The following is a 65768-nucleotide window of genomic DNA, read 5'->3' on the forward strand; positions in this document are numbered from 1 at the left end:
GAGGCCTCGGAGGGCGGGTCCATTTGGGTCAGCGCCGGCGGTTTGCAAAGCTTAGGGCCTTCGGAGGGAGGTGAGCGGGGGGGGGGGGGTGCTGGCTTTATAATGACAGCGCATGCAGGTTCAGCATTACTGACAATACCCCCACACCCCCCGAATATTAAAAAATACCCCCACACCCCCCGAATAAATATTAAAAAAATACCCCCACACCCCCGAATAAATATTAAAAAAATACCCCCACACCCCCGAATAAATATTAAAAAAATACCCCCACACCCCCCCGAATAAATATTTAAAAAATACACCCACACCCCCCGAATAAATATTAAAAATTCCCCCACGCCCCCGAATACATATAAAAAAATACCCCCACACCTCCGAATACATACAGTATAAAAAAATACCGCCACCTCCTCAATACATATAACATATATCCCCACCTCCCCCAATGCATTAAAAAAATATACCCGCACTTCCCCAATAAATATAAAATATATACCCCACTACCCCCAATACATATTAAATATACCCCAATACATATAAAATATACCCCACCTCCGCAATACATATAAAATATACCCCACCTCCCCAATACATATAAAATATACCCCACGTCCCCAATACATATAAAATATACCCCCCCTCCCCCAATACATATAAATATACCCCCACTTCCCCCCCCCCCATCATCATGATCTCATCTCCCCAGGCTTGCCCCATCACAATTTTACTCATGCTCAGTCACCCACTCACCCACCCACTCAGTCACGTGTCACTCAGTCCCTCACCCACTGAATCACCCACCCACTCAGTCAAGTGTCACTCAAGCCTTCATCCACCCAGTCACTGAGTCACCCAAAGTCACTTCCCACCCAGGCAGTCACTCACCCACCCACCCAGGCAGTTAGTCACCCTCCCACCAAGACAGTCAGTCACCCACCCAGTCAGTCACCCCCCCAGGCAGTCAGTCACCCACCCAGGCAGTCAGGCAAGGCAGTCACCTGTCTTTTGTTGAAAATGTAAAAATAAATAGATTGCATTGTAATGTTTTTTCCCGTATTACAATAAGAAAAACAGTACACAGACAGAACCCAAAGAAGGGCCCAAAGAACCCGCTGATCGCTCTCATTGCTATAATCACAGAACTATTGTCTGAGAACCTCCTATGGTCCAACCACCAGAACAATTTAGGGTCTAAAACTTACCCAAAACAGAAAGGTTTTATTTTATCAAATACACAGACTAATAGGTTAAAGTATTAACATGATCCCCACGGAGGTGGTAGGGAGGGAAGGGGTAAGTGGCCTCTGGGTACCTATAATAGAGCTGATGGCCAAATCCTCCCTTCCTCCTGCGGTCCTTAGGTCACATAGTGGCCCCCAGTGATATAGTGAGGTACTATTGTGCTCCCAGCGCAGATACCTGTATTATTATGGCAGATGTTAGCCTAGTATTGGCTCTAGATATATTGTGCACATAGACAGACTAAAGCGTCAGTAATGATATCAGAGCCCCATAGACACAGTACCTGTGCTGTCAGGGTGTAACACAGGCGCTGCTGGGATTATATATATATATATATATATATATATATATATATATATATATATATATATATATATATATATATTGTGCACATAGACAGACTAAATCGTCAGTAATGATATCAGAGCCCCATAGACACAGTACCTGTGCTGTCAGGGTGTAACACACGCGCTGCTGGGATTATATATATATATATATATACTGTGCACATAGACAGACTAAAGCGCCAGTAATGATATCAGAGCCCCATAGACACAGTACCTATGCTGTCAGGGTGTAACACAGGCGCTGCTGGGATTATATATATATATATATATATATATATATATATATATATATATATATATATATATATATATATATATATACTGTGCACATAGACAGACTAAAGCGCCAGTAATGATATCAGAGCCCCATAGACACAGTACCTGTGCTGTCAGGGTGTAACACAGGCGCTGCTGGGATTATATATATATATATATATACTGTGCACATATACAGACTAAAGCGTCAGTAATTATATCAGAGCCCCATAGACACAGTACCTGTGCTGTCAGGGTGTAACACAGGCGCTGCTGGGATTATATATATATATATACTGTGCACATAGACAGACTAAAGCGCCAGTAATTATATCAGAGCCCCATAGACACAGTACCTGTGCTGTCAGGGTGTGACACAGGCGCTGCTGGGATTATATATATATATATACTGTGCACATAGACAGACTAAAGCGTCAGTAATGATATCAGAGTCCCATAGACACAGTACCTGTGCTGTCAGGGTGTAACACAGGCGCTGCTGGGATTATATATATATATATATATATATATATATATATACTGTGCACATAGACAGACTAAAGCGTCAGTAATGATATCAGAGCCCCATAGACACAGCCCCCTCCCCTCCTCCCCCCCTCCCCTCCTTTCCCCCCCCTCCTTCCCCCTCTTCCCCCCCTCCCCTCCTTTCCCCCCCCCTTCCCTCCTTTCCCCCCCTTCCCTCCTTTCCCCCCCTCCCCTCCTTTCCCCCCCCTCCCCTCCTTTCCCCCCCTTCCCCCCCTCCTTTCCCCCCCCTCCCCTCCTTTCCCCCCCCCTTCCCTCCTTTCCCCCCCCCTTCCCTCCTTTCCCCCCCTCCCTCCTTTCCCCCCCCCTCCCCTCCTTTCCCCCCCTCCCCTCCTTTCCCCCCCCCTCCCCTCGTTTCCCCCCCCTCCCCTCCTTTCCCCCCCCTCCCCTCCTTTCCCCACCCCTCCCCTCCTTTCCCCACCCCTCCCTCCTTTCCCCCCACCCCCTCCCCTCCTTCCCCCCCACCCCTCCTTCCCCCCTCCCCTCCCTCCCTCCCCTCCCTCCCCTCCTTCCCCCCCTCCCCTCCTTCCCCCCCTCCCCTCCCCTCCCCTCCTTTTCCCCCCTCCCCTCATTTCCCCCCCTCCCCTCATTTCCCCCCCCCTCCCCTCCTTCCCCCCCTTCCCCCCCTCCCCTCCTTCCCCCCCCTCCCCTCCTTCCCCCCCTCCCCTCCTTGCCCCCCCTCCTTCCCCCCCCCTCCCCTCCCCTCCTTCCCCCCCTCCCCTCCTTCCCCCCCTCCCCTCCTTCCCTCCTTCCCCCCCTCCCCTCCTTCCCCCCCCTCCCCTCCTTCCCCCCCTCCCCTCCTTCCCCACCCCTCCCCTCCTTCCCCACCCCTCCTTCCCCCCCCTCCCCTCCTTCCCCCCCTCCCCTCCTTCCCCCCCTCTCCCCCTCCTTCCCCCCCTTCCCCCCCCTCCTTCCCCCCCCTCCCCTCCTTCCCCCCCTTCCCCCCCCTCCTTCCCCCCCCCCCCTCCCCTCCTTCCCCCCCCCCTCCCCTCCTTCCCCCCCCCCTCCCCTCCTTCCCCCCCCCTCCCCTCCTTCCCCCCCCCTCCCCTCCTTCCCCCCCCTTTTCCCTCCCTCCCCCCCTTCCCCCCCTTTTCCCTCCCTCTCCCCCCCCCTTTTCCCCCCCTCTCCCCAGCGCTAAATGTAACTCACGGGCAACGCCGGGTCTCTCAGCTAGTATATATATATATATACTGTTATCCCAGTGTAGCCATAATTGGTAAAGCGAGGAGCAGCGTGCTGTGTGTGCGCCTATTGCTGATCCACAGAGAGCAGCGACACTGTGACACCTATATCATATATCTGGAACCACAATGCAACCTGTGTAGCAATTATTAACCCTTTGCACTACAATATAAGGTTACCATGCATCCAAAAACACCTCCTAGGTTTGCAGCCTTGTCTGTGTTAGGTATATACAGATATACTGCTACAATGTTAATGCATAATCTCTACAGCCTAATTACCCTCTGTGGGGCAGCTGGGTTTGCAGGGGGTACGCAGTATAGCAAGCGGTTCCTCACGTTACCATGGTGTGGTTACATGCGTGTAACAGGATATCTGTACATACCTAACACAGACACGCGTGCAAACCTGGCCGGTGTTTTTCAGGCAATAGTTCTGTGAATATAGCAATGCGTGCGATCAGTGGGGTTCTGGGGGCCCTTCTTTGGGTTCTGGGTACTATAATATTCACCCCTTTTGCACCTGCGCATCTAATTTACACAGCGCGTAATCACTGCGCAGCGCGGTCTGATTCATCCATTGTGTGAGTAAGAAAAACAGATAAGTAAACGTTTCGCGCTAAAAAATATTTCTCCGTGGTAGGTGCGCTATGGGTTCGGGGGGGGGGGGGGTCCTGCTCCTTTCATTTGTCCTGGGCCCCATAATGTCTGTTGGCGGTCCTGGTTTGCCCAAACACACACAGGCATCAATACTTATTAACCCCGCGTGAGACACACGGTGTCAGCTTCATTGTAACGTCACGTAAGCAACTTATTACTTACAATTAGCGGCATTATCTGCGGGCGCGGCACCAGCAGCCATCAGTTTAGGTGGCATATAGGGGGGTACAGATGTATTACCCAGTGGGGGCAAAGGGAATATAATGCCAATAACCCCTATACCCCAATCCCTGTGATATGCACATCGCCCGCTCACACTATTCCCCAGGGACCTGTACCCCCGAGATTCAGTACGTTATACCGGGCGCCATATCTGAGAGCCCCCTGCTGTGTGCCCGCAGTGTGCTTAGTGTGTTACTGTATATATATATATGTGCCTATTCAGCCCCACTTATTCTACTTATTACTTATAATAAAGTGTTTTAATAATCCAATATTCCTAGGCAATAAATGAGGGGCCATTAATATGCTTACTTGTTTGGTCTACAATAGGTTCTGTCCCTGAACCAGTCCTGTTACACCTGACACATACTTTGACCACAGGAGAGGGCGCTGTAATGGGCTCTTAGGTCCTGTTCCTGCTTTGGTAACAATACCTAAATTCTCTGCTCCAATGACTCATGTAGAGACAGACGGGGGTATTATACGCTCACGGGTATATAGTCTGGTATAGAATTTATTACGTACGTTCCTCTCAATGCTCGTCTTATGTGTTACTGGGTCCCCATGTACTGCAGGAACATGCTGAGGTGTATAACACACAGCTGACTTAAAAGGTTACCTAACCCCTGAAGTGCAACACCTGTCACGTCACCAAACGCCTCATGTGAGCACAGATAGGTAACATGCTGCATATTCTTATAACTACTCGTATTCCTCATATTGTACTGTATACTGAAGCCAGGAACTTACAGGGTTAATAGACTGGGTAACAAACTCCCGCCCCTGTGTGCTGAGAAGGGGAACGCCCCACTGGTTATATGAGAGAGAGGAGAATGTAAGTTTCGTTTCCTGTTGCTGCTTCCAAGCATGGCGTCTGCTGGTCTGAGAGAGGAGCTAACCTGCCCCATCTGCCTGAGCACTTATACCCAGCCTGTAATGCTGAGATGTGGGCATAACTTCTGCCAGGGCTGTATTGGGAGTGTGTGGGATTCCCAGGGGGGATCTGGACTTTATACCTGTCCTGAATGCAGAGCAGAGTTTCAGGAGCGTCCTGCACTGCAGAGGAACCTGAAGCTGTGTAACATAGCGGAGCGTTTCCTTTCTACTCAGCCGGAGCAGGAGGAGGCTGTGATCTTCTGCACTTACTGTGACTCCTCTGTACCCGCTGCTAAAACATGTCTGCATTGTGACGCCTCCCTGTGTGATATTCACCTAGAGAGACACAGCAAGTCAGAGGAACACGTCTTAACTGAGCCAACCACCTCAAAGACCAGGAAATGCCCCGTCCACAAGAAGCTCTTGGAGTGTTACTGCACTGAGGATGCTGCATGTATCTGTGTGTCCTGCTGCGTGTTTGGGGAGCACAGGGGACACCAGGTGGAGTCGCTGAATGAGGCCTCTGAGAAGAAGAAGGAGAAACTGAGACATGTTCTGGAGAAACTGACCTCAGTGAGAGAGGAGACTGAGAAAAGAGCCCAGAGTCTGCAGGAACGCAGGAGAGACGCGCAGGAAAAAGCAGCCGGGGAGACAGCCCGAGTCACTGCCCTGATTAGGGACATCAGGGAACAGCTGGAAGTCCTAGAGAAGCGAGTCCTGAGTGAGATCACCAGGTGGGAAGAGCAGGTTTCTCTCCGAGTCTCTGATCTAATCCAGCAGCTGGAAATAAAGAAGGACGAGCTGTCCAGGAAGATGCTTCACATTGAGGAGCTGAGCAACATCACTGATCCATTATCTGTCTTACAGGGACGGGAATCAGACAATGCTGACTTCTGTGATGCTGAGGAGGGAGGTAATGAGAACAGAGAGAGAGGGGGTAATAAGGTCCCTGCTGTAGGGGATTTGTATGAGGTTCTGATCCCACTGACCTTACAGAGATTAGCTGATATTGTGACTGATCTAAAAGCAAAGAGCGGGTTCTGTGTGCAGGGGGATTCAGGTATATTACTGGATGTAAATACAGCTGGTAATCATGTATCTGTATCAGGTGACCTGAAAACTGCATCCTGGTCAGAAACAGACGTGTTACGCTCGGATACACCAGAGAGATTTGTGTCTTATAGTCAGGTTTTAAGCAGCAGGAGTTTTTCCTCAGGACAACATTACTGGGAGGTGGAGATCAGTGACTCAGGGTGCAGGGAGGTAGGGATTTCCTATTCCAGTATAGAAAGGAAAGGAGATCAGTCCCACATAGGAGAGAATAAGAAGTCCTGGGGTTTGTGCATGTGGTATAATTATCATGCAGTGACACATGATACAATACAAACACGGATATACCCCGAATCTCCCGTGCAGAGATTAGGAATATACCTGGACTATGAGGCTGGGCGGCTGTCCTTTTATCAGCTGTGTGACCCGATCAGACACTTACACACCGTCACTGCCACCTTCACTGAGCCTCTTCATGCTGCGTTCTGGGTATGGGATAATGGCTGGGTCAGAATCAGGAGCTAGGAGTACTGATCCCGGCCCAGCAGGGAACCCATAGATATAGTGTATATTGTGTTTGTGGGTTTGTGTGCGCTCTCATTGGCTCTCATTGGCACTCAAGCTCTCCCATTGGCTGACTGCAGGGCGGGCCTTGGCTCTTATTGGCTCTCATTGCCTGACTATGGGGCGGGGCCTTGCTGCAGCCTTGTGGGGGAGGGGGAGGGTTGTGGTTACCACAGATCTGCGCATTGATTGGTTGAATCATTATGATTCACAGTTTTACACGGGATTCTGGGACTCGTAGTTCACGTCTGTAACTAAAATTGTAAAGGAAGAGAAGCAGGACTACAACTCCCAGAAGCCCCTGCAGGCGAGAGAAATCACATGACAAGAGACGGCCAATCTCAATCAGTGCAGTTGTGGAGAGAGAAAGAGACAGAGGGTGAGTAAGTGGGAGAGACATCACAGGCAGACGTGTGGGGTGATTGCACACACAGACAGGACCCACAGCCCCTCACATCTGTCCCTCCCACTGCAGGGGGACACAGACAGGACCCACAGCCCCTCACATCTGTCCCTCCCACTGCAGGGGGACACAGACAGGACACACAGCCCCTCACATCTGTCCCTCCCACTGCAGGGTGACACAGGACCCACAGCCCCTCACATCTGTCCCTCCCACTGCAGGGGGACACAGACAGGACCCACAGCCCCTCACATCTGTCCCTCCCACTGCAGGGGGACACAGACAGGACCCACAGCCCCTCACATCTGTCCCTCCCACTGCAGGGGGACACAGACAGGACACACAGCCCCTCACATCTGTCCCTCCCACTGCAGGGTGACACAGACAGGACCCACAGCCCCTCACATCTGTCCCTCCCACTGCAGGGTGACACAGACAGGACCCACAGCCCCTCACATCTGTCCCTCCCACTGCAGGGTGACACAGACAGGACCCACAGCCCCTCACATCTGTCCCTCCCACTGCAGGGGGACACAGACAGGACCCACAGCCCCTAACATCTGTCCCTCCCACTGCAGGGGGACACAGACAGGACCCACAGCCCCTCACATCTGTACCTCCCACTGCAGGGGGACACAGACAGGACACACAGCCCCTCACATCTGTCCCTCCCACTGCAGGGTGACACAGACAGGATACACAGCCCCTCACATCTGTCCCTCCCACTGCAGGGGGACACAGACAGGACCCACAGCCCCTCACATCTGTCCCTCCCACTGCAGGGGGACACAGGACACAGCCCCTCACATCTGTCCCTCCCACTGCAGGGTGACACCGGACACACAGCCCCTCACATCTGTCCCTCCCACTGCAGGGTGACACAGGACACACAGCCCCTCACATCTGTCCCTCCCACTGCAGGGGGACACAGGACCCACAGCCCCTCACATCTGTCCCTCCCACTGCAGGGGGACACAGACAGGACACACAGCCCCTCACATCTGTCCCTCCCACTGCAGTGTGACACAGACAGGACCCACAGCCCCTCACATCTGTCCCTCCCACTGCAGGGTGACACAGACAGGACCCACAGCTCCTCACATCTGTCCCTCCCACTGCAGGGGGACACAGGACACACAGCCCCTCACATCTGTCCCTCCCACTGCAGGGTGACACAGACAGGACACACAGCCCCTCACATCTGTCCCTCCCACTGCAGGGTGACACAGACAGGACCCACAGCCCCTCACATCTGTCCCTCCCACTGCAGGGGGACACAGGACACACAGCCCCTCACATCTGTCCCTCCCACTGCAGGGGGACACAGACAGGACACACAGCCCCTCACATCTGTCCCTCCCACTGCAGGGAGACACAGACAGGACACACAGCCCCTCACCTCTGTCCCTCCCACTGCAGGGGGACACAGACAGGACACACAGCCCCTCACATCTGTCCCTCCCACTGCAGGGGGACACAGACAGGACCCACAGCCCCTCACATCTGTCCCTCCCACTGCAGGGTGACACAGGACACACAGCCCCTCACATCTGTCCCTCCCATTGCAGGGGGACACAGACAGGACACACAGCCCCTCACATCTGTACCTCCCACTGCAGGGGGACACAGGACACACAGCCCCTCACATCTGTCCCTCCCACTGCAGGGAGACACAGACAGGACACACAGCCCCTCACATCTGTCCCTCCCACTGCAGGGGGACACAGACAGGACCCACAGCCCCTCACATCTGTCCCTCCCACTGCAGGGAGACACAGACAGGACACACAGCCCCTCACTTCTGTCCCTCCCACTGCAGGGGGACACAGACAGGACACACAGCCCCTCACATCTGTCCCTCCCACTGCAGGGGGACACAGACAGGACCCACAGCCCCTCACATCTGTCCCTCCCACTGCAGGGGGACACAGACAGGACCCACAGCCCCTCACATCTGTCCCTCCCACTGCAGGGTGATACAGGCAGGACCCACAGCCCCTCACACCTGTCCCTCCCACTGCAGGGTGCATCTTAACCCTGGCTGTGCTTAAAGCGGTGACCATGCAGCAAGCTTAAGCCTATAGGGAACCATGTTTAAAATGGTTTTGATACAAAAAGTGGCACTGTGTGCTCATTTGCATGTCATTTCCCAGAATCCCTTGCTGCAGTGTAAGTGCTGGGTGCTGGGTGATAATGGTGAAAGGCGTAAGACATGCAAATGAGCATACAGTAATATTTCCATTTGAGATATATATATATATATATATATATCTCACATACCTGTCCTGGGGATATCTGATTGCGTTAATCTGTGTTTAGTTCCTGTTCTGGGAGCGAGCGTATAGAAGTAATATAGGAGCGTATACCCATTACATATATATGTTTGTGCTGTGTCAGTAAATGGAAATGCTTTATAATATAAGAATTGTATGATGCAGAATAACATATTCCTGCTTCTCCCTGAGAATGTTTGTCAGACACGTGTTTCTCTCACCGCGTCTCTCATCTCATTTAATAAATGTTATCACAATATTTCTCCGCGTGTGATACTGTAAAGAGATGCGTCAGTCCCCCGGATATAACTCTGCCGCGGAGTTATTTTGGCCCTAGGTGGGACGGCAGCTTTAAAGGCGCGTGGGATAATAATATAATATCTGATAGTCTTATTAATCGTGTCACCTCCCAATGAGCGTTTATCTATTCCTGTTATTCTGCTGTGTGCAGTGATTCCTGCCTTTCTTGTTATGCTGCAGCATATAATATGTAGTGGGGATATCTGCCAAACATTTACGTTTCATTGGGATAAAACCTGTCCTGTTCATAGGAAATAATGGGGTTACTGTCCCGTAAACAGATGTGTCAGTTCCCCGGTGTATAAAAAGGAGGGGAGAGACCCCCCCTAGTGCGACTGAAGTGAGAGACCCCCTAGTGAGACTGAAGTGAGAGACCCCCCTAGTGAGACTGAAGTGAGAGACCCCCCTAGTGAGACTGAAGTGAGAGACCCCCCTAGTGAGACTGAAGTGAGAAACCCCCTAGTGAGACTGAAGTGAGAGACCCCCCTAGTGAGACTGAAGTGAGACCCCCCCTAGTGAGACTGAAGAAAGACCCCCCCTAGTGAGACTGAAGTGAGAGACCCCCCTAGTGAGACTGAAGTGAGAGACCCCCCCTAGTGAGACTGAAGTGAGAGACCCCCCCTAGTGAGACTGACGTGAGAGACCCCCCCTAGTGAGACTGAAGTGAGAGACCCCCCTAGTGAGACTGAAGTGAGAGACCCCCCTAGTGAGACTGAAGTGAGACACCCCCATAGTGAGACTGAAGTGAGAGACCCCCCTAGTGAGACACCCCCATAGTGAGACTGAAGTGAGAGACCCCCCTAGTGAGACACCCCCCTAGTGAACCTGAGGTGAGACCCCCCTAGTGAGACTGAAGTGAGAGACACCCCTAGTGAGACTGAAGTGAGAGACCCCCCTAGTGAGACTGAAGTGAGACACCCCCATAGTGAGACTGAAGTGAGAGACCCCCCTAGTGAGACTGAAGTGAGAGACCCCCCTAGTGAGACTGAAGTGAGAGACCCCCCTAGTGAGACTGAAGTGAGAGACCCCCCTAGTGAGACTGAAGTGAGAGACCCCCCTAGTGAGACTGAAGTGAGAGACCCCCCTAGTGAGACACCCCCATAGTGAGACTGAAGTGAGAGACCCCCCTAGTGAGACTGAGGTGAGACCCCCCTAGTGAGACTGAAGTGAGAGACCCCCCTAGTGAGACTGAAGTGAGGGACCCCCCTAGTGAGACTGAAGTGAGAGACCCCCCTAGTGAGACTGAAGTGAGAGACCCCCCTAGTGAGACTGAAGTGAGGGACCCCCCTAGTGAGACTGAGGTGAGAGACCCCCCCTAGTGAGACTGAGGTGAGAGACCCCCTAGTCACTAGTTGCCGGGCAGAGATAGCAGCGCTGTTCTCACGCGCTATTGTCACACTCACTGCTCCCTGACCAATCCAATGTAGTATGAGGGAGGCGGTGACAAAAACTGTAATAAAGCGCAACAAATACTGTGATATCTTCACGCTGCAGCCTAAACACCAGCGGTTTCCCCCAACCCCGCAAATTAAACCCTAAACAGAGCAGTGTTCCTGGCGCAAAGGGATGAAACGGTTAATACTGTATGTGCGAATGAGCCCAGTGTTAGTTACACTGAGACACACATAATACTGTGACTACGAGTAGGAGATTCTCCGGGTCAGCTCGCGCTTTGTACCCCTCATATGGAGAAACGCAAGGATATAGTGCGTTCACATTTACTGTAAGGTGCCAGCAACACAGAGGGGACGGTAACACACACACACTCTCCCCGCTGGTAACACACACTCTCCCCGCTGGTAACACACTCACGCTCTCCCCACTGGTAACACACACACACTCTCCCCGCTGGTAACACACTCACGCTCTCCCCGCTGGTAACACGCTCACGCTCTCCCCGCTGGTAACACGCTCGCGCTCTCCCCGCTGGTAACACACTCACGCTCTCCCCGCTGGTAACACGCTCACGCTCTCCCCGCTGGTAACACACTCTCCCCGCTGGTAACACGCTCACGCTCTCCCCGCTGGTAACACACTCTCCCCGCTGGTAACACGCTCACACTCTCCCCGCTGGTAACACGCTCACCCTCTCCCCGCTGGTAACACGCTCACCCTCTCCCCGCTGGTAACACGCACACACTCTCCCCGCTGGTAACACACTCACACTCTCCCCACTGGTAACACACTCACACTCTCCCCGCTGGTAACACGCTCACGCTCTCCCCGCTGGTAACACACTCTCCCCGCTGGTAACACGCTCACACTCTCCCCGCTGGTAACACACTCACACTCTCCCCGCTGGTAACACGCTCTCCCCGCTGGTAACATGCTCACACTCTCCCCGCTGGTAACACGCTCACACTCTCCCCGCTGGTAACACGCTCACGCTCTCCCCGCTGGTAACACGCTCACACTCTCCCCGCTGGTAACACGCTCACACTCTCCCCGCTGGTAACACGCTCACGCTCTCCCCGCTGGTAACACGCTCACACTCTCCCCGCTGGTAACACGCTCACACTCTCCCCGCTGGTAACACACTCACACTCTCCCCGCTGGTAACACACTCACACTCTCCCCGCTGGTAACACGCTCACGCTCTCCCCGCTGGTAACACACACTCACACTCTCCCCGCTGGTAACGCGCTCACACTCTCCCCGCTGGTAACACGCTCACACTCTCCCCGCTGGTAACACGCTCACACTCTCCCCGCTGGTAACACACTCACACTCTCCCCGCTGGTAACACGCTCACGCTCTCCCCGCTGGTAACACGCTCACACTCTCCCCGCTGGTAACACGCTCACACTCTCCCCGCTGGTAACACACTCACACTCTCCCCGCTGGTAACACGCTCTCCCCGCTGGTAACACACTCTCCCCGCTGGTAACACGCTCACACTCTCCCCGCTGGTAACACACTCACACTCTCCCCGCTGGTAACACACTCTCCCCGCTGGTAACACACTCACACTCTCCCCGCTGGTAACACGCTCACACTCTCCCCGCTGGTAACACGCTCACACTCTCCCCGCTGGTAACACGCTCACACTCTCCCCGCTGGTAACACGCTCACACTCTCCCCGCTGGTAACACGCTCACGCTCTCCCCGCTGGTAACACGCTCACACTCTCCCCGCTGGTAACACACTCACACTCTCCCCGCTGGTAACACGCTCTCCCCGCTGGTAACACACTCTCCCCGCTGGTAACACGCTCACACTCTCCCCGCTGGTAACACGCTCACACTCTCCCCGCTGGTAACACGCTCACACTCTCCCCGCTGGTAACACGCTCACACTCTCCCCGCTGGTAACACGCTCTCCCCGCTGGTAACACGCTCACACTCTCCCCGCTGGTAACACGCTCACACTCTCCCCGCTGGTAACACGCTCACGCTCTCCCCGCTGGTAACACGCTCACGCTCTCCCCGCTGGTAACACGCTCACGCTCTCCCCGCTGGTAACACGCTCACACTCTCCCCGCTGGTAACACGCTCACACTCTCCCCGCTGGTAACACGCTCACACTCTCCCCGCTGGTAACACGCTCACACTCTCCCCGCTGGTAACACGCTCACACTCTCCCTGCTGGTAACACGCTCACACTCTCCCCGCTGGTATCACACTCTCCCCGCTGGTAACACGCTCACACTCTCCCCGCTGGTAACACGCTCACACTCTCCCCGCTGGTAACACGCTCACACTCTCCCCGCTGGTAACACGCTCACACTCTCCCCGCTGGTAACACGCTCACACTCTCCCCGCTGGTAACACGCTCACACTCTCCCCGCTGGTAACACGCTCACACTCTCCCCACTGGTAACACCGCTCACACTCTCCCCGCTGGTAACACGCTCACGCTCTCCCCGCTGGTAACACGCTCACACTCTCCCCGCTGGTAACACGCTCACGCTCTCCCCGCTGGTAACACGCTCACGCTCTCCCCGCTGGTAACACGCTCACACTCTCCCCGCTGGTAACACGCTCACACTCTCCCCGCTGGTAACACGCTCACACTCTCCCCGCTGGTAACACGCTCACACTCTCCCCGCTGGTAACACGCTCACACTCTCCCCGCTGGTAACACGCTCACACTCTCCCCGCTGGTAACACGCTCACGCTCTCCCCGCTGGTAACACACTCACACTCTCCCCGCTGGTAACACGCTCACACTCTCCCCACTGGTAACACCGCTCACACTCTCCCCGCTGGTAACACACTCACACTCTCCCCACTGGTAACACCGCTCACACTCTCCCCGCTGGTAACACGCTCACGCTCTCCCCGCTGGTAACACGCTCACGCTCTCCCCGCTGGTAACACGCTCACGCTCTCCCCGCTGGTAACACGCTCACGCTCTCCCCGCTGGTAACACGCTCACGCTCTCCCCGCTGGTAACACGCTCACACTCTCCCCGCTGATAACATGCTCACATTCTCCCCGTTGTTAACATGCTCACACTCTCCCCGCTGGTAACACGCTCACACTCTCCCCGCTGGTAACACGCTCACGCTCTCCCCGCTGGTAACACACTCACACTCTCCCCGCTGGTAACACGCTCACACTCTCCCCGCTGGTAACACGCTCACACTCTCCCCGCTGGTAACACGCTCACGCTCTCCCCGCTGGTAACACGCTCACGCTCTCCCCGCTGGTAACACGCTCTCCCCGCTGGTAACACGCTCACACTCTCCCCGCTGGTAACACACTCACACTCTCCCCGCTGGTAACACGCTCTCCCCGCTGGTAACACGCTCTCCCCGCTGGTAACATGCTCACACTCTCCCCGCTGGTAACACGCTCACACTCTCCCCGCTGGTAACACGCTCTCCCCGCTGGTAACACGCTCACACTCTCCCCGCTGGTAACACGCTCACACTCTCCCCGCTGGTAACACGCTCACACTCTCCCCGCTGGTAACACGCTCACACTCTCCCCGCTGGTAACACGCTCACACTCTCCCCGCTGGTAACACGCTCACACTCTCCCCGCTGGTAACACGCTCACACTCTCCCCGCTGGTAACACGCTCACACTCTCCCCGCTGGTAACACGCTCACACTCTCCCCGCTGGTAACACGCTCACACTCTCCCCGCTGGTAACACGCTCTCCCCGCTGGTAACACGCTCACACTCTCCCCGCTGGTAACACACTCACACTCTCCCCGCTGGTAACACGCTCTCCCCGCTGGTAACACGCTCTCCCCGCTGGTAACATGCTCACACTCTCCCCGCTGGTAACACGCTCACACTCTCCCCGCTGGTAACACGCTCACGCTCTCCCCGCTGGTAACACGCTCACGCTCTCCCCGCTGGTAACACGCTCACACTCTCCCCGCTGGTAACACGCTCACACTCTCCCCGCTGGTAACACGCTCACACTCTCCCCGCTGGTAACACGCTCACTCTCTCCCCGCTGGTAACACGCTCACTCTCTCCCCGCTGGTAACACGCTCACTCTCTCCCCGCTGGTAACACACGCACACTCTCCCCGCTGGTAACACGCTCACGCTCTCCCCGCTGGTAACACACTCACACTCTCCCCGCTGGTAACACGCTCACACTCTTCCCGCTGGTAACACACTCACACTCTCCCCGCTGGTAACACACTCACACTCTCCCCGCTGGTAACACGCTCACACTCTCCCCGCTGGTAACACGCTCACACTCTCCCCGCTGGTAACACGCTCACACTCTCCCCGCTGGTAACACGCTCTCCCCGCTGGTAACACGCTCACACTCTCCCCGCTGGTAACACACTCACACTCTCCCCGCTGGTAACACGCTCACACTCTCCCCGCTGGTAACACGCTCACACTCTCCCCGCTGGTAACACGCTCACACTCTCCCCGCTGGTAACACGCTCACACTCTCCCCGCTGGTAACACGCTCTCCCCGCTGGTAACACGCTCACACTCTCCCCGCTGGTAACACACTCACACTCTCCCCGCTGGTAACACGCTCACACTCTCCCCGCTGGTAACACACGCACCCTCTCCCCGCTGGTAACACGCTCACGCTCTCCCCGCTGGTAACACACTCACACTCTCCCCGCTGGTAACACGCTCACATTCTTCCCGCTGGTAACACACTCACACTCTCCCTGCTGGTAACACACTCACACTCTCCCCGCTGGTAACACGCTCACACTCTCCCCGCTGGTAACACGCTCACACTCTCCCCGCTGGTAACACGCTCTCCTCGCTGGTAACACGCTCACGCTCTCCCCGCTGGTAACACACTCACACTCTTCCCGCTGGTAACACGCTCACACTCTCCCCGCTGGTAACACACGCACACTCTCCCCGCTGGTAACACGCTCACGCTCTCCCCGCTGGTAACACACTCACACTCTCCCCGCTGGTAACACGCTCACATTCTTCCCGCTGGTAACACACTCACACTCTCCCCGCTGGTAACACGCTCACACTCTCCCCGCTGGTAACACGCTCACACTCTCCCCGCTGGTAACACACTCACGCTCTCCCCGCTGGTAACACGCTCACACTCTCCCCGCTGGTAACACGCTCACGCTCTCCCCGCTGGTAACACGCTCTCCCCGCTGGTCACACGCTCACACTCTCCCCGCTGGTAACACGCTCACAGTCTCCCCGCTGGTAACACGCTCACACTCTCCCCGCTGGTAACACGCTCACACTCTCCCCGCTGGTAACACGCTCACACTCTCCCCGCTGGTAACACGCTCACACTCTTCCCGCTGGTAACACACTCACACTCTCCCCGCTGGTAACACGCGCACACTCTCCCCGCTGGTAACACGCGCACACTCTCCCCGCTGGTAACACGCTCTCCCCGCTGGTAACACGCGCAAACTCTCCCCGCTGGTAACACACTCACACTCTCCCCGCTGGTAACACGCTCTCTCCGCTGGTAACACGCTCACACTCTTCCCGCTGGTAACACGCTCACACTGTCCCCGCTGGTAACACGCTCACACTGTCCCCGCTGGTAACACGCTCACACTGTCCCCGCTGGTAACACGCTCACACTCTCCCCGCTGGTAACACACTCACACTCTCCCCGCTGGTAACACGCTCTCTCCGCTGGTAACACGCTCACACTCTTCCCGCTGGTAACACGCTCACACTGTCCCCGCTGGTAACACGCTCACACTCTCCCCGCTGGTAACACGCTCACACTCTCCCCGCTGGTAACACGCTCACACTCTCCCCGCTGGTAACACGCTCACACTGTCCCCGCTGGTAACACGCTCACACTCTCCCCACTGGTAACACGCTCACACTCTCCCCGCTGGTAACACGCTCACACTCTCCCCGCTGGTAACATGCTCACGCTCTCCCCGCTGGTAACACGCTCACACTCTCCCCGCTGGTAACACGCTCACGCTCTCCCCGCTGGTAACACGCTCACACTGTCCCCGCTGGTAACACACTCACTCTCTCCCCGCTGGTAACACGCTCACACTCTCCCCGCTGTTAACACGCTCTCCCCGCTGGTAACACGCTCTCTCCACTGGTAACACGCTCCCACTCTCCCCGCTGGTAACACGCTCACGCTCTCCCCGCTGGTAACACACTCACACTCTTCCTGCTGGTAACACACTCACACTCTTCCCGCTGGTAACACGCTCACACTCTCCCTGCTGGTAACACGCTCACACTGTCCCCGCTGGTAACTCGCTCACACTCTCCCCGCTGGTAACACGCTCACACTCTCCCCGCTGGTAACACGCTCACACTCTCCCCGCTAGTAACACGCTCACACTGTCCCCGCTGGTAACACACTCACACTCTCCCCGCTGGTAACACGCGCACACTCTCCCCGCTGGTAACACGCGCACACACTCACACTCTCCCCGCTGGTAACACGCTCACACTCTCCCCGCTGGTAACACGCTCACACTGTCCCCGCTGGTAACACACTCACGCTCTCCCCGCTGGTAACACGCGCACACTCTCCCCGCTGGTAACACGCTCACGCTCTCCCCGCTGGTAACACGCTCACGCTCTCCCCGCTGGTAACACGCTCACACTCTCCCCGCTGGTAACACGCTCACACTGTCCCCGCTGGTAACACACTCACGCTCTCCCCGCTGGTAACACGCGCACACTCTCCCCGCTGGTAACACACTCACACTCTCCCCGCTGGTAACACGCGCACACTCTCCCCGCTGGTAACACGCTCTCTCCACTGGTAACACACTCACGCTCTCCCCGCTGGTAACACGCTCACGCTCTCCCCGCTGGTAACACGCTCACACTCTCCCCGCTGGTGACACGCTCACTCTCTCCCCGCTGGTAACACGCTCACTCTCCCCGCTGGTAACACGCTCTCCCCACTGGTAACACGCTCACACTGTCCCCGCTGGTAACACGCTCACACTGTCCCCGCTGGTAACACGCTCACGCTCTCCCCGCTGGTAACACACTCTCCCCGCTGGTAACACACTCACACTCTCCCCGCTGGTAAGACACTCTCCCCGCTGGTAAGGCACTCACGCTCTCCCCGCTGGTAAGACACTCACGCTCTCCCCGCTGGTAAGACACTCACGCTCTCCCCGCTGGTAACACACTCTCCTCGCTGGTAACACGCTCACACTCTCCCCGCTGGTAACACGCTCACACTGTCCCCGCTGGTAACACGCTCACACTGTCCCCGCTGGTAACACGCTCACACTGTCCCCGCTGGTAACACGCTCACGCTCTCCCCGCTGGTAACACACTCTCCCCGCTGGTAACACACTCACACTCTCCCCGCTGGTAACACACTCTCCCCGCTGGTAACACACTCACACTCTCCCCGCTGGTAACACGCTCACACTCTCCCCGCTGGTAAGACACTCACACTCTCCCCGCTGGTAACACGCGCACACTCTCCCCGCTGGTAACACGCTCTCTCCGCTGGTAAGACGCTCACTCTCCCTGCTGGTAAGACGCTCTCCCCGCTGGTAACACACTCACACTCTTCCCGCTGGTAACACGCTCACACTCTTCCCGCTGGTAACACGCTCACACTCTCCCCGCTGGTAACACCGCTCACACTCTCCCCACTGGTAACACGCTCACGCTCTCCCCGCTGGTAACACACTCTCCCCGCTGGTAACGCGCTCACGCTCTCCCCGCTGGTAACACACTCTCCCCGCTGGTAACATGCTCACGCTCTCCCCGCTGGTAACACGCTCACACTCTCCCTGCTGGTAACACGCTCACACTCTCCCCGCTGGTAACACCGCTCACACTCTCCCCACTGGTAACACCGCTCACACTCTCCCCACTGGTAACACCGCTCACACTCTCCCCGCTGGCAACACCTCTCACACTCTCCCCGCTGGTAACACCTCGCACACTCTCCCCGCTGGTAACACCTCGCACACTCTCCCCGCTGGTAACACCTCTCACACTCTCCCCGCTGGTAACACCTCTCACACTCTCCCCGCTGGTAACACCTCTCACTCTCCCCGCTGGTAACACCTCTCACACTCTCCCCGCTGGTAACACGCTCACACTCTCCCCACTGGTAACACGCTCACTCTCTCCCCGCTGGTAACACCTCTCACACTCTCCCCGCTGGTAACACGCTCACACTCTCCCCGCTGGTAACACCGCTCACACTCTCCCCGCTGGTAACACCTCTCACACTCTCCCCGCTGGCAACACCTCTCACACTCTCCCCGCTGGTAACACCTCTCACACTCTCCCCGCTGGTAACACGCTCACACTCTCCCCGCTGGTAAGTAAACAAGAAGTGACTTCGGGCGCACTTCAACCCTTCTCCTTAGATAACAGCACCCGATGCGACCGCTCCACTTCTCAGTCAGGAACAGACCGCGATTGCCTCTGCCAGCGTCTCTCACCTGCAGTGGGGCACTGTAGAGGGAGAAAGGGGGTGGCCCGGTATTAAAGGGGTTGCACCCCAGATGGCCATCCCCTGACCTCACCAGAGAGACAAGGGGTTAACTGGACTGCGGTCCAGGGATGAGGTTTGCATCTTGTTATACCTTGAAAATGTATGTTCCCCTGTTCCCATGTTCCCATTATAAACATGTATTTTAATGTTTTAAAGTGCATTTCTGTATCCCCAGTTCTGGAGGTCGCAGAGAGTTCATATTTGGCCACTATGTGGAGTCACTGTAGGCATTAAAAACTGGCAAAGGTTGACCCACTGAGTCCATCAGAATAGCACTTATTAATATGTGTAGATATTAAAGTGTATATGTATTGTATTTTTCTGTTCTGAAAATGCAGACGCCATTTGCTAGGCTAATACTGCTGCGGCACAGTTTATTCGAGCATTTGCCCGTTCTGTGCCGCAGCAGTAGCCTGGCGCGCGCCCGAGTGTGACGGGCGCACGCCGAAGCAGCGGAAGAGCGCCCTCCGATCGGGGCGCTCTCCCTACCGCTGCCGGGTCCGCCGGGTCCCCCGGAACCCCCTGCCGCTGTCCCGCGATCGCGGGACACCAGGGCTCCCTCGGGGAGCCCCTGGACACGCGTGCAGCGGGCGCACGCTCCCGATGACGCGTGACCGCGCGTCTATGACGCGCGGCACGCCGAGGGGCGGCCACTAGCAAGCCGGGAGATTTCCCGGCTTGCGGTACCGACCACACTTCAATAAAGTGTGTCGGTAGTGTAGGTCCTGAAGGGCAGATGGCTGGGTGGCCTAAGCCTTGATTGTTACCCATTGTCTAGGGATTAAGTATTAGTCAATCAACAAACTCTGGTAGTCTAATTGTTCCCTGAGGGCATGGTTAGTCTGTTAGTCTCCACGTTAGATAATTGTTCACCAATAGGCTGTGTTCAATGTTAAGAATAGGGTTGCACAGGTATATAAACTGTGTCAACCCTACAGTTTTGAGTTATGCTTCTGATACCATCTTGAATGTCACTGGATTGCTGGAGTTGTGCTTCTGATACCATCTTGAAAGTCACTGGACTGTTGGAGAATTGCTATTGGATACTTCTCCATCCCCCAACCCTGAGTAAGTGTTACCCTCTTGTCTGTTAATTGTACTATATTGATGTGTTCACCTTATTTAAGGAATAAATTATATTTTATTATATCTAAGCCTCGTTCAGTTCAACCCAGATATTTGGTGTTCACTATATCTTGTCATAAGCTACCGTGACAGGCACTCCGCCGCGTCACGGCCGTCTCAGCAGTCTCCTTCCAATCGGGGCTTCTCAGGAGATTGGGTACGGTGGCCTCAAAGCATCAAAAAAAGCCCAACATGTTTCTTCCCACCGGACTTCATCTGGGGTCATGTTTAATGCTAACTGTGACGCACTTATATACCAAACTAGGCATCAGAAATAACGCCAACTCAGCTGGATTCTACATAGTGAGCCAGTGATTAGCAGAGGGGGTGATGCTGGTTCTAATTAGCAAACCTGAGCTGGTCTGCACCAGGCACCTCCCTTAGGCACGTGCGAACCTCACAAACCTCGTGGTGGGGGGATGGGGGAAGGAAAGGAAGCAATCTTATGTACCCCCTACAGGCACAGCAGCCCTTATGGATGCGACGGCCCCATTTTGGGACCTCTGCCTCTCTTATTATGTGCTCCTTCTCCCAGAGATGGGGCACTCACAAGATCTACACGTGGCACTAAGCCTGTGGACCTCCCTGGGTGTGTGTGGCCCCCAGGGAAGCCGCTTTCTGATTCCTGTCACTAAACCACGTTCTTTTATAAAAGTCTCTGGCACCTTTTCATCCTCAACACTGACCACAGTCCCGCTTACTATTCCAGCCAGCCGGACACCAGCCTGAGAATAAGGTACGCACGGCTCTCAGTGCGTAACATCTGCACCTATAGACATTATCACACTGTGCAGTCCCCTCCTTTTGAGCCGGGCAAGGAGTGGGGTTACATACATACATACATATCTATATATATATAAAACTCAAAAGTGTGTGGTGAATCTGATTGGTCCGTGGGTCCACCCGCCCCCCCGTGACTCATTGGCCAAGAGGTACGCTCCACTGAGACACACACACCCACAGACATTGGTCCCTGTGTCCAGCCTCCCACACGACTCTCATTGACCAAAAGGTACAGTGACATCACTGACACACACCTACTTCACTGTCCCACACTCACACTGACACACCATACCCCCAGAGAACCCCTGCGGAGTCCTTGGTAAGTTTCATCCATCTCACACTGTCACCCCTGTGTACACACACACACACTCACTGTCACCCCTGTGTACACACACACTGTCACCCCTGTGTACACACACACACTCACACCTGAGACTATGACCCCTGTATAATATTTAACCTTCCTGCCCGCTCCACACTCCCTTTGGCTGCACTCTCCCTTCGCTTCTTCACCTAATAAAAACGGCCGCCATAGCAACACTCCCTCTGCCCGCACTCACGCCCGCCCGACACTCCCTCTGCCCGCACTCACGCCCGCCCGACACTCCCTCTGCCCGCACTCACGCCCGCCCGACACTCCCTCTGCCCGCACTCACGCCCGCCCGGGCTCTCCCTTAACTTTAAAAAATGCACCTCCGTCCTCTTCAGCTCCGCACTCACGCCCGGCCGACACTCCCTGTAGCCGCGCAGCTTGCTTCCCCCCCGGCCGCCATAGGCTGCACTCTCCCTTAAGTTGCCGCATACAAAAAATCACACACGGCCGCCCGGACCACACACACGGCCGCCCGACACAGCCTCTAGCCGCGCAGCTTGCTTCACACACGGCCGCCCCGCACTCCCTCTAGCCGCGCAGCTTGCTTCACACACGGCCGCCCCGCACTCCCTCTAGCCGCGCAGCTTGCTTCACACACAGCCGCCATAGCCTGCACTCTCCCTTAAGTTGCTGCATACAAAAAATCGCATTCACAATCTTTACACCAACGCAATCACCATACACAAAATGTCCGCATTCAACTGCCTTCCCGCTTCACATACTGTAATTCCCATTAAAAAATGGCCGCACGCCTATGCCTTCCCACCCTACGCACTCTTAATTGCCATTACAAAATGGCCGCCCGCCTAGGCCTTCAATTGACATTGCCACGTTCACCTACGCAGTCTTAATTTCCATTATAAAATGGCAGCCAGCCTCTGCCTTACATTCACATTGGCCCTTCACCTAATTCTCTTGTTTTTATTTAAGAAATGAGGTTTCAGTGGGAGCTTTCTTATATGCCTGTGCAGGTCCATAAACAGATGGGAGAGGACAGGGTTACTGCTGGGTGCAAGGGCAGAAGACCTTTCTCTGGAATTCCCATGTGTGGGGTATTGAGGGTTTGTGCGGAAACATTAAAGATGATCTTTGCTTTACCTAATTTGTGTGGCTTTGCCTGTTTCCTTTGTTGACCCTCTTTGCCCCCCTCTGCAACCTCTTTTTCTAACGTTTCTCGTTCTCTCTGTGTCGGGAGTAGTTGTTTCTTGTTGAAATGTGTCGGAGATGTCCCTGTCTTGCTCGATTCGTCCCCCTTGCTGTTGCCTGTGTTTCTCTCCCTAAAAAAGGAACCGGAGTGGACTGTGCGGGGGTTTCTATCAGAAGTACCTTGGGTCTTGCCCCCCCCAGGGTCTTCAGTATGTGGTTTATCTTTTTTGTGGGTACTAGTTGTTACCACGCCCTCAGCCCTCTGTTCTTCTGGTACTGGTGGATGAACTCTGCTGTTACCCCTTCATGTATGGGGATGTCTGGGACCTGGTGTGTATTCCTGGTATCGGAAATTGGCATGTCTCCAGTTGGGCTGGGACTGTCTACGGGTCTCCTGAGAACAGTCTACGGGTCTCCTGAGAACAGTCTACGGGTCTCCTGAGAACAGTCTACGGGTCTCCTGAGAACAGTCTACGGGTCTCCTGAGAACTGTCTACGGGTCTCCTGAGAACTGTCTACGGATCTCCTGAGAACAGTCTACGGATCTCCTGAGAACCCCTTAGTCTCAGTATAGGACGGAGGACAGAAGAGTTAAGATAATAAGGCTTACTGTATATACAGAGGTGGCCAACATTTATTGCCAGCCGTACCAGGCTGCACCGACACATGCACGACTCACCAGCAGAAGTGCCACGGGTACATATAGTGGTAGTGAGTATTGTGTGTGTATATATATAGCATGGGAGTAGCAACGTGATGCATTTGCTTAAATGGGCTCCATGTGAATGGATATTCCAGGCAAAAGGTGATACATTGTGTGCTCATTTGCATGTCATCTCCCAGAATCCCTTGCTGCAGTGGAAACACTGTATGCTGGGTGATAATGGTGAAAGGCTGGGTGCAGACCTGTCTAAGACATGTGAATGTGCTCACAATTTATATACTGTGTGTGTATGTATGTGTGTATATATATATTTTTTTTTTTTCTAGTTTATTATATCCTGAAGTTCAAAAGTAACCTCTTGCCCCTGAGTACCCCTCCCCCTGGCATGTGACCCCCCCTACACAAAGACACATGTTTAAACAGCTTTATTAATGGCTTGCGGGCGACAGAGAAACACAGAATATGACGGCAGAGAAAAGGCACTTCCCCCGTCCCCCCCCCGCGCGTCTGCTGATTGTCCCACCTCCTGCAGAACCTCGCCCCCTATATGATCCTTGGGACTTTCATACTTGGGATCGATTGGATAGGGAAGAATCTCCTGACTGTATTAGCCCCTACCACCTCTGCTGGGTAGCTAATCTATGAATCCACCTCCTTTTCCGTGAAGGACTTCCTTGCATGTCCAATGAGCCTCCTCCCCCTCCCCCCCCCACACCCCACCCCGCCTCCAGCGTCAGAGAACGACCTCTAGCTCTTCTCTCTCTGCAATATGCTTCCCCTCTCTAACGATAACGGTCGAGGAGAGAAAGGTCACTGTGAGGTCACGGGGAGGAGCTGGTTGGAAAGGTCATGGGTGAAAGGTCAATGAAAGACTTGAAAGTCCCAGGGCAGAGGTCATTAAAGGGTCAGGGGGTGACAGATGAAGACTCTGCAGGTTAGGGGTCAATAAGGGGTCAGGTCAGTGGGGACTCATAGGAAAAAGGTCAGATGTTGAGGTGAAAGTTCAACAGGGGGTTCAACAGGGGGTGAATGCTAACGAGGTAAAGGTGGGATCTGAAAGGTCAACAAACGGGCCAATCGCGGAAGATCAAATGTGATGTGCAAGGTCATCAAAAAGGTCAGAGGTTAGAGGTTAAAGTCCAGCTGCGGACTGAAAAAAACAACCAGGGTTCCGAAGGTGAGCGGTTTCATGAGGACGGTGTCGAGGAAGCCCAACCTACGAGGTGCCATTTTACACCCCCTCACGCTCTCCCCGCTGGTAACACACTCACACTCTTCCTGCTGGTAACACACTCACACTCTTCCCGCTGGTAACACGCTCACACTCTCCCTGCTGGTAACACGCTCACACTGTCCCCGCTGGTAACACGCTCACACTCTCCCCGCTGGTAACACGCTCACACTCTCCCCGCTGGTAACACGCTCACACTCTCCCCGCTAGTAACACGCTCACACTGTCCCCGCTGGTAACACACTCACACTCTCCCCGCTGGTAACACGCGCACACTCTCCCCGCTGGTAACACGCGCACACACTCACACTCTCCCCGCTGGTAACACGCTCACACTCTCCCCGCTGGTAACACGCTCACACTCTCCCCGCTGGTAACACGCTCACACTGTCCCCGCTGGTAACACACTCACGCTCTCCCCGCTGGTAACACGCGCACACTCTCCCCGCTGGTAACACGCTCACGCTCTCCCCGCTGGTAACACGCTCACGCTCTCCCCGCTGGTAACACGCTCACACTCTCCCCGCTGGTAACACGCTCACACTGTCCCCGCTGGTAACACACTCACGCTCTCCCCGCTGGTAACACGCGCACACTCTCCCCGCTGGTAACACACTCACACTCTCCCCGCTGGTAACACGCGCACACTCTCCCCGCTGGTAACACGCTCTCTCCACTGGTAACACACTCACGCTCTCCCCGCTGGTAACACGCTCACGCTCTCCCCGCTGGTAACACGCTCACACTCTCCCCGCTGGTGACACGCTCACTCTCTCCCCGCTGGTAACACGCTCACTCTCCCCGCTGGTAACACGCTCTCCCCACTGGTAACACGCTCACACTGTCCCCGCTGGTAACACGCTCACACTGTCCCCGCTGGTAACACGCTCACGCTCTCCCCGCTGGTAACACACTCTCCCCGCTGGTAACACACTCACACTCTCCCCGCTGGTAAGACACTCTCCCCGCTGGTAAGGCACTCACGCTCTCCCCGCTGGTAAGACACTCACGCTCTCCCCGCTGGTAAGACACTCACGCTCTCCCCGCTGGTAACACACTCTCCTCGCTGGTAACACGCTCACACTCTCCCCGCTGGTAACACGCTCACACTGTCCCCGCTGGTAACACGCTCACACTCTCCCCGCTGGTAACACGCTCACACTCTCCCCGCTGGTAACACACTCTCCCCGCTGGTAACACACTCACACTCTCCCCGCTGGTAACACGCTCACACTCTCCCCGCTGGTAAGACACTCACACTCTCCCCGCTGGTAACACGCGCACACTCTCCCCGCTGGTAACACGCTCTCTCCGCTGGTAAGACGCTCACTCTCCCTGCTGGTAAGACGCTCTCCCCGCTGGTAACACACTCACACTCTTCCCGCTGGTAACACGCTCACACTCTTCCCGCTGGTAACACGCTCACACTCTCCCCGCTGGTAACACCGCTCACACTCTCCCCACTGGTAACACGCTCACGCTCTCCCCGCTGGTAACACACTCTCCCCGCTGGTAACGCGCTCACGCTCTCCCCGCTGGTAACACACTCTCCCCGCTGGTAACATGCTCACGCTCTCCCCGCTGGTAACACGCTCACACTCTCCCCGCTGGTAACACGCTCACACTCTCCCCGCTGGTAACACCGCTCACACTCTCCCCACTGGTAACACCGCTCACACTCTCCCCACTGGTAACACCGCTCACACTCTCCCCGCTGGCAACACCTCTCACACTCTCCCCGCTGGTAACACCTCGCACACTCTCCCCGCTGGTAACACCTCGCACACTCTCCCCGCTGGTAACACCTCTCACACTCTCCCCGCTGGTAACACCTCTCACACTCTCCCCGCTGGTAACACCTCTCACTCTCCCCGCTGGTAACACCTCTCACACTCTCCCCGCTGGTAACACGCTCACACTCTCCCCACTGGTAACACGCTCACTCTCTCCCCGCTGGTAACACCTCTCACACTCTCCCCGCTGGTAACACGCTCACACTCTCCCCGCTGGCTGGCAACACCTCTCACACTCTCCCCGCTGGTAACACCTCTCACACTCTCCCCGCTGGTAACACGCTCACACTCTCCCCGCTGGTAAGTAAACAAGAAGTGACTTCGGGCGCACTTCAACCCTTCTCCTTAGATAACAGCACCCGATGCGACCGCTCCACTTCTCAGTCAGGAACAGACCGCGATTGCCTCTGCCAGCGTCTCTCACCTGCAGTGGGGCACTGTAGAGGGAGAAAGGGGGTGGCCCGGTATTAAAGGGGTTGCACCCCAGATGGCCATCCCCTGACCTCACCAGAGAGACAAGGGGTTAACTGGACTGCGGTCCAGGGATGAGGTTTGCATCTTGTTATACCTTGAAAATGTATGTTCCCCTGTTCCCATGTTCCCATTATAAACATGTATTTTAATGTTTTAAAGTGCATTTCTGTATCCCCAGTTCTGGAGGTCGCAGAGAGTTCATATTTGGCCACTATGTGGAGTCACTGTAGGCATTAAAAACTGGCAAAGGTTGACCCACTGAGTCCATCAGAATAGCACTTATTAATATGTGTAGATATTAAAGTGTATATGTATTGTATTTTTCTGTTCTGAAAATGCAGACGCCATTTGCTAGGCTAATACTGCTGCGGCACAGTTTATTCGAGCATTTGCCCGTTCTGTGCCGCAGCAGTAGCCTGGCGCGCGCCCGAGTGTGACGGGCGCACGCCGAAGCAGCGGAAGAGCGCCCTCCGATCGGGGCGCTCTCCCTACCGCTGCCGGGTCCGCCGGGTCCCCCGGAACCCCCTGCCGCTGTCCCGCGATCGCGGGACACCAGGGCTCCCTCGGGGAGCCCCTGGACACGCGTGCAGCGGGCGCACGCTCCCGATGACGCGTGACCGCGCGTTTTTGACGCGCGGCACGCCGAGGGGCGGCCACTAGCAAGCCGGGAGATTTCCCGGCTTGCGGTACCGACCACACTTCAATAAAGTGTGTCGGTAGTGTAGGTCCTGAAGGGCAGATGGCTGGGTGGCCTAAGCCTTGATTGTTACCCATTGTCTAGGGATTAAGTATTAGTCAATCAACAAACTCTGGTAGTCTAATTGTTCCCTGAGGGCATGGTTAGTCTGTTAGTCTCCACGTTAGATAATTGTTCACCAATAGGCTGTGTTCAATGTTAAGAATAGGGTTGCACAGGTATATAAACTGTGTCAACCCTACAGTTTTGAGTTATGCTTCTGATACCATCTTGAATGTCACTGGATTGCTGGAGTTGTGCTTCTGATACCATCTTGAAAGTCACTGGACTGTTGGAGAATTGCTATTGGATACTTCTCCATCCCCCAACCCTGAGTAAGTGTTACCCTCTTGTCTGTTAATTGTACTATATTGATGTGTTCACCTTATTTAAGGAATAAATTATATTTTATTATATCTAAGCCTCGTTCAGTTCAACCCAGATATTTGGTGTTCACTATATCTTGTCATAAGCTACCGTGACAGGCACTCCGCCGCGTCACGGCCGTCTCAGCAGTCTCCTTCCAATCGGGGCTTCTCAGGAGATTGGGTACGGTGGCCTCAAAGCATCAAAAAAAGCCCAACATGTTTCTTCCCACCGGACTTCATCTGGGGTCATGTTTAATGCTAACTGTGACGCACTTATATACCAAACTAGGCATCAGAAATAACGCCAACTCAGCTAAATCCTACATAGTGAGCCAGTGATTAGCAGAGGGGGTGATGCTGGTTCTAATTAGCAAACCTGAGCTGGTCTGCACCAGGCACCTCCCTTAGGCACGTGCGAACCTCACAAACCTCGTGGTGGGGGGATGGGGGAAGGAAAGGAAGCAATCTTATGTACCCCCTACAGGCACAGCAGCCCTTATGGATGCGACGGCCCCATTTTGGGACCTCTGCCTCTCTTATTATGTGCTCCTTCTCCCAGAGATGGGGCACTCACAAGATCTACACGTGGCACTAAGCCTGTGGACCTCCCTGGGTGTGTGTGGCCCCCAGGGAAGCCGCTTTCTGATTCCTGTCACTAAACCACGTTCTTTTATAAAAGTCTCTGGCACCTTTTCATCCTCAACACTGACCACAGTCCCACTTACTATTCCAGCCAGCCGGACACCAGCCTGAGAATAAGGTACGCAAGGCTCTCAGTGCGTAACATCTGCACCTATAGACATTATCACACTGTGCAGTCCCCTCCTTTTGAGCCGGGCAAGGAGTGGGGTTACATACATACATACATATCTATATATATATAAAACTCAAAAGTGTGTGGTGAATCTGATTGGTCCGTGGGTCCACCCGCCCCCCCGTGACTCATTGGCCAAGAGGTACGCTCCACTGAGACACACACACCCACAGACATTGGTCCCTGTGTCCAGCCTCCCACACGACTCTCATTGACCAAAAGGTACAGTGACATCACTGACACACACCTACTTCACTGTCACACACTCACACTGACACACCATACCCCCAGAGAACCCCTGCGGAGTCCTTGGTAAGTTTCATCCATCTCACACTGTCACCCCTGTGTACACACACACACACTCACTGTCACCCCTGTGTACACACACACTGTCACCCCTGTGTACACACACACTCACACCTGAGACTATGACCCCTGTATAATATTTAACCTTCCTGCCCGCTCCACACTCCCTTTGGCTGCACTCTCCCTTCGCTTCTTCACCTAATAAAAACGGCCGCCATAGCAACACTCCCTCTGCCCGCACTCACGCCCGCCCGACACTCCCTCTGCCCGCACTCACGCCCGCCCGACACTCCCTCTGCCCGCACTCACGCCCGCCCGACACTCCCTCTGCCCGCACTCACGCCCGCCCGACACTCCCTCTGCCCGCACTCACGCCCGCCCGGGCTCTCCCTTAACTTTAAAAAATGCACCTCCGTCCTCTTCAGCTCTGCACTCACGCCCGGCCGACACTCCCTGTAGCCGCGCAGCTTGCTTCCCCCCCGGCCGCCATAGGCTGCACTCTCCCTTAAGTTGCCGCATACAAAAAATCACACACGGCCGCCCGGACCACACACACGGCCGCCCGACACAGCCTCTAGCCGCGCAGCTTGCTTCACACACGGCCGCCCCGCACTCCCTCTAGCCGCGCAGCTTGCTTCACACACGGCCGCCCCGCACTCCCTCTAGCCGCGCAGCTTGCTTCACACACGGCCGCCCCGCACTCCCTCTAGCCGCGCAGCTTGCTTCACACACGGCCGCCCCGCACTCCCTCTAGCCGCGCAGCTTGCTTCACACACGGCCGCCCCGCACTCCCTCTAGCCGCGCAGCTTGCTTCACACACGGCCGCCCCGCACTCCCTCTAGCCGCGCAGCTTGCTTCACACACGGCCGCCCCGCACTCCCTCTAGCCGCGCAGCTTGCTTCACACACGGCCGCCCCGCACTCCCTCTAGCCGCGCAGCTTGCTTCACACACGGCCGCCCCGCACTCCCTCTAGCCGCGCAGCTTGCTTCACACACGGCCGCCCCGCACTCCCTCTAGCCGCGCAGCTTGCTTCACACACGGCCGCCCCGCACTCCCTCTAGCCGCGCAGCTTGCTTCACACACAGCCGCCATAGGCTGCACTCTCCCTTAAGTTGCTGCATACAAAAAATCGCATTCACAATCTTTACACCAACGAAATCACCATACACAAAATGTCCGCATTCAACTGCCTTCCCGCTTCACATACTGTAATTCCCATTAAAAAATGGCCGCACGCCTATGCCTTCCCACCCTACGCACTCTTAATTGCCATTACAAAATGGCCGCCCGCCTAGGCCTTCAATTGACATTGCCACGTTCACCTACGCAGTCTTAATTTCCATTATAAAATGGCAGCCAGCCTCTGCCTTACATTCACATTGGCCCTTCACCTAATTCTCTTGTTTTTATTTAAGAAATGACGTTTCAGTGGGAGCTTTCTTATAAGCCTGTGCAGGTCCATAAACAGATGGGAGAGGACAGGGTTACTGCTGGGTGCAAGGGCAGAAGACCTTTCTCTGGAATTCCCATGTGTGGGGTATTGAGGGTTTGTGCGGAAACATTAAAGATGATCTTTGCTTTACCTAATTTGTGTGGCTTTGCCTGTTTCCTTTGTTGACCCTCTTTGCCCCCCTCTGCAACCTCTTTTTCTAACGTTTCTCGTTCTCTCTGTGTCGGGAGTAGTTGTTTCTTGTTGAAATGTGTCGGAGATGTCCCTGTCTTGCTCGATTCGTCCCCCTTGCTGTTGCCTGTGTTTCTCTCCCTAAAAAAGGAACCGGAGTGGACTGTGCGGGGGTTTCTATCAGAAGTACCTTGGGTCTTGCCCCCCCCAGGGTCTTCAGTATGTGGTTTATCTTTTTTGTGGGTACTAGTTGTTACCACGCCCTCAGCCCTCTGTTCTTCTGGTACTGGTGGATGAACTCTGCTGTTACCCCTTCATGTATGGGGATGTCTGGGACCTGGTGTGTATTCCTGGTATCGGATATTGGTATGTCTCCAGTTGGGCTGGGACTGTCTACGGGTCTCCTGAGAACAGTCTACGGGTCTCCTGAGAACAGTCTACGGGTCTCCTGAGAACAGTCTACGGGTCTCCTGAGAACAGTCTACGGGTCTCCTGAGAACTGTCTACGGGTCTCCTGAGAACTGTCTACGGATCTCCTGAGAACTGTCTACGGATCTCCTGAGAACTGTCTACGGATCTCCTGAGAACAGTCTACGGATCTCCTGAGAACAGTCTACGGGTCTCCTGAGAACAGTCTATGGGTCTCCTGAGAACAGTCTATGGGTCTCCTTAGAACCGTCTACGGATCTCCTGAGAACCCCTTAGTCTCAGTATAGGACGGAGGACAGAAGAGTTAAGATAATAAGGCTTACTGTATATACAGAGGTGGCCAACATTTATTGCCAGCCGTACCAGGCTGCACCGACACATGCACGACTCACCAGCAGAAGTGCCACGGGTACATATAGTGGTAGTGAGTATTGTGTGTGTATATATATAGCATGGGACTAGCAACGGCGATGCATTTGCTTAAATGGGCTCCATGTGAATGGATATTCCAGGCAAAAGGTGATACATTGTGTGCTCATTTGCATGTCATCTCCCAGGATGTCTTGCTGCAGTGGAAACACTGTATGCTGGGTGATAATGGTGAAAGGCGGGGTGCAGACCTGTCTAAGACATGTGAATGTGCTCACAATTTATATACTGTGTGTGTATGTATATGTGTGTGTGTGTGTGTATATATATATATATATATATATATATATATATATATATATATATATTTTTTTTTTCTAGTTTATTATATCCTGAAGTTCAAAAGTAACCTCTTGCCCCTGAGGACCCCTCCCCCTGGCATGTGACCCCCCCTACACAAAGACACATGTTTAAACAGCTTTATTAATGGCTTGCGGGCGACAGAGAAACACAGAATATGACGGCAGAGAAAAGGCACTTCCCCCGTCCCCCCCCCGCGCGTCTGCTGATTGTCCCACCTCCTGCAGAACCTCGCCCCCTATATGATCCTTGGGACTTTCATACTTGGGATCGATTGGATAGGGAAGAATCTCCTGACTGTATTAGCCCCTACCACCTCTGCTGGGTAGCTAATCTATGAATCCACCTCCTTTTCCGTGAAGGACTTCCTTGCATGTCCAATGAGCCTCCTCCCCCTCCCCCCCCCACACCCCACCCCGCCTCCAGCGTCAGAGAACGACCTCTAGCTCTTCTCTCTCTGCAATATGCTTCCCCTCTCTAACGATAACGGTCGAGGAGAGAAAGGTCACTGTGAGGTCACGGGGAGGAGCTGGTTGGAAAGGTCATGGGTGAAAGGTCAATGAAAGACTTGAAAGTCCCAGGGCAGAGGTCATTAAAGGGTCAGGGGGTGACAGATGAAGACTCTGAAGGTTAGGGGTCAATAAGGGGTCAGGTCAGTGGGGACTCATAGGAAAAAGGTCAGATGTTGAGGTGAAAGTTCAACAGGGGGTGAATGCTAACGAGGTAAAGGTGGGATCTGAAAGGTCAACAAACGGGCCAATCGCGGAAGATCAAATGTGATGTGCAAGGTCATCAAAAAGGTCAGAGGTTAGAGGTTAAAGTCCAGCTGCGGACTGAAAAAAACAACCAGGGTTCCGAAGGTGAGCGGTTTCATGAGGACGGTGTCGAGGAAGCCCAACCTACGAGGTGCCATGTTACACCCCCCCCCCCCCCCCTCAGGCAGGGCACAGAGTCTCCTCCTGCCCCTGAGGATCGGGCAGGAAGCTTAGCTCCGGGGTAAGATGTTTGCGCAGCCAGGGCAAAACTTCCAGGACACTGAGATGGAAATCCCGGGGTTCCGAGCCCAGGGGTGCAGGAGAACGTCTTCCAGGGACCTTACAGGGGTTATATAGCCCCCAGCTGATCACCCCAACCTGAGGGTGTGAGAGAAGAAAGAGGAGGGGGGGAAGACAGGAAAAACAAAAAACGGGGCGACAGAGGAAAAGAGGGAAGATATGAGTTTCAATAAAGTTTCTTCTTTCTCTCTCTCCCCCCTCTCCCATCCTGTCTCCCCCCCCTCCCATCCTCTCTCCCCTCTCTCCCATCCTCTCTCTCCTCTTCTTTCTTTCTCCTCTCACACTCTCTCCTCTTCTTTCATTCTTTCTCCTCTCTCCCACTCCCATCCTCTCTCTCCCTCCCATCCTCTCTCTCCCTCCCATCCTCTCTCCCACTTCCACCCTCTCACTCCCCTCAGATCCTCTCTCCCACTCTCTCCCCTCCCATCCTCTCTCTCCCCTCCCATCCTCTCTCTCCCTCGCCCCTCCCATCCTCTCTCTCCCCTCCCATCCTCTCTCCCTCGCCCCTCCCATCCTCTCTCTCTTTATTTCTCCTCTCTCTATCCCCTCCCTTTCCCATGCACTCTGCCTCTCTGCCACTCTCTCCCCTCCTGTCTCCTCTTCTTCCTTTCTCCTCTCTCTCTCCCACTCTCTCCCCCCCATTCCCATCCTCTCTCGCCCCTTTTTTCTTTCTCCTCTCTCTCCCACTCTCTTCCCCCATTTCCCATCCTCTCTCCCTCTCACTCCCCTCCCATTCTCTCTTTTCTTCTTTCTCCTCTCTCCCACTCTCTCCTCCCACTTTTCTAGCCTCTCTCCCCCTCTCTCTCCCCTCCCATCCTCTCTCTCCCCTCCCATCCTCTCTCTCCCACTCTCTCCCTCGCCCCTCCCATCCTCTCTCTCTTTATTTCTCCTCTCTCTATCCCCTCCCTTTCCCATCCACTCTGCCTCTCTGCCACTCTCTCCCCTCCTGTCTCCTCTTCTTCCTTTCTCCTCTCTCTCTCCCACTCTCTCCCCCCATTCCCATCCTCTCTCGCCCCTTTTTTCTTTCTCCTCTCTCTCCCACTCTCTTCCCCCATTTCCTATCCTCTCTCCCTCTCACTCCCCTCCCATTCTCTCTCTTTTCTTCTTTCTCCTCTCTCCCACTCTCTCCTCCCACTTTTCTAGCCTCTCTCCCCCACTCTCTACCCTTCTCATCCCCTCTCCCCACCCATCCTCTCTCCCACTCTCTCCTCCTCTCTCCCGCCCTCCCATCCTCTCCTCTTCTTTCTTTCCCCTCTCTCTCCTACTCTATCCCCTCCCTCTCCCATTCCTCTATAATCCTCTTTCCTCTTCTTTCTTTCACTCTCTTCTCCCTCTCTCCCCGCCCTCTCTCATGCTCTCTCCCCACCCCCTCCCACTATCTCAATCCCTATTTATCTCTGTTGTCTCCCTCTCTCTCTTACCTGAAGAAATCGTCGCCTGTTCCTGAAGTTAACGAAGAGAGGACCGCCTGACTCTCCTGTGTGAAAGAAGAGAGTTTCACAGAGGTCTCACTCATTGGGGGGCAGTCTCACTCATTGGGAAGCGGTGTCATTCATTGGAACGCAGTCTCACTCATTGGAAGGCAGTCTCACTCATTGGGAGGCAGTCTCACTCATTGGGAGGCAGTCTCACTCATTGGGAGGCGGTATCACTCATTGGGAGGCGGTATCACTCATTGGGAGGCGGTATCACTCATTGGGAGGGCGGTATCACTCATTGGGGGCAGTCTCACTCATTGGGGGGCAGTCTCACTCATTGGGGGGCAGTCTCACTCATGGGGGGCAGTCTCACTCATCGGGGGGCAGTCTCACTCATCGGGGGGCAGTCTCACTCATCGGGGGCAGTCTCACTCATCGGGGGGCAGTCTCACTCATCGGGGGGCAGTCTCACTCATCGGGAGGCAGTCTCACTCATCGGGGGGCAGTCTCACTCATCGGGAGGCAGTCTCACTCATCGGGGGGCAGTCTCACTCATCGGGAGGCAGTCTCACTCATCGGGAGGCAGTCTCACTCATCGGGGGGCAGTCTCGCTCATTGGGGGGCAGTCTCGCTCATTGGGGGGCAGTCTCGCTCATTGGGAGGCAGTCTCGCTCATTGGGAGGCAGTCTCACTCATTGGGAGGCAGTGTCGCTCACTGTGACGGTGAGGGGTAACCATGCTTTATAATAAAGGTCAAGCCCGCTTGGTTGCCCCTGAGCTGAGTTTTGGGGGTCCTAGAGTGTCAGCTCTTGGTCCCAGTTATTGTGCATGCATTACTGTGCCATGTAATAAAATATGCGACAATTGCAATTTGTTATGTTTTACCCTCTCCAGGAGTAGAAAAAAGCGCAAGGCCCATAGGGTAATATTGTCAGATTTATGGAAAATTAAAACGGTTATAAAAACTCACAGAATAAAAATTGGTATACACTGGTGACACACTTTATTCGAGCTCGGCTAGTCCCACGAATTCGGGTATACCCGGGTGTATTGAGGTTTGTGACTGTTTTCTGCCCGAGTGCATTGGGTTATTTTCCAAGCAGGGATTGAAGCATTTTATTCCCGCTGGCTGCAATACTGCACAGTATATATATATATACTGCATTACAATTCATGAATTTATGCCATCTGGTAGACACGCGAAGCATTGCAGCCTATTAAATCCTAATCATTATCATTTAACAGATCAGCCGCCCGTCAGCCAGGCATGAACCCAGGCTGGGAAGGCAAACACAACGGGGCTTGTCAGAGGTGAGGAGCGGCGCATTCCAGGTATTTGCCAGGTACATACTGGGTATTTGCTCGAATAAAGTGTGTCGGTGCAGTAAGCATCTCGGTGTAAATAACAACCGCAGGAACAGGGGTGCCTGGACGTTTTCCGCTTCTTCCGATGCGTTGATGCACAGCCCTCCTCGTTGTCCCGATCAGCAACCGTTCAGCTTCCGCGTCAGCTGACTCGCGACGTCGGCGCGTGACGTCGATCGGGGGGTTGGATTATGGGCGGTCACCTGCTTCTTCTCCGAAAACGGAGCTCCAGGATCCCTGCTCACTGTGTTCTCTTAGTGCCGAGTGCCAGCCACAGCAGCAACCTTTAGCAATGTCCGCCCTACGCGTTTCAAGGACGCTTGTCCTCTTCCTCAGGGGCACGTTCCCCTGAGGAAGAGGACAAGCGTCCTTGAAACGCGTAGGGCGGACATTGCTAAGGTTGCTGCTGTGGCCGATCGACGTCACGCGCCGACGTCGCGAGTCAGCTGACGCGGAAGCTGAACGGTTGCTGATCGGGACAACGAGGAGGGCTGTGCATCAACGCATCGGAAGAAGCGGAAAACGTCCAGGCACCCCTGATCCTGCGGTTGTTATTTACACCGAGATGCTTATACCAATTTTTATTCTGTGAGTTTTTATAACCGTTTTAATTTTCCATAAATCTGACAATATTACCCTATGGGCCTTGCGCTTTTTTCTTTCCCTGTCTATAGCTTTCCCTGGTCCCGAGGTTGGTTCCAGATGAAAAAAGGCTGCATACCTATAGGAGATCAGGCTTGGACTCTGTATTTGGGACCACAAAAAGCAAACTTCTTGGACACTAAGTATTTTAATTGATTGTAACAATTGTTTTAATGTTTTGCTGTGTAAATCCCTTGTAACTTATTCTCTCCCTTTGTGTGTTATTTAATACACAAGGAGGCTGATAGGTAAGAGCGCTGGTGGACACATTTGGAGGCAGAGGGGCTCACACCCACCTGCTCACAATTGTGTTATACTTAATTTACATCACCTTACCTCTCCAGGAGTGCTAGCAAGTGGGGACGACCAGGCTGTGAGTTTCAGGGTAGGAGAGACGTCTTTCAGATTGCAGCTATGTAGCGGGGTTCCACAGTTACCGGAGACCCCCAAAATGTACCCGGGATTCAGGTTCGATTCCCGGCTACATTGAAGCGCATTGCTACGGTCAAAATCCTACCATGAAAGCGTTGCCGCGGCTCACCGCTAGTCTGCCTGCTTCAGCAGAGACCAGAGGGTAAAACGGGGCACCGGGGGGGGGGTAGGGTACCCCTAGTCCTATGCCGGGGTCCCAAGTGTAAGGAGGGGATGCACAGCATTTGCCCCGACCCCCTATACCTAGTATAAAGGTTTGTGGGTTTCTCTAGCCAGAAATAAGTCTGGGAGAGTTTTTTTCCTGCGGACACAGAGGATCCCTGTCCCACACCTGGCTGGTCTGCCCAAAAATTCAACCCCTATGGGAGAGTATATTTAGACTTCTCTTTACTACGGGAGTCGAGATACCAAGAGACCCAAGGTTTCTATTATTAAGCAAACCATCAGAGGGTGTGAATGAACCGGACTCAAAACGAATAGGACATATTCTCAGTGCAGTCACATGTCTGGATGCCGGGTGGTGGAGGCAGACAGACTCGCCCACATACGGGTGCTGGAGGCAGACAGACCCGCCCACATACGGGTGCTGGAGGCAGACAGACCCGCCCACATACGGGTGCTGGAGGCAGACAGACTCGCCCACATACGGGTGCTGGAGGCAGACAGACCCGCCCACATACGGGTGCTGGAGGCAGACAGACCCGCCCACATACGGGTGCTGGAGGCAGACAGACCCGCCCACATACGGGTGCTGGAGGCAGACAGACCCGCCCACATACGGGTGCTGGAGGCAGACAGACCCGCCCACATACAGGTGCTGGAGGCAGACAGACCCGCCCACATACGGGTGCTGGAGGCAGACAGACCCGCCCACATGCGGGTGCTGGAGGCAGACAGAACCGCCCACATACGGGTGGTGGAGGCAGACAGACCCGCCCACATACGGGTGCTGGAGGCAGACAGACCCGCCCACATACGGGTGCTGGAGGCAGACAGACCCGCCCACATACGGGTGCTGGAGGCAGACAGACCCGCCCACATACGGGTGCTGGAGGCAGACAGACCCGCCCACATACGGGTGCTGGAGGCAGACAGACCCGCCCACATACGGGTGCCTCCACATACGGGTGCTGGAGGCAGACAGACCCGCCCACATACGGGTGCTGGAGGCAGACAGACCCGCCCACATACGGGTGCTGGAGGCAGACAAACCCGCCCACATACGGGTGCTGGAGGCAGACAGACCCGCCCACATACGGGTGCTGGAGGCAGACAGACCCGCCCACATACGGGTGCTGGAGGCAGACAGACCCGCCCACATACGGGTGCTGGAGGCAGACAGACCCGCCCACATACGGGTGCTGGAGGCAGACAGACCCGCCCACATACGGGTGCTGGAGGCAGACAGACCCGCCCACATACGGGTGCTGGAGGCAGACAGACCCGCCCACATACGGGTGCTGGAGGCAGACAGACCCGCCCACATACGGGTGCTGGAGGCAGACAAACCCGCCCACATACGGGTGCAGGAGGCAGACAGACCCGCCCACATACGGGTGCTGGAGGCAGACAGACCCGCCCACATACGGGTGCTGGAGGCAGACAGACCCGCCCACATACGGGTGCTGGAGGCAGACAGACCCGCCCACATACGGGTGCTGGAGGCAGACAGACCCGCCCACATACGGGTGCTGGAGGCAGACAGACCCGCCCACATACGGGTGCTGGAGGCAGACAGACCCGCCCACATACGGGTGCTGGAGGCAGACAGACCCGCCCACATACGGGTGCTGGAGGCAGACAGACCCGCCCACATACGGGTGCTGGAGGCAGACAGACCCGCCCACATACGGGTGCTGGAGGCAGACAGACCCGCCCACATACGGGTGCTGGAGGCAGACAGACCCGCCCACATACGGGTGCTGGAGGCAGACAGACCCGCCCACATACGGGTGCTGGAGGCAGACAGACCCGCCCACATACGGGTGCTGGAGGCAGACAGACCCGCCCACATACGGGTGCTGGAGGCAGACAGACCCGCCCACATACGGGTGCTGGAGGTAGACAGACCCGCCCACATACGGGTGCTGGAGGCAGACAGACCCGCCCACATACGGGTGCTGGAGGCAGACAGACCCGCCCACATACGGGTGCTGGAGGCAGACAAACCCGCCCACATACGGGTGCTGGAGGCAGACAAACCCGCCCACATACGGGTGCTGGAGGCAGACAGACCCGCCCACATACGGGTGCTGGAGGCAGACAGACCCGCCCACATACGGGTGCTGGAGGCAGACAGACCCGCCCACATACGGGTGCTGGAGGCAGACAGACCCGCCCACATACGGGTGCTGGAGGCAGACAGACCCGCCCACATACGGGTGCTGGAGGCAGACAGACCCGCCCACATACGGGTGCTGGAGGCAGACAGACCCGCCCACATACGGGTGCTGGAGGCAGACATACCCGCCCACATACGGGTGCTGGAGGCAGACAGACCCGCCCACATACGGGTGCTGGAGGCAGACAGACCCGCCCACATACGGGTGCTGGAGGCAGACAGACCCGCCCACATACGGGTGCTGGAGGCAGACAGACCCGCCCACATACGGGTGCTGGAGGCAGACAGACCCGCCCACATACGGGTGCTGGAGGCAGACAGACCCGCCCACATACGGGTGCTGGAGGCAGACAGACCCGCCCACATACGGGTGCTGGAGGCAGACAGACCCGCCCACATACGGGTGCTGGAGGCAGACAGACCCGCCCACATACGGGTGCTGGAGGCAGACAGACCCGCCCACATACGGGTGCTGGAGGCAGACAGACCCGCCCACATACGGGTGCTGGAGGCAGACAGACCCGCCCACATACGGGTGCTGGAGGCAGACAGACCCGCCCACATACGGGTGCTGGAGGCAGACAGACCCGCCCACATACGGGTGCTGGAGGCAGACAGACCCGCCCACATACGGGTGCTGGAGGCAGACAGACCCGCCCACATACGGGTGCTGGAGGCAGACATACCCGCCCACATACGGGTGCTGGAGGCAGACAGACCCGCCCACATACGGGTGCTGGAGGCAGACAGACCCGCCCACATACGGGTGCTGGAGGCAGACAGACCCGCCCACATACGGGTGCTGGAGGCAGACAGACCCGCCCACATACGGGTGCTGGAGGCAGACAGACCCGCCCACATACGGGTGCTGGAGGCAGACAGACCCGCCCACATACGGGTGCTGGAGGCAGACAGACCCGCCCACATACGGGTGCTGGAGGCAGACAGACCCGCCCACATACGGGTGCTGGAGGCAGACAGACCCGCCCACATACGGGTGCTGGAGGCAGACAGACCCGCCCACATACGGGTGCTGGAGGCAGACAGACCCGCCCACATACGGGTGCTGGAGGCAGACAGACCCGCCCACATACGGGTGCTGGAGGCAGACAGACCCGCCCACATACAGGAAAGTGAGGGAGCAAATATCCAATGTCCTGCTGATGGAGAATCTAACGGGCTATCCAGAGGATCCCATGATTACATTCCGGAGAGTCTGGGATCCCTTTCTATAACAGGGCTATATATGGAAGGGCGGAGACAGGTAGCAGAGTTTTGGGTCCCTTCCCCAAATTAAATATTAGAAGGGTTAAGCATAAGAATAGGATATATAACTATGTTGTATTGAAGATGAGATGTTTATAATATGTGGTGACATCACCCCTCCCCACCAAAACCACCCCCCCCCCCTCTACCCCTTCCCCTGGTTTATATGTTCGTTTGTCCCTTTGTCCATGTTATATGATTCTTGTTATTACATTGTATCCCTCGATTTATAATTTGCTAGCTCCAAATAAACAATACGGTATTATTAATCTGTGTTAAGAGCTAATTATAGGTGACAATGTATATGTGAAAATGGATATTTTTGTGAAAATACAAATAGATTTTTAAAAAAAAGTATATTTTATTAAGCGGCAGTGTTTTAAAATATGTTTCCCTTGATACATTAAATCAGGCAGGGTCTTTCATCTTAGGGACAGAGGGGAGGGGGATCCTGGCCACCGGGGCTTTGGTGCCAGCGAGTCTAATCCCAGGTCCGTAGGTCAAAGTGACACTAGCTGCCAGAGGTGTGAAAGCTATTCAGGCGAGATGGCTAAAACAAGTATGCGCATCCTGGACTGATAACTGGCCAGCCTGGTCAGTTGTCACCTTCCTAGACTTAGAGCCTGCGGGGGGCTTTTAATAGTAAGTGAGCAAGATGGTGTTTTGTGCACATGCCCTCTCACTGTTCTGAAGCCATAGGTGCCAGCTTCCACAAACCTGACAAAGTGTGTGAGTGGTTGGGGATGAAATTCCCACACCACGGGTTGGAGGACTAGCTGTGGGGCTGCCTGTCCCAAAGTGTATAAGACAGCTAGTCGCCATCCCAGAACTCTCTCTGTTGTTGTTTTCTCTTGTGTGTGCCATGTGTTCCTATGTTGTTATATGTGTTCCCAAGTGATTCCAGATGTCCAGGTTGCCATAAGGGCAAGAACGGGTCGGACCGGACCCAGAGACGCCTTGCGGAGATTGCAAAGACAAAGGCTGCAGGAAGTGTATCTTCTTCTGCCTATTGTAATTCAGTGTGTGTTTGCCTGTTTCTATGGAATAAATTACAATGTATTTTACTTCTTGGCTTTGCTCAATGATATGATCCCGGTATAAAGGTGTAAGTACCTGGTCTCCCGTGACACTCACTCATTGGGAGGCAGTGTCACATATTAGGAGGCAGTGCCACTCATTGGAACGCAGTCTCACTCATTGGGAGGCAGTATCACTCATTGGAGGGCAGTCTCACTCATACGGAGGCAGTCTCACTCATACGGAGGCAGTCTCACTCATTGGGAGGCAGCCTCACTCATTGGGAGGCAGTGTCACTCATTGGGAGGCAGTCTCGCTCATTAGGAGGCAGTCTCGCTCATTAGGAGGCAGTCTCGCTCATTGGGAGGCAGTGTCACTCATTGGGAGGCAGTCTCACTCATTGGGAGGCAGTGTCACTCATTGGGAGGCAGTGTCACTCATTGGGAGGCAGTCTCGCTCATTAGGAGGCAGTCTCGCTCATTGGGAGGCAGTCACGCTCATTGGGAGGCAGTGTCGCTCATTGGGAGGCAGTGTTGCTCATTGGGAGGCAGGCTCACTCATTGGAAGGATGTCTCACTCATTGGAAGGATGCGTCACTCATTGGAAAGCAGTCTCACTCATTGGAAGGATGTCTCACTCATTGGAAAGCAGTCTCACCTTTACATGACATGTCTCCCTCCACACAGAGATGACGCGGTGACACCACAAAAGAGGGGTCAATCGTCTTAAATTTCTCCCACGTTCGGACACGAGATACACAGGCGTCTCTCTGAGAGAGAGAGGGAGGAGAGATAGGAGGGGAGAGAGAGGGGGGGCTGTTACTGGCAGTGTGTTGGTCCTACAGGTGATAGTGAGATGTCCTAGAGGTGACAGTGAGATGTCCTAGAGGTGACAGTGAGATGTCCTAGAGGTGACAGTGAGATGTCCTATAGGGGACAGTGAGATGTCCTAGCGGGGACAGTGAGATGTCCTAGCGGGGACAGTGAGATGTCCTAGGGGGGACAGTGAGATATCCTAGAGGTGGCAGTGGGATGTCCTAGAGGTGACAGTGAGATGTCCTAGAGGTCACAGTGGGGACTCACAGCCTGCTTATTCTTTATCTTCACTTGAAGCTCATCAAAACTGTTAGAGATATATCCTGCGGAAACCTCACTGGTTTGCAACAGCCACTCCTCTGAGAGGGAGAGAGAGAGAGGGAGTGTGAGTGAGTGTGAGAGGGACAGAGAGAGGGAGTGTGAGTGAGAGGGACAGACAGGGTTAGTGTGAGAGACAGAGAGAGGGAGTGTGAGTGAGAGGGACAGAGAGTGTTAGTGTGAGAGACAAAGAGAGGTAGTGTGAGTGAGTGTGAGAGGGACAGAGAGGGAGTGTGAGTGAGAGGGACAGAGAGTGTTAGTGTGAGAGACAAAGACAGGGAGTATGAGTGAATGTGAGAGGGACAGAGAGAATGAGTGCGTGAGGGACAGAGCGGGGTTAGTGTGAGAGAGAGGGAGTGTGAGTGAGAGTAAGATAGAGAGACGAGTGCGAGAGGGACAGAGAGGGTTAGTGTGAGACAGAGAGAGGGAATGAGTGAGTGTGAGAGGGACAGAGAGAGGGAGTGTGAGTGAGAGGGACAGAGAGTGTTAGTGTGAGAGACAAAGAGAGGTAGTGTGAGAAGGACAGAGAGAGGTAGTGTGAGTGAGTGTGAGAGGGACAGAGAGAGGGAATGCGAGAGGGACAGAGTGTTAGTGTGAGAGAGGGAGTGTGAGTGAGTGTGAGAGGAACAGAGAGAATGAGTGCGTGAGGGACAGAGCGGGTTAGTGTGAGAGAGAGGGAGTGTGAGTGAGAGTGAGATAGAGAGACGAGTGCGAGAGGGACAGAGAGGGTTAGTGTGAGACAGAGAGAGGGAATGAGTGAGTGAGTGAGTGAGTGTGAGAGGGACAGAGAGAGGGAGTGTGAGTGAGAGGGACAGAGAGTGTTAGTGTGAGAGACAAAGAGAGGTAATGTGAGAAGGACAGAGAGAGGTAGTGTGAGTGAGTGTGAGAGGGACAGAGAGAGGGAATGCGAGAGGGACAGAGTGTTAGTGTGAGAGAGGGAGTGTGAGTGAGTGTGAGAGGAACAGAGAGAATGAGTGCGAGAGGGACAGAGAGTGTTAGTGTGAGAGACAGAGAGAGGGAGTGTGAGTGAATGTGAGAGGGACAGAGAGAATGAGTGCGTGAGGGACAGAGAGGGTTAGTGTGAGAGAGAGGGAGAGTGAGTAAGAGTGACAGGGACAGAGAGAGGGATTGTGAGAGGGACAGAGTGTTGGTGTGAGAGAGGGAGTGTGAGTGAGTGTGAGAGGGACAGAGAGAATGAATGCGAGAGGGACAGAAAGTGTTAGTGTGAGAGAGAGAGAGAGAGAGAGAGAGAGAGGGAGTGTGAGTGAGTGTGAGAGGGACAGAGAGAATGAATGCGAGAGGGACAGAGAGTGTTAGTGTGAGAGACAGAGAGAGGGAGTGTGAGTGAATGTGAGAGGGACAGAGAGAGGGATTGTGAGAGGAAGGGACAGAGAGAGAGTGAGCGTTGACAGAGAGGGGGAGTGTGAGTGCAATAGAGAGAGGGAGTGTGAGTGGGACTGAGATAAAGGGGCCTATGCACTAACCTACGATAAGTGGGTGTAAGAGCGCATAGTGCTCTTAGAACGTGATATCGCGCTCAGCGCGATTCACAGAGCAGCGCTAACAGGCACTTTCTATAACGGCTTTTTTCAAGAGATGTTTCTAAGTCCCACAAAGCTCGTCCGATCAGCTAAACGCGCTGATTTCTGCCAGTCTGCGCGATTCTCAAAGCTACGATAAGTGATCGTGCTTTAAAAACGTGCTTAAAAAAGCACGCCAGCTCAAGGCGTTGTTTACCTTTTTGCAGGCACGCCATCCATACAACAGGCCGGCGGGTGTCCCCGGCTGACCCCACGGGAGTCCGGGGGTCTGGGGGTGTTCGCGGGCCTGCGGTACCAATGGTGTGCCCCCCCAAAAATAAACAATACTGTGAAAAAATACAGCCCCCAGACCCCTAACACTTACACTACAGTACAGTAATTGGCAAAATTACTATTATCCACATATGGATAATAGTGCATTTGCCCATTTAAAATACATTAATCGCAATAAATAAAATAAAGACATCTTGCACTCACCCTTCTTGCCCGGCTGCCACGATGAAGGCCATCCTCATCTTCATCACCGTCTGTGCCCTCCGGTGCTGAAAAACATACACAATAATAAAAAGAGCCAGTGTAATGTCCCCTAACCCCTTCATCACCTTAGCGGTCATTAACTGCTACAGTCATTAAGGGGTTAACCCACCCTCACCCACCACTCGGGAGGTCTAACCACCCTCCCCACTACCCACCCCGTGAGGCCTAACCCCCCTCACCCACTATCCACAGGGACGCCTCCCCACCCTAGCTTGGGGACAATACCCCCTTCCCCCACCCCCGCTACCCACAATAAACATCACTATATTTAATAAACAATACATAACCCACCCACTCCCTGTGCCCCCCCATAAATACATGATTTATTCTTTTATATACAAGGTTAATACCCCAGGCCCACGGGAGTCCCCGGTGGTCCTGGCAGGTGTCCGCAGGCCCCGCAGTGCACCAGTCCCCCAGGGGCCTGGGAGCCCTCGGGTGGTCCCCGCCAGGCACTTTGGGCCTCCAGGTGGTCCCCGCGGGTCACTGTGGGCCCCAAATGGAGTCTCCATGGGTGGCCCTGCGGGTGTTTGGGGGTCCCCAGGTCAGCCCCACAGGTGTCTGAGAGTCCTCAGGTGTTTGCCACGGGGGTCTGGGGCCCTCGGGTGGTCCCTACGGGGCCCCCACAGTTGTGGGGCCACCGGTTCTTCACCGCAGGTGTCCCTCGTGGGTCCGCAGCCTGGTACCCGTGGGCGGACACCTGCCAGGACCACCGGGGACTTCCGTGGGCCTGGGGTATTAACCTTGTATATAAAAGAATAAATCATGTATTTATGGGGGGGGCACAGGGAGTGGGTGGGTTATGTATTGTTTATTAAATATAGTGATGTTTATTGTGGGTGGCGGAGGTGGTGGAAGGGGGTATTGTTCCCAAGCTAGGGTGGTTAGGCCTCCCTGTGGGTAGTGGGGGAGGGTGGTTAGGCCTCCCTGTGGGTAGTGGGGGAGGGTGGTTAGGCCTCCCGAGTGGTGAGTGAGGGTGGTTTAACCCCTTAATTACTATAGTGGCTAATGACCACTAAGGTAATTAAGGGGTTAGGGGACATTACATCGGCTCTTTTAATTCTTGTGTATGTTTTGTAGCACCGGAGAGACATGGGCAGGATGAGGATGAGGATGAAGACGGCCTTCACCGTGGGTGCCTGGAAAAGGTAAGTGCAATATGTATTTACTGTATTTATTGTGACTCGTGTATTTAAATGGGCAAATGCATTATTATCCATATGTGGATAATAGTAATTTTGCCCATTACTGTAGTGTATGTGTTAGGGGGAGGGAGGTATATTTATTTACAAGTATTGTTTATTTTTTGGGGGCACACCATTGGTACCGCAGGCCCGCGGGGACACCCGGACTCCCGCGGGGATCACCCGGTGACACCCGTGGGGTCAGCCAGGGACACCCGCCGGCCTGTTGTATGGATGGTGTGCCTGCAAAAAGTAGAAACAAATAAATGTTTCTAAGTTCAGCTCCTTTTGCACCTGCCCTTGGCTGGCGTGCTTTTTTAAGCGCGTTTTTAAAGCACGATCACTTATCGTAGCTTTGAAAATCGCGCAGACTGGCAGAAATCAGCGCGTTTAGCTGATCGTACGAGCTTTGAAAAAAGCCGTTTAAGAGCGCAAAGTGCCTCTTATCACTGCTCTGTGAATCGCGCTGAGCGCAATATCACGTTCTAAAAGCACTTTGCGCTCTTAAAGCCACTTATCAGAGTTTAGTGCATAGCCGACACAGAGAGACACAGAGAGACAGAGAGACATAAAAACACAGGGACATAGGACAGAGACACAGGGACAAAGAGAAACACCGAGAGAGACAGGGAGACAGAGACACAGAGACACAGAGGGACACAGGGAGACACAGAGGGACATAGAGGGACACAGAGAGACACAGAGAGACAGGGAGACACAGAGACACAGGGACACAGAGAGACACAAAGACACAGGGACACAGAGAGACAGGGACACAGAGAAAACAGAGACACAGGGACACAGAGAGACACAGGGACACAGAGAGACACAGAGAGACACAGGGACACAGAGAGACACAGGGACACAGAGAGACACAGGGACACAGAGAGACACAGGGACACAGAGAGACACAGGGACACAGAGAGACAGGGACACAGAGAGACAGGGACACAGAGAGACACAGGGACACAGAGAGACACGGACACAGAGAGACACAGAGAGACAGAGAGACATAAAAACACAGGGACATAGGACAGAGACACAGGGACAAAGAGAAACACCGAGAGAGACATGGAGACAGAGACACAGAGACACAGAGGGACACAGGGAGACACAGAGGGACATAGAGGGACACAGAGAGACAGGGAGACACAGAGACACAGGGACACAGAGAGACACAAAGACACAGGGACACAGAGAGACAGGGACACAGAGAGACACAGGGACTCAGAGAGACACAGGGACACAGAGAGACACGGACACAGAGAGACACAGGGACACAGAGAGACACGGACACAGAGAGACACAGAGAGACAGAGAGACATAAAAACACAGGGACATAGGACAGAGACACAGGGACAAAGAGAAACACCGAGAGAGACAGGGAGACAGAGACACAGAGACACAGAGGGACACAGGGAGACACAGAGGGACATAGAGGGACACAGAGAGACACAGAGAGACAGGGAGACACAGGGACACAGAGAGACACAAAGACACAGGGACACAGAGAGACAGGGACACAGAGAAAACAGAGACACAGGGACACAGAGAGACACAGGGACACAGAGAGACACGGACACAGAGAGACACAGGGACACAGAGAGACACAGGGACACAGAGAGACACAGGGACACAGAGAGACACAGGGACACAGAGAGACACAGGGACACAGAGAGACAGGGACACAGAGAGACAGGGACACAGAGAGACACAGGGACACAGAGAGACACAGGGACACAGAGAGACACAGGGACACAGAGAGACACAGGGACACAGAGAGACACAGGGACACAGAGAGACAGGGACACAGAGAGACAGGGACACAGAGAGACAGGGACACAGAGAGACACAGGGACACAGAGACACAGGGACACAGAGACACAGGGACACAGAGACACAGGGACACTGAGAGACAGGGACACTGAGAGACAGGGACACTGAGAGACAGGGACACAGAGACACAGGGACACCGAGAGACACAGGGACACCGAGAGACACAGGGACAGAGAGACAGGAACACAGAGAGACAGGGAGACAGGGACACAGAGAGACACAGGGACACAGAGAGACACAGGGACACAGAGAGACACAGAGAGACACAGGGACACAGAGAGACACAGAGAGACACAGGGACACAGAGAGACACGGACACAGAGAGACACGGACACAGAGAGACAGGGACACAGAGAGACACAGGGACACAGGGACACAGAGAGACACAGGGACACAGGGACACAGAGAGACACAGGGACACAGAGAGACACAGGGACACAGAGAGACACAGGGACACAGAGAGACACAGGAACACAGAGAGACACAGGGACACAGAGAGACACATGGACACAGAGAGACACAGCGACACAGAGAGACACAGGGACACAGAGAGACACGGACACAGAGAGACACGGACACAGAGAGACAGGGACACAGAGAGACACAGGGCCACCGAGAGACACAGGAACACAGAGAGACAGGGACACCGAGAGACACAGGAACACAGGGAGAAAGGGACACAGAGAGACACAGGGACACAGAGAGACACAGGGACACAGAGAGACACAGGGACACAGAGAGACACAGGGACAAAGAGAGACACAGGGACAAAGAGAGACACAGGGACACAGGGACAGAGACACAGGGACACAGAGAGACAGGGACACAGAGAGACAGGGACACAGAGACACAGGGACACAGAGACACAGGGACACAGAGAGACAGGGACACAGAGAGACAGAGACACAGAGAGACAGGGACACCGAGAGACACAGGGACACCGAGAGACACAGGGACACCGAGAGACACAGGGACACCGAGAGACACAGGGACACCGAGAGACACAGGGACACCGAGAGACACAGGGACACGGAGAGACACAGGGACACCGAGAGACACAGGGACACCGAGAGACACAGGGACACGGAGAGACACAGGGACACCGAGAGACACAGGGACACCGAGAGACACAGGGACACCGAGAGACACAGGGACACCGAGAGACACAGGGACACCGAGAGACACAGGGACACCGAGAGACACAGGGACACGGAGAGACAGGGACACAGAGAGACAGGGACACAGAGAGACAGGGACACAGAGAGACACAGGGACACAGAGAGACACAGGGACACAGAGAGACACAGGGACACAGAGAGACACAGAGAGACACAGGGACACAGAGAGACACAGAGAGACACAGAGAGACACAGATAGATTTAGATAGATAGATAGATAGATAGATAGATAGATAGATAGATAGATAGATAGATAGATAGATAGATAGATACACAGATAGATAGATAGACAGATAGATAGATAGATAGATAGATAGATAGATAGATAGATAGATAGATAGATAGATAGATAAGATAGATAATTACTGTGATCTTTGCATGTAGATAGATAGATAGATAGATAGATAGATAGATAGATAGATAGATAGATAGATAGATACAGATAGATGGATAATTACTGTGATCTTTGCATGTTGATAGATAGATGGATAGATGGAATGATAGATGGAATGATAGATGGATGGATAAGATAGATGGATGGATGGATGGATGGATGGATGGATAATTACTGTGATCTTTGCATGTTGATAGATAGATGGATAGATGGAATGATGGATGGATAAGATAGATGGATGGAATGATAGATGGATGGATAAGATAGATAGATAAGATAGATGGATGTAATGATAGATGGATGTAATGATAGATGGATGGATAAGATAGATGGATGGAATGATAGATGGATGGATAAGATAGATGGATGGAATGATAGATGGATGGAATGATAGATGGATGGAATGATAAATGGATGGATAAGATAGATGGATGGATAAGATAGATGGATGGATAAGATAGATGGAATGATAGATGGATGGATAAGATAGATGGATGGAATGATAGATGGATGGATAAGATGGATGGATAAGATAGATGGATGGATAAGATAGATGGAATGATAGATGGATGGATAAGATAGATGGATGGAATGTTAGATGGATGGATAAGATAGATGGAATGATAGATGGATGGATGGATAAGATAGATGGATGGATAAGATAGATGGATGGAATGATAGATGGATGGATGGATAAGATAGATAGATAAGATAGATGGATGGAATGATAGATGGATGGATGGATAAGATAGATAGATAAGATAGATGGATGGAATGATAGATGGATGGAATGATAGATGGATGGATAAGATAGATGGATGGAATGATAGATGGATGGATACGATAGATGGATGAATGATAGATGGATGGATGGAATGATAGATGGATGGATGGATAAGATAGATAGATAAGATAGATGGATGGAATGATAGATGGATGGATAAGATAGATGGATGGAATGATAGATGGACGGATAAGATAGATGGATGGAATGATAGATGGATGGATAAGATAGATGGATGGAATGATAGATGGCTGGATAAGATAGATGGATGGATAAGATAGATGATGGAATGATAGATGGATGGATAAGATAGATGGATGGATAAGATAGATGGAATGATAGATGGATGGATAGATAGATAGATAGATAGATAGATAGATAGATAGATAGATAGATAGATACAGATAGATGGATAATTACTGTGATCTTTGCATGTTGATAGATAGATGGATAGATGGAATGATAGATGGAATGATAGATGGATGGATAAGATAGATGGATGGATGGATGGATAATTACTGTGATCTTTGCATGTTGATAGATAGATGGATAGATGGAATGATGGATGGATAAGATAGATGGATGGAATGATAGATGGATGGATAAGATAGATAGATAAGATAGATGGATGTAATGATAGATGGATGGAATGATAGATGGATGGATAAGATAGATGGATGGAATGATAGATGGATGGATAAGATAGATGGATGGAATGATAGATGGATGGAATGATAGATGGATGGATAAGATAGATGGATGGATAAGATAGATGGATGGATAAGATAGATGGATGGATAAGATAGATGGAATGATAGATGGATGGATAAGATAGATGGATGGAATGATAGATGGATGGATAAGATAGATGGATGGATAAGATAGATGGAATGATAGATGGATGGATAAGATAGATGGATGGAATGTTAGATGGATGGATAAGATAGATGGAATGATAGATGGATGGATGGATGGATAAGATAGATGGATGGATAAGATAGATGGATGGAATGATAGATGGATGGATGGATAAGATAGATAGATAAGATAGATGGGTGGAATGATAGATGGATGGATGGATAAGATAGATAGATAAGATAGATGGATGGAATGATAGATGGATGGAATGATAGATGGATGGATAAGATAGATGGATGGAATGATAGATGGACGGATAAGATAGATGGATGAATGATAGATGGATGGATAAATAGATGGATGGAATGATAGATGGATGGATGGATAAGATAGATAGATAAGATAGATGGATGGAATGATAGATGGATGGATAAGATAGATGGATGGAATGATAGATGGACGGATAAGATAGATGGATGGAATGATAGATGGATGGATAAGATAGATGGATGGAATGATAGATGGCTGGATAAGATAGATGGATGGATAAGATAGATGATGGAATGATAGATGGATGGATAAGATAGATGGATGGATAAGATAGATGGAATGATAGATGGATGGATAAGATAGATGGATGGAATGATAGATGGATGGATAAGATAGATGGATGGATAAGATAGATGGAATGATAGATGATGGAATGATAGATGGATGGAATGATAGATGGATGGATAAGATAGATGGATGGATAAGATAGATGGAATGATAGATGGATGGATAAGATAGATGGATGGAATGATAGATGGATGGATAAGATAGATGGATGGATGGATGGATGGATAATTACTGTGATCTTTGCATGTTGATAGATAGATAGATGGAATGATACATGGATGGGTGGATGGATAATTACTGTGATCTTTGCATGTTGACGCCTCGCTCCTTTTCATGGCTTTGTTGGCTAATTCAGTGCAGGGAATACAGATCGGCCTGCCAAGGGTCACACATAGCGTCAGCGGCAGAGCAGAGGAGGAGAAGTGACCGAGGTCAGAGAGACAGTAACAGAGCACAGGAAGAGAAGTGACAGAGGTCACACAGAGTCAGAGGCAGAGCACAGGAGGGGGAGTGACTGAGGTCACACAGAGTCAGAGGCAGAGCACAGGAGGGGGAGTGACCGAGATCGCACAGAGAGACAGCGGCAGAGCACAGGAGGGGGTCAAGTGACCGAGGTCACACAGAGAGACAACGGCAGAGCACAGGAGAGGAGAGTGATCGAGGTCACACAGAGAGACAGCGGCAGAGCACAGGAGAGGGGAGTGTCCGAGGTCACACAGAGAGACAGCGGCAGAGCACAGGAGAGGGGAGTGACCGAGGTCACACAGAGAGACAGCGGCAGAGCACAGGAGAGGGGAGTGACCCAGGAGAGGGGAGTGACCGAGGTCACACAGAGAGACAGCGGCAGAGCACAGGAGAGGGGAGTGACCGAGGTCACACAGAGTCAGCGGCAGAGCACAGGAGAGGGGAGTGACCGAGGTCACACAGAGACAGCGGCAGAGCACAGGAGGAGGGGAGTGACCGAGGTCACACAGAGACAGTGGCAGAGCACAGGAGAGGGGAGTGACCGTGGTCACACAGAGAGACAGCAGCAGAGCACAGGAGAGGGGAGTGACCGAGGTCACACAGAGAGACAGTGGCAGAGCGGGGGTTACCTGGCGCTCTTAGAGAAGGTCACTGGGGTCTCCAGTTGAACGAGGGCCACATCGTAGTCATAGTCCTCCGTTATCCCGATGGAAGACTTTCTGCCCAGGTCGTAACAGTCGTGGATCTTAATCTCCTTCACTTTGTAGGTCACCCCACCTAAAGGAACGGGATCCCACTTCAAAGACCAGCCTCTGAGCTTAAAACTCCCTCTTTCTTTCCCTTGCTCCCCACCACAGAGACCAGGCCCTGAGCTCCCTCGCACCCCCTCCCCCAGTGTTACAGCATCAAGAGAGGGAGAGGGGGGGAGAAGAGAGGGAGGAAGAGAAAGAGGGAGGAGAGAAGGGGAGAGAGGGGAAAGGAAAAGCAAGGAAAGGGAGAGAAGAAGAGAGGGAGGAAGAGAAAGAGGGAGGAGAGAAGGGGAGAGGGAGAGAGAAGGGGAAAGGGAGGGGTGGTAAGAGATAGGGTGGGAGAGAGAAAGAGAGAGAGATACACAGAGAGAAAGAGCAGAAGAGAGGGAGAGAGAAAATAAGAGAGGAAGAATAGAGGGGTAGAGAGAGGAAGGGGGTGGGAAGGGGGGAGAGAGGGGTAGAGAGAGGAAGGGGGAGAGAGCGAGAGAGGAGGGAAATGGGGGGCAGAGAGAGGGAGGGGTGGGATGGGGGGGAGAGAACGATAGGGGGGGGAGAGAACGATAGGGAGGGGGAAGAGATATACTGGTGGACAGATCTGTTGAGGTTCTGATATCGTCCTTTCCCACACAGTGTTACAGCCTCTCCAGATCCCACTTCAGAGAGCAGCGTCCTCTCCTACCGATTTTCACAGAGTAGTCACTGGCCGGCCAGTCGCCCTTGAAGCAGTGGGCTGCGGAGAGCACCCAGGACTTGGAGATCAGGGACCCCTTACAGGGGCTCTTCGTCTGAAACTGGAAGAGGCAGGCAAACGTTTCACGGCCTGATCTTTGAAGTGGGATCTAGCGTGTGGCTGTAACACTAAGGGGAAACTCCATCTCTCTTTGTCTCTCCTGCCCCCTCTTTGCTCTCTCTCTTCCCCCCATCCCCCCCTCTCCCCCCTCCCCATGCTGAAACTATGGGAGCAGTCAGTTAGTGTTTCTCTCTCCCCCCCTCTCCCCCCCGCTCTCTCTCCACCTTCTCTATCGCCCTTCTCGCTTTCTCCCCCACTCTCTCTCCCCCCTCTTTCTCCTCCCTCCCTGTCTCTCTCTCCCGCACCTCTCTCTCCCCCCTCCCGACGCTGAGACTATGGGAGCAGTCAGTGTTGGGGTGTTTCTCTCTCCCCTCCCCCTTTCTCTTCCCCTCTCTTTCTCATCCCCCTTCTCTCTCCCCCCCCTCCCTGTCTCTCTCTCCCTCTCCTCTCTCCCCCCCTCCCCATGCTGTGACTACGGGTGCAGTGTTGGAGTTTTTGGAGAGGAGACTGCAAGCTATTTCTCTTCCTCTCTCTATGTAGACGGCTTTAGGTCCACCATGGCCAACTCTCTGGGACATTTCACCCCTCGGTTTGAATTTGACATGTTAACCCAGAAAACATGTCCCGTACAGTATGTTGGCGCCCGGGAGATTTTGGCAGTGGGAGACGGTGTTTACGGCAAAACAGGAGCCCATCTGGAAGAGTCGCTACATCTAACGCCCAACATTTGCAGGACCCATAACCTATTAGGAGATGAATCAAGCAGACATGGAAAGGTATTGTCGCCCATCTAATGGGGTTCCCCAGTTCCTTTGGGACAGAGTACAGCTGGCAGTGCCCTAGGTCCCATATGATGAAGGTGGTCAGGGACTGATAGAAGAGCTAGAGCAAGAGGCCCTGCCTGAAGCTGGCAGGCTATGGAGAAATGGTCCTTCTCAGCCAAAGTCTACGTTTCCATGTCCTCGGTAGAGCAGCCACATTCTAGAAACAGGTAATTGGGAAACTCCCAGGCTCCCCTTTCGACTCTTTCTTGGAGGTTTCTGCTTTGGTCCTCTCATAACAAGTTGGAAGATGAAACAATGATCGATATTATGTTTTTAGTCGATTATAAAATGTTGCCTTTGGCTTCATCGGAAATCTGATTCTGTAGGCCGGCCGTAGGGATTTTGGAACCAGCTTTGCGTTAAAATTATAATCATTTTAAAGTCTGGTCTTTTATCATCTAGAGCAGGGATGGCCAACTCCAGTCCTCAAGTGCCACCACCAGGTCAGCCTCACAGGATATCCCTGCTTCAGCACATGGGATTCAATCCGTGGCTCAGTCGAAGACTGATGTTGGATACCCCCTGATCTAAGTAATTTATTTTGGTGCTTGTTCATTTAAACCTAATTAAAAAATGGTGATCTAAAAGTTTCAGAGTCCTGAGTTTTTAGCTACTTTTAGCTACTTCTGTGGTCACCAGTTTGTTGTGTTTGTAGCTTTATAGAGGAACTGGAATGAGCTCTTCGGGGAAACATTTAGAGATGCTGAGAAGATAGACCTCCCCAGAAGGATTCTGTCTCTATCCTTCCCCCCTCTTTAACCATTGGATGTAAACAGAGGGAAACCCTAAGCCTTGTTTTGAAGTGGGATGACTTGAACTAAAGTGGGGTTCAGAAGTGGAACTGTATTTTTTGTGCTGTGTTCCACACTCACGTCGATCTGAACAGTCCAAGGATGGTGGTGACTCTTCTCTGCTTCCGGAGACTCGTCATTAAGACCACACATGTCCCCATAATTCCGAATCTCTGTAGGGAAACAATGCGGCAACACACAACACAATGTCTCTTCCTTATTAACTTTAGAGAACTATCATACTGTAATTACTGCATTAAATTCAACTAGAGCTCAGCACAATGTAATTAAACTCAAAACAACCCAACTAAACTCTATTAGAACTCAACACAACTCGACTACAAGTTAACATAGCAAAATTCAAACTCAACATCATTCAATTAAGCTCAAGATATCTTAAGTAAACTCGACATAATTGTATTAACCTTGACTAAACACAACTAAACTGCACACATTTGAAGTAGAACTTAATAAACCCTATTAGAACTCAATACACTTCAACTGAAATCAACCATACAACCCAAAGTAACTCAACACAACTCAACACACTTCAACTGAAATCAACCATAAACCCCAAAGTAACTCAACACACTTCAACTGAAATCAACCATACACCCAATGTAACCCAACACAATTAAACGCACTTCACCTTAAATCAACCATACAACCAAAAGTAACTCAACACACTTCAACTGAAATCAACCATACAACCCAATGTAACCCAACACAACTCAACACACTTCAACTGAAAGTAACATAACCTAGATACAAAACCAAATACAATTCAGCTCACCTGGAGTGATGAAATGAAGCCCCCCTAAGTTTACAAATGTTAACCCAACCCACAGTAGAATAAGACAGTAGGAAAGGAAGACACACAGAGAGGGAGAGAGGAATAGGAGGGAGACGAGGGGAAGGAGAGAGTGGAGGAAGAAGGAGGAGAAGAGCTTGAGGAGGAGATGCCATACCAAGCATCTTGTGAAACGCCGTCTTCATGTCTTCTGCACTGTTTAGGATGAACACATGTTTCTCTCCATCCTTCTGAGACGCTATGTCACTCAGCTCCGTCTTATCTACATCCGCAGCACCAATCCCAAAGGCATACACATCTGGGGAGAGAGGGGGGAGAGGCAGAGAGAGAGAGACATAGAGAGGAAGGGAGGGAGAGCAGGACTCATGGATAGGGTGAGAAATAGACAGGGAGAGGGGGATAGGGAGAGAGATAAAGGGAGGGAACGAGGAGAGAGGGACAAAGAGAGAGAGAGATGGGGAGAGAGAAGGAGAGAGAATGTGAGGAGGGAGAGACAGAGAGGAAGGGAGGGAGAGCAGGACTCATGGATAGGGTGAGAAATAGATAGGGAGAGGGGGAAAGGGAGGGAACGAGGAAAGGGGGAGAGAGAGAGGGAGGGAACGAGGAAAGGGGGAGAGAGAGAGGGACATGCGGAGGGGGAGAGAGGAGGAGAGAGAATGGAGGGATGTGACACGGTTCCTCACCCAGATAATCTTCTCTGTTCGGCCTGATTGCCAGGAGTTCCTTAATTTTGTTTATGGCGTCAACCGGCCGACCTCCCATGTTAGATTTACCTGGGAACAGCAGGACACGAGGAGCAATGCATGCTGGTCACTGACACCCTGATCTCTCTCTCTCTCCCTTTCTCTCTCTCTCTGGTTCTGGATTTGCAATGCATTCTGGTCCATGTCGTCCTAATCTCTCTCTCTGGTTGCGGATTTGCAATGCATTCTGGTCCCTGTAATCCTTCTCTCTCTCTGGTTCTCGATTTGCAAAGCATTTTGGGCCCTGTAATCCTAATTTCTCTCTGTTTCTGGATTTGCAGTGCATTCTGGTCCCTGTAATCAAGATCTCTCTCTGGTTCTGGATTTGCAATGCATGCTGGTCCCTGATGCCCAGGTTTCTCCCTGATTCTGAATTTGCAATGCATTCTGGTCCCTGTAGCCCTGATCTCTCTGGTTGTGAATTTGCAATGCATTCTGGTCCCTGTAGCCCTGATCTCTCTGGTTGTGAATTTGCAATGCATTCTGGTCCCTGTAGCCCTGATCTCTCTGGTTGTGAATTTGCAATGCATTCTGGTCCCTGTAGCCCTGATCTCTCTGGTTGTGAATTTGCAATGCATTCTGGTCCCTGTAGCCCTGATCTCTCTGGTTGTGGATTTGCAGTGCATTCTGGTCCCTGTAGTCCTGATCTCTCTCTGGCTTTGGATTTGCGATGCATTCTGGTCCGTGTAGCCCTGATCTCTCTCTGATTGTGGATTTGCAATGCATTCTGGTCTCTGTAGTCCTGATCTCTCTCTCTCTCTGGTTGTGGATTTGCAATGCATTCTGGTCCCTGTAGCCCTGATCGCTCTCTGGTTCTGGATTTGCAATGCATTCTGGGCCCTGTAGCCCTGATGTCTCTCTGGTTCTGGATTTGCAATGCATTCTGGTCCCTGTAGCCCTGATCGCTCTCTGGTTGTGGATTTGCAATGCATTCTGGGCCCTGTAGCCCTGATCTCTCTCTGGTTCTGGATTGGCAATGCACCTCTGATTTCTCTGATGCTTACCGTCTGTCAGAAGAATAATCACGTGCTGAATCGTGTTCCACACGGCGGGCTCATATTTCCTCTCCTGTACTACCATCATCTCGTACACTTTGTCCAGAGCGGCTTTGATGTTTGTTCCGGATTTGTCCTTGTGATCTAGCATAATAATGAACCGCCAGTACAGGATGCCGCGTGGGGTTGGAGTTTGGATTAGCACAGGATGTGGTGAATGTGCTGGGATTAGTGTAAAACATAGAATATCCCACTTCTTACACCATCTTTCTAATTCACTGTGGAGGGGGGGGGGGCAGTGGTTAGCACAGGATGCTGTGCGTGCACTGGGATTAGTACAGGGTGCTGTGTGTGTGTGGAGAAGAGGAGCTGGGATTAGTACAGGGTGCTGTGTGTGCTGCGAATAGTATAGTATATCCCACTGCTACCACCATCTCTCCAACTCATAGATAGTATTGAAAAGGGGTAGGAGGAGTGGCGCCTTCATGAAAGGGTCCGAGGAGAGGACGTGTCTGTCCTGAAACGTCACGTTTTTGTGTATCCCTGCTCTGATGCTTTAAATACAAAGTAAGTTACTTACAGGAAGGTCCCTGTGTGCTTCCACCAGTCAACTTTCTACATGTCCAACTCATAGATAAAGGGGGAGCAGGGGTTAGTACAGTATGCTGTGTGCGCAGGGGAGGGGCTGGGGTTAGTACAGGAGGCTGTGCTACTCACCAGCATATTTGAGTGTGTCCTCAATCAGGCCCAGCAGGTAAGTGGAGTCATCAGAGTCATCGTCATAGACATTGATTAGAACTCTGGGCTCTGTCGCGTACGAGAGAATCCCAAACTGCATCCTCATATCAAACTCTGAGAGCTGGGGGGAGGGGGGAGGAGGCAGTAACAGAGGGGGCAGATAGGGAGAGTGGGGTAGAGAGAGAGAGAGAGGGGGGGAAGAGAGGGAGAGAAGGAGGGGGAGTGAGGCAGAGATGGAGAGAAAGGGGGGAGAAATAGAGAGGAGGGAGAAAGAGAGTTGAGAGGGAGAGAGAGGTAGACAGTCAAACACATAAGGAGACAGTCAGACACATAAGGAGACAGTCAGACACATAAAGAGACAGTGATTGACACTATGCGAGACAGACCCCCAGTACGAGAGCGTTGGTGCAGGTTCGGAAGGTCTGGAAGTTCTCCTCCCCGACGCTACTGGACGCGTCCACCAGGAGATAGACGTTCAGGAGGCCATCCTTCTGTATCTTTATAGTGCGGGCCAGGGAGACTGCAAGAGATAGCCGTGTGTGTGACAGATAGCTGTGAGCGGGTATGTGATAGATAGCTGTGTGAGTGACAGATAGCAGCTGTGTGTGTGGGGGATAGATTGTGTGCATGTGTGTGATAGATAGCTGTGTGTGATAGATTGTGTGGGTGTGTATGTGTTTGTGTGCGTGATAGATAGCTGTGTGTGTGTGTGACAGATAGCTGTGTGTGTGATAGATAGCTGTGTGTGTGTGTTGTGTGTGTGACAGATAGCTGTGTGTGTGTTGTGTGTGTGACAGATAGCTGTGTGTGTGACAGATAGGTGTGTGTGTGGGGGATAGATTGTGTGCGTGTGTGTGTGATACATAGCTGTGTGTGATAGATTGTGTGGGTGTGTATGTGTTTGTGTGTGTGATAGATAGCTGTGTGTGTGTGTGTGACAGATAGGCTGTGTGTGTGTGTGTGTGTGTTGTGTGTGTGACAGATAGCTGTGTGTGTGTGTTGTGTGTGTGACAGATAGGTGTGTGTGTGTGACAGATAGGTGTGTGTGTGTGTGTGTGTGTGTGTGTGTGTGTGTGTGTGTGTGTGTGTGTGTGTGTGTGTGTGTGTGTGTGTGTGTGTGTGTGTGTGTGTGTGTGTGTGTGTGTGTGTGTGTGTGTGTGTGTGACAGATAGCTGTGTGTGTGTGTGCGTGCGTGCGTGCGTGTGTGTGTGTGACAGATAGCTGTGCGTGTGACAGATAGCTGTGTGTGACAGATAGCTGTGTGTGCGTGTGACAGATAGCTGTGTGTGACAGATAGCTGTGTGTGACAGATAGCTGTGTGCGTGTGACAGATAGCTGTGTGTGTGTGTGTGTGACAGATAGCTGTGTGTGTGACAGATAGCTGTGTGTGACAGAAAGCTGTGTGTGTGTGACAGATAGCTGTGTGTGATAAATACAGAAAGGATGGGGGAGCACAGTTGTGGGAAACAGGCAGTGTAATAGATCTAGTAATTGACACTTAATAAAATGTAGCGGTTATACCCTGAGCAAGCGTAATGGCTCAGGTGGCTGATGTCCAATTTTAAGGGGTGAACATACATAAATGTGTATGTGTGGGTGGAAGGGTAAAAATAATAATATATAACTTACACGGCCTTGTGTAAGCTCAGTCGCTTCAAGGTTTCTTTGGGAATCCAGTTGATCTTGCGATGATGCTTTTCTCCCCGCGGTGTGAGTTCTTCTTCTTGTTGTTGTATGTTCTGCTTACTTCGTTGGTTCAATGTTCCGCTCTAGGGGGATTTCCTCTCATATAAACAAAAAAGAGGATAGGATTAAGTCATACGTATATAGAGACTTCAATGAGGGGGAGGATGGGGTATTTGTAAACCACTGAAATAAAATGGTATAATCTAGCACTCACACGGGCTAATGTGAGTGTGTTCCTATCTTGGTATCTTGTTTCTGCCCATTAAGTGATATTACCCAATTGGTAGCAGATGGTGATGGAGGGGTGGGGACAAAGATACAAAGTGTATATATATAACACACTACTCACACGGGCCAGTGTGAGTACACACTCCTAGCGGTTTCTTTGCACTTCTATTCCTGGTGTAGCTGAAGCTGAAGATGGGTTTAAACAACAAATGAAAGACACTATGGTCTGGAGGGTAAAAAACTAATTTTAATAAAAAACATGAAAATAAACGTATAAAAACAGAAACCAAAGGCTTCTGTGGGGAAGTAAAAGCAAGGAGGGGGGCAGTGTGGTGTATAGTAGTAGGGGGTCTCGCCTTCCGCGTCCGGATGGGGAGCTGCAACTACACCTCTGCCTCCTCTGTGGTGTGCTGTGAAATGTCCCAGATGAAAGAAAGAGCAACGCGTTTCGTCCGGAACTGGACTTCCTCAGGCTCTGTAGATGAGGACTGACTGTTCCCTGTCTCTTTTATGCAAGGATTAGCCAATCCTGATCGCGGTGCTGTCCCATTCACGTTTCTCTGCTGCGACAGGACGTCGCCATCTTTCAAGTTGCGCGCGCATCCCATCTTCTGTTGGGTCGCGCGTGTGTAAGATTCAGTTTGCTAATAAAGTTTTCGGAATTGAAAGTTTTCGGAATTGCATCCTGGCATAGGCAATGTAGCCGCGCGCCCTCATGGAGGCCTTTTTAATGTCCATGTTGAGTCTCAATAAAGTTCCATGTTTTTGACGGGGTAAAAATGCGCGCACAGTCATGTACATGCTTTGCGTTTATGTATCCTTTTTTTTTTTTATAACTTTCTTTTATTGTTTTTTTGCAGAGATAGTACAATCCAAAATCATATTAGTATCATTTAGTCTGCTTTATGACATACAACATCAAGACGAACATGGTAGGGGGAAGACGTGAGAGGGGGAGGTAAGGGGGTGGGGGGGGGGCAGGTAACGGCTCATGGAGGTGTCTAACATCCTCCGAGTATTCCAATAAACCTGGCTCTTTCTGCGTGTTCTGATCTAACTCCTCGATCAACCCACCGAGTCCGACGATCAGGGGAAGGTGTAGGTCTCTCGCATTTGTCCTATATGTCAAACTATTTGTCAACTCTCTCGTGTGTCTGTTCCGTCACTGAAGGACAGCCCACCTGTTACTATCAAAGCCAAACGGTGGCATTGCTCATCCCTGGGATATCGGTCTGTACCAGCCACAATGACCAGACTTTTTAAAAATTTGAGCCAGTGTCGTTGACTAGACTTGTCAACTTTTCCATCTGGCAGGCGAACCAAATTCTGTTCCGAATTTTGTCTATCGATGGAATCGCATTCTGATTCCACAACGCTGCGGTCTCGCACCTCATCGCCGTAGCAAAGTGTGCTATTAGTTTGTTTCCTGATCGAGATACCTCGTCCGTGGGCCTACCTAATAAGAAAACCCACGGATCCAGTTGGATTTTGAGGCCCAAAAAGACCTTTTGAAGCCAATCTCTAATTTGTGTCCAGACGGGTATGATTCGTGGACAAGACCACAACATATGCACCAGGTCCCCCTGTTCCCCACACTGTCTAGGGCAGAGAGGGGAAGCTCCCGCGACAAATTTTGCCAATCTAACTGGGGTGAGGTACCACCTCAATAATACTTTATATGAGTTCTCCTTCAGTGTCGTACAAATCGAGCTGCTGGCCGCAGCTTTGAAAATTGCTGTCCACTCTTCGTCTTCTAACGGTCCTGTCAGGTCTGTCTCCCATTGAGTCATAAAACTGGGTCTATGTGAGTCATCCTTGTCTGTCCCAACCACCTCCCTGTACAGAGCAGAGATGAGTCCCCGTGTATCGGTTCCCCGATCACAGAGCTTTTCAAAATTAGTTAGTGGTGGTCTGTTTGGGTGTTTGGTATAAAATGCCCGAACCTGGAGGTATCTAATAAAATCTGTGTTGGGTAAGCCCTTTTCTGACTGTAAAATCTCGAATGTTTTAATTGTGTCTCTGCCCTCCAGGTCCTTAAGCCTTCTTAAGCCCCCCTTTTGCCAGCATGTGAAGTTCCTGTCAGTTAACCCCGGAGCAAAGTCCGGATTGCCATTTAAAGGGGCCATTAATGAATCTTTAGAGGTCAGTGAATGTCTATTTTTTGTCGATTCCCAGACCGAGAGAGAGTTCAACACAGAGGGCAGCAGGTTCTTTAGATCTTTTAGTCGAGCCCTGGGATACCAAATAAGATCCTTGAGCTCTAGCGGAGCACACACCTCCCTCTCCAAAGCTACCCATCGCCTCAGCTCTGGATCACCATGCCACTGCGTAATCTGGCATAGTTGGGCCTCTTTATAGTAAGCCATCAAGGTCGGCACTGCTAGACCTCCAGTTTCCCTAGGTCTTTGCATAATTGACATTTTTACCCGTGGTTTTTTATTTTTCCAAATGAATTTCGTAACTGCTTTCTGTAATGCTAAAATGTCTGATCTTACTACGGGTATCGGGAGAGTTTGGAACAGGTATAATATCCTAGGGAGGAGGTTCATTTTCACACAATAGATCCTGCCAATCCAGGATATCCCATAGGCGGCCCACTCTTTGAGTTCCTTAGTGAGGGCTCTTAGAAGTCTCGGGTAGTTCTCTTGATAGAGATTGCGGCTATGTTTCGTGAGAAATATTCCGAGATATTTTATAGCTCTGGCCTGCCATTTAAATTGAAAATTAATCTCAATTAGTTTCTCTGTCTCCTTTGGAATGTTGAGATTCAATGCCTCCGATTTTGATTGGTTAATCTTAAAGCCGGAGATTCTGCTGAATTTATCTAATAGCGCGAACAGATTGGGCAATGAAGTAAGCGGCTTTGTTAACGATAATATAATGTCATCTGCGTATAGAGCGATTTTATGCTCTTGGGAACTAATTTGCACTCCGGCGATGTCCGGGTGATGGCGGATGTGTGCCGCCAACGGTTCCACGCATAGGGCGAACAACAGGGGCGATAGTGGGCAGCCCTGTCTGGTACCGCTTTTAATTTTAAACACCTCGGATGGGAAGCCCTGGTGTATCACCCTGGCGGTCGGGGTCGATTATAATGCTTTTATTGCCCTTATGAGTTTTTCTCCGAACCCGAATGCCTCAAGCGTGGACTCCATATATGGCCAATCGATCCTGTCAAAAGCCTTCTCTGCGTCTAAACTTAAAACTACTCCTCGGATCCCGTTGGCGTTAATGTAGTTAATAATATCTATTGTTTTTCTTGTGTTGTCGGCCGCCTGTCTGTCTCTAATAAAGCCAACCTGGTCTGGGTGGATAAGCCTCGGCAGGATCGAACTCAATCTATTGGCCAATAGTTTGGAGTATATTTTAACGTCCGAATTTATTAAAGAGATTGGCCGGTAACTTTGGCAATTTGTGGGATCTTTGTCCTTTTTATAAATTATGGAGATTGACGCCTGAAGCATCTGGGCCGAGAAGGGTTCCCCCGCCAGAACTCCATTGAATAACTTGAGCATATGTGGTGCTAGCACCCCTATAAATTTCTTGTAGTATAGATTAGAAAACCCGTCTGGGCCTGGGGCCTTGGAGGGCTTAAGATGTTTGATTACCGTCATCAATTCCTCTAACGTGAAGTCAGATTGAGCTGCTTCGTTTTCCAGCCTGCTCAGCTCTGGGAGGGCTGCTTCCTCTAGGAAGGACTGTAAAAGATTAGTCGTTTTTGGATTGTGTGTCACTTTCTCCCCATTATATAGCTGTTCATAAAACAGCCTAAACTCTTCCACTATGCGTTTGGGGTTGGAGGTCATCTCCCCCGATTTGGTTTTTAAAGTTTGTATGTTATAACTTGGCTGCCTATTTCGAATCCTGTTGGCTAACATAGTGTCCGGCTTGTTGGCTTTCTCGAAAAATTTCCTCTTTGTCCAACTTATATCTCTCTCAGCCTGGGACGTGAGGAGAAGATTAAGCTCAATTCTTATATCTTTCAACTCCTTAAGAACATCCTCTCCACCTGATCGGCTATGTAGTGCAGAGAGTTCATGTAGCCTCTGATATAGCTGTGTCAATTTCGCTTCTCTTTGCCGTTTACGTCTTGCTGCGAGACCAATCAGTGTCCCTCTAATTGTGGCCTTGTGAGCCTCCCACAACATATTGTGGGATTCCACAGTGCCTGTGTTTGTAATAAAAAATTGTCTGATCTCGTCTTTGATTGTCTGCGCTAATTCTGGAATTTGAATAAGGGACTTGTTTAGTTTCCAGTTTGCTCCCGGGCTAACCTGCCTAATTTGGGTGCATTTTAGCTCGATAGACGCATGATCCGACCATGTAATGTCATGTATAAGAGTGTCGGAAATTTGTGGGACCATTCTACTCGATACAAAGAAGTGGTCAAGTCTGCTATAGCTGTCATGTGGGTGCGAGTAGAATGTACAGTAGCGACATTGCTTATTGAAGCAAAAGCCGCCGGCTCCATGCGGCTGGGAAGCGGGTAGCCGCGGCGCGTGGCGGCGCACTGTGACGTCACAGTAACATGCGCGCCCGGCTTCCCCGTCTTCCCCGTCTTCCCCAGGCTTCCCCGACACCCCTGGAGATCAAATGAAGGTAAGCGGGGGTGCGGGGAAGCAGAGGGGCAGAGCAGGAGCCGGGTACGGTGTCGGGAAGGGAGGTAAATTGCGCGCGAAGTGGAGGGGGGGGTGCGTGGGGGAAACGCGGCGGCGCGCGGTTGTTACTGGCGGCAGCTGGGGTAGATCTCGGCGTGCCGTCGTGATTTAGTGCAATAAACAATGTCGGTGCTGTATATGAGCGCTCGCCTGGGTGTTGTTCTCGCCATATGTCCACTAGACATCCCCTTCGTAGCCCTTCTAGTAGCTCTCTGGTTCCTGCCTGTCTCCCCTTCTCCTGTCTCGGCGATCTATCTATGCGCGGGTCTAAGACCTTGTTAAAATCTCCCGCTAGT

The 65768-nt window shown here is 52.7% G+C and overlaps 2 protein-coding genes across 3 annotated transcripts; one reads left to right on the top strand and one right to left on the bottom strand.

Annotated features, from left to right (window-relative positions):
* Positions 1–5258: 5258 nt before the first annotated feature.
* Positions 5259–9880, top strand: LOC142474706 (E3 ubiquitin/ISG15 ligase TRIM25-like). Its single transcript, XM_075580891.1, has one exon. The coding sequence runs from the start codon at positions 5321–5323 to the stop codon at positions 6902–6904; it is 1584 nt and encodes a 527-aa protein (XP_075437006.1). The 5' UTR covers positions 5259–5320; the 3' UTR covers positions 6905–9880.
* A 22620-nt stretch (positions 9881–32500) lies between these two features.
* On the bottom strand, positions 32501–60663 carry LOC142474707 (complement C2-like). 2 transcript variants are annotated; one of them, XM_075580893.1, is made up of 14 exons: positions 60530–60663; positions 59287–59420; positions 58880–59021; positions 58172–58306; positions 57108–57197; positions 56582–56722; positions 55695–55786; positions 53888–53999; positions 53089–53236; positions 52293–52369; positions 43014–43105; positions 42589–42700; positions 34872–34927; positions 32501–33528 (listed from the first exon to the last, which is right to left on the bottom strand). In XM_075580893.1, the coding sequence occupies exons 3-14, from the start codon at positions 59004–59006 to the stop codon at positions 33331–33333; spliced, it is 1380 nt and encodes a 459-aa protein (XP_075437008.1). In that variant the 5' UTR covers positions 59007–59021; positions 59287–59420; positions 60530–60663; the 3' UTR covers positions 32501–33330. The 2 variants fall into 2 exon arrangements, with proteins under 2 accessions (XP_075437008.1, XP_075437007.1); XM_075580892.1 differs by having other exon boundaries at positions 52227–52369.
* Positions 60664–65768: the final 5105 nt, after the last annotated feature.

The sequence above is a fragment of the Ascaphus truei genome (assembly GCF_040206685.1).
Source record: "Ascaphus truei isolate aAscTru1 chromosome 20 unlocalized genomic scaffold, aAscTru1.hap1 SUPER_20_unloc_1, whole genome shotgun sequence".
NCBI classification, from domain to species: domain Eukaryota; kingdom Metazoa; phylum Chordata; class Amphibia; order Anura; family Ascaphidae; genus Ascaphus; species Ascaphus truei.

Coding starts and splice junctions, on each gene's coding strand:
- LOC142474706 (XM_075580891.1), top strand. CDS start 5,321: ATGGCGTCTGCTGGTCTGAGAGAGGAGCTAACCTGCCCCATCTGCCTG.
- LOC142474707 (XM_075580892.1), bottom strand. CDS start 59,006: ATGAGGATGCAGTTTGGGATTCTCTCGTACGCGACAGAGCCCAGAGTT. Junction 58,307..58,879: donor GGACACACTCAAATATGCTG/GTGAGTAGCACA, acceptor TTATTATGCTAG/ATCACAAGGACAAATCCGGA. Junction 57,198..58,171: donor GATTATTCTTCTGACAGACG/GTAAGCATCAGA, acceptor TGCTGTTCCCAG/GTAAATCTAACATGGGAGGT.